The 72,089-nt window shown below is 38.2% G+C and overlaps 2 protein-coding genes across 3 annotated transcripts; both read right to left on the minus strand.

Moving 5' to 3' along the window:
- Nucleotides 1-24,755: 24,755 nt before the first annotated feature.
- Nucleotides 24,756-26,388, minus strand: LOC110619746 (F-box protein At3g07870). 2 transcript variants are annotated; one of them, XM_021763293.2, is made up of 3 exons: nt 26,050-26,217; nt 25,335-25,949; nt 24,756-24,885 (listed from the first exon to the last, which is right to left on the minus strand). In XM_021763293.2, the coding sequence occupies exons 1-3, from the start codon at nt 26,066-26,068 to the stop codon at nt 24,875-24,877; spliced, it is 645 nt and encodes a 214-aa protein (XP_021618985.1). In that variant the 5' UTR covers nt 26,069-26,217; the 3' UTR covers nt 24,756-24,874. The 2 variants fall into 2 exon arrangements, with proteins under 2 accessions (XP_021618985.1, XP_043814596.1); XM_043958661.1 differs by lacking the exon at nt 24,756-24,885 and adding an exon at nt 26,247-26,388 and having other exon boundaries at nt 25,243-25,949; nt 26,050-26,157.
- A 5,029-nt stretch (nt 26,389-31,417) lies between these two features.
- LOC110619800 (F-box/kelch-repeat protein At3g23880-like) lies at nt 31,418-33,000 on the minus strand. The gene is made up of 2 exons (XM_043957984.1): nt 31,911-33,000; nt 31,418-31,486 (listed from the first exon to the last, which is right to left on the minus strand). Exons 1-2 carry the CDS (start codon nt 32,998-33,000, stop codon nt 31,476-31,478), a joined length of 1,101 nt encoding a protein of 366 aa, XP_043813919.1. The 3' UTR covers nt 31,418-31,475.
- Nucleotides 33,001-72,089: the final 39,089 nt, after the last annotated feature.

Below are 72,089 nucleotides of genomic sequence, written 5' to 3' on the forward strand. Positions count from 1 at the left end.
TATGCAACTCTACCCATAACCTCCATAAAACCTCTATAAATCATCAAAAGAAGTTCAAGATCTTCACTTACCTCTTGAAAACAAGAAGATGAACGATCTGAACTTAGAGATATAGAGCTGCTTTCCTTCAAACTCTCCAAACCACAAAACTTATCTTTTTAGCTCAAAACCTACAAAAAAACATTAAAACTCATTAAAACTTTGCAAGATTTGATGAAAACATGAAGAGTATCCATGGAGGACATGGTCTCACCTCTGGTAGTGAAAAGGAAGCCATGCTTATCCATTTCACCGACTGGGGGACGCTTTATAGGTGGCTGACCGACTCTCCTTCGGCTGCCGAACCTGCATGCAAAACCATGCAACATTCAACGGCCGAACTTGGAGTTTCGGAAGCCGAATCTAAAGCACTTTCGGCGGCTGAACATTACCTTCGGCGAACCTGGCCAAAGCCTCCTTGGTCTTTTCTCTTCAAAACTCAATCCTATCCCACTCTAAACCTTTAAAATACTTAAAAACATCTTAGAAAACCTTTCTCTTACCCTTCTAGAAACCTCTAACACCCTCGAATTCCACCGAATGGTAGGAATTTTGATGCCTGATCTAGCCGAGTATTACACCACCCCAATATCCACCCTTTCCACAGGGCCCAGGGTATCCGATGGGGGGTACATCGGATTACTCCAGCTTTAACCCTATCCCTCCTACATGCCTTATCCTCCCTTTTACCCACCATACCCACAGTACCCCATGTATACACCCTCACCCTTCTATCCAAATATAGCAAACCCTAACCCAGGGAATGCTGCACCTCCTCCTCCACCAACAGAACCTGTAGCCCCTGAAATCCAAACACCTAAACCTAGCTCATCTGGGGGGAGCAAAGTGAAGATGACAGATTACCTAAAGCTGGATGCTCCCAAGTTCAAGATAGGTGATGATCCTTGAGTACCTCAAAATGGTGAAGATGATAACAGATGAGCTGGGGGCAAATGATAGTAGAGCCATTCAGATGGCGGGTTTCACATTGAAATGCAAGAAGGCACGAGAGTGGTTTAAGAACTATGTGGACCCAAGGTTGGATAGCCTATCCTGGGAGGAGTTTGCCAAGTTTGCTGGGTGGGCTTTTCTTGACAGTTCCAGAGAGCTGAAGGTGGTGGAGTTTGAACAGCTGAGGCAAACAGAGGATATGAGTGTCGATGAGTACACCGATAAGTTTCTGGAGTTGCTGCAATATGTGGGTTAGGCATGTGACACAGATCAGAAGAAGGCCAAGAGGTATACCATGAGGCTCCACCCTAGGTATTCCTCCCTGATCCTACCAGCAGAGAGGGAGAGCTTCCACTCTATTATGGATGCAGCGAGAAAGATGGAGGCTAGTGCCATCATTCAGGGAATAGTGAAACAGCACGTGGCATAGCCCTCAGGTTCTAAGACCCCAGGTTCAGGGAATATTGACCTCTCCTCTCTGAATGCAGCCGCCCCGAAGGGTAAAAAGTTGGACAGATCCAAGTCCAAGAAGAGCAAGTTCTGGAATCGATTAAAGTCTGGTCTGGAAATGGGAGGTGGCTCAAGCTATGGCTCAGACAGTTCTACTTGTATGAGGTATGGTAAGCCACACAAGGGAGTATGTCGGTTTGGGACGATAGCCTGCTTCAGGTGTGGGCAGGAGGGACACATGGCACGGGAGTGTCCTAGGACAGCTTTTATGGCACAGTCCCACCAGACAGCTTCTAGTAGTGTAGCTCAGCCAGTAGCTCTAGCCATGTCTCAGGGCAGTGGTCGAAGTAGAGGGAGAGGGGCAGCTTCTTCTTCAGCAGGTTCCTGGGGTGAAGGTCCATCAGCTCCAGCACGGATCTTCACCATGACACAGCAGGAGGCTAACACATCAAACACCGTGCTGTCAGGTAATCTCATCATTGGTTGTTCAGATGTGTATGCTTTAATGGACCCTGGTGCTTATCATTCTTTTGTTGCTCCGAGAGCCCTAGAGAGGTTGGGTTCGATAGTCTCTGGGTTAGTGTGTCCCCTTTGGGTTAGTTGACCCAAGTGTGATCCATCAATGGCAGAGTCAGTCTGCCGGTATAGTCCAGTGTTTGTGGAGAGTAGATGCCTTCCAGCTGACCTGGTGGTTCTAGATTTGACGGATTTTGATATCATTCTAGGGATGGATTGGCTATCTACTCATGGTACTACCTTGGACTGCAGAGACAAGGTAGTCAAGTTCAGAGGTCAGGATGGGTCAGAGGCCGTCTTCAGGGGAGATAGGAGGGGTACACCTAGAGGTCTGATATCAGCCCTACAGGCTCGTAGGTTACTCAGGAGGGGTTGTCAGGGGTTTCTAGCTAATGTGAGAGAGCTTGATAGTCAAGTTAGGGAGCCCGCCTCAGTGCCCGTGGTTAGAGAGTTTCCAGATGTCTTCCCAGACGAGCTTCTAGGACTACCACCTGCTAGGGAGATAGAGTTTGAAATAGAATTGATGCCTGGAACCATACCGATCTCTATCCCTCCCTACAAGATGGCACTAGCAAATTTGAAGGAGCTAAAGGAGCAATTGCAAGAGTTGGTAGATAAGGGTTTCATCTGACCGAGTACCTCACCTTGGGGTGCTCCAGTGCTTTTTGTGAAGAAGAAGGATGGATCCCTCAGACTTTGTATCGATTACAGGCAGTTGAACAAAGTCACTACCAAGAACAAGTATCCCTTACCTAGGATTGATGATCTATTCGACTAGCTAGCAGGAGCAGGTTGTTTCTCCAAGATAGATCTGAGATTCGGGTATCACCAGTTGAGAATCCGAGAGGAAGATGTGCCAAAGACGGCGTTCAGGACCACATATGGGTATTATGAGTTCCTAGTGATGCCGTTTGGGCTAACCAATGCCCCTGCAGCATTCATGGTCCTCATGAACAGAGTTTTTAGCCAGTATCTGGATCACTTTGTTATCATTTTCATTGACGATATCTTAGTGTATTCCAGAAATGCAGAGGAGCATGCCCATCATCTGAGGATAGTTTTGCAGACCCTGAGGGAGCACGGCTTGTATGCCAAGTTCTCCAAGTGTGAATTCTGGTGGAGGAGCATCTCATTCTTGAGGCATGTTGTATCAGAAAAAGGAATTGAAGTGGACCCCAAGAAGGTAGAAGCTGTAGCTAACTGGCCCAGACCCACTACAGTAATAGAGATTAAAAGCTTCTTGGGTTTGGCAGTGTACTACAGGAGGTTCGTTCAGGACTTCTCCAAAATTGCCGCTCCTATGATCAGATTGACCAAGAAAAATCAGAGGTTTTTGTGATCTGAACAGTGCGAGGAAAGCTTCGAAGAGCTGAAAAAAAGGTTGACATCAGCACCGGTGTTAGCTCTGCCTACCAGTAATGAAGACTTCACAGTGTTTTGTGATGCGTCCCGTGTGGGACTAGGTTGTGTGTTGATGCAAAATGAGAGGGTAATTGCTTATGCTTCTAGACAGCTGAAGAAGCATAAGTTGAATTATCCTACACATGATCTAGAGATAGCAGCTGTGATCTTTGCACTCAAGATGTGGAGGCATTACCTGTATGGGGTTAAATGTGAGATCTTTACAGATCATAAAAGTCTGCAGTACATCTTGAGTCAGAGAGAATTGAACCTGAGGCAGAGAAGATGGGTAAAACTGCTTAGTGACTATGATTGCAAGATCCAGTACCATTCGGGTAAGGTAAATGTTGTAGCAGATGCCCTAAGCCGGAAATCACTTGGCAGTTTGTCCCATATTACAACAAAGAGGAGATCGGTGGTGAGGGAATTTTACAAGCTCATTGACGAAGGGCTGCAATTGGAGTTGTCTGGTACAGGTGCTTTGATAGCTCAAATGAGAGTGACACCCATGTTTCTGGAGTAGGTGGCTCAGAAACAGAATGAGGACCCTGAGTTGGTGAAGATAGTAAGAGCAGTCCAAGCAGGCAAGAATGATGAGTTCAGATTCGACGATAAGGGGATCCTCCGTTACGGGAACAGTTTATGTGTACCAGATGACATGAGTCTAAAGGGGGACATTATGAGAGAAGCTCATAATGCCAGATACAGCGTTCACCCTAGAGCCACCAAGATGTACCAAGATTTGAAAAGAGTTTATTGGTGGCCAGGTATAAAAAGAGAACTGGCACAGTTCGTGTTCGCCTGTGAGGTATGTCTGAGGGTGAAGCTGGAATATCAGAAGCCGGCTGGAATGCTTAACCCACTGCCGATTCCAGAGTGGAAATGGGAGAATATAGCTATGGATTTCGTAGTGGGGTTACTGGCAACGTCCAATAGATTAGACTCCATATGGGTGATTGTGGACAGACTGACCAAATCTGCTCACTTCATCCCTGTCAGGAATGGCTATTCTGTGGACAAATTGGCGCAGGAGTATGTTGATGAAGTTGTCAGGTTGCATGGGGCTCCCGTTTCAATAGTGTCAAATAGGGGACCCCAGTTCACCTCCAGGTTTTAGCGAAGTCTGCAGAGCGCTATGGGTACAAGGTTGGACTTTAGCACTGCTTTCCATCCACAGACTGACGAACAGTCAGAGAGGACCATCCAGACAATAGAAGATATGCTTAGAATGTGCAAGCTAGATTTTGGCAGTTCTTGGAGGCAGCATCTACCCTTGGTGGAGTTTGCCTACAATAACAGCTATCATGCTAGCATAGGGATGGCTCCTTGCTCCTTATAAAGCTCTTTATGGGAGGAAGTGCAGGTCACCTGTTTGCTGGGAAGAAGTGGGAGAAAGGGTCTTGGCAGGGCTTGAGCTAGTAGAGATTACCAGCAGAGTAGTGCCCATTATCAGAGAAAGAATCAAAACTGCTGTGAGTCGGCAGAAGAGCTATGCAGATGTCTGCAGGAAGCATGTAGAGTTCCAGGAGCGAGATATGGTGTTGCTCAAGGTGTCTCCTATGAAAGGGGTGATTCGTTTTGGGAAGAAAGGTAAGCTAGCTCCACGGTACATCGGACCCTTTGAAATCTTGTAGAATATTGGGAATGTATCGTACAAGTTGGACTTATCTGCTTCAATGGAGAGAATCCATCTGGTTTTCCATGTTTCCATGTTACGAAAGTTCGTGTCAAATCCGGACAAGGTTCTTAGTGAGCCAGATGTGGAGATCCTAGGAGATCTCACCTATGTTGAGCAGCCAGTGCGGATCCTAGACACATAGATCAGAAAGTTAAGGAACAAGGAAATCCCGATGGTGAAAGTCCTTTGGAATCACCACAACATCGAAGAGTGTACCTGGGAGACACGGGAGTCTATGCTCCAGCAATATCCCTATCTCTTTTAAGGTTAGTGTTCTTGTTTTTATGTGCTTCCTTGTTGTTATGTGTGTTATGACATGTTTATGTTTGTTTGTTGAACATTCGGGGATGAATGTTCTTAAGGGGGGAAGAATGTAATACTCGGCTAGACTCCGGCATCGGAATTCCTACCGTCCGGCGAAATCTCGGATGTCGGAACTCTCTAAAAGGGAAAAATATGTTTTTATAAAAGGTTTTTACATGTTTTTAAAGTTTTAAGAAAGAAAGAAAAATCGAGTTTTGAAAGAAATACTAAGGAGGGAAAAACCCAGGTTCGACCGTCGAACCTCAAGTTCGGCCGCCGAACATGGAGAGCTTGCGGAAGCTCTTTTGGCCCCCGAAGGTGGTCTGGCCAGCCACCTATAAAAGGCCCCTTGTCCGAAAATGGGCGAGCTTTCTCTCTCTATTTTCAGGCATAGGTGAGATTTCGCCCTCCTTTGGTTGATTTTATGTTTTCCTACAAATCATTCATGTTTTTGATGAGTTTTTACCCTTATTTTGAAGTTGTTGAGCTAAGATCAAAGTTTTGGAGCTTGGAGACCCCGAAGCTCGATTTCTCCCAATCTCCAAGTTTGGATCACCTCTCCTCTCGATCTTCAAGAGGTAAGTGTAGATCCTCACCTTCTTTTATATTTTAAGTAAGTTTTATGAAGGGTTATGGGGTAAAGATGCATGTTTAGGCTAGTTGTATAATGTTAGGGTTATGTTAGTTAAATGAGAAATGTGATGCTAAATGTGATGTTTGTTGGGGTATAGGCTAGTTTTATGCCCCTATATGCTTGATAATGTGTTTATGCATGCTTTGGTATGTTGAGTTTGAGTTTGGAGGGTTTTGGGAGGCTAGATGTGGGATGACAGAATCGGATTCTGCCACCCAGAAGGATCCAGGTTCGGCCGCCGAATCTGCCTGTGGAGGCAGCTTTAGGCCGCCTAAACTCGCCCCTGAAAGTTGGACTTTCGGCTCTGGAGGGAAGTTTCGGCCGCCGAACCTGCCTCCGAAGGTTAGTGACTTTCGGCTCTGGAAGGACCTTCGGCCGCCGAACCTGCCCCCGAAAGTGCCTGACTTTCGGATCTGTAGGGATCTTCGGCCGCCAAACCTGCAGCCGAAAGTCCCCTGCCAGCCTTCCTTTGCTTGTTTTGCATGCATGTTTTGTAATATTTTAGGGGGTTTTTGGGGAGTTGTATAGAGTCGTTTTAGTGTATGTTTGGTCCCTCATTTGAGTCCACCTGTGTAGGATCGGACCCGAGGAACCGAGAAGGTCAGCAATGAGCTAGCTGCTTCAGAGTCAATCCAGCGTCAGCCAGAGGTGAGTAGAACATAACCTCTTTTATTTTAAAAGCAATTACATTTTCAAGCATGTTCATGCATCACGAATGCCATGTTATGTATTAGGTTGTTTGCATTAGAATTCACGAATATGATGCATTGCATATTATGATGTTGATGTGGATGGATATTGGATGACCCACTAGCCCTCGAGCAGGTTATGATACAATAGGTATGGAAGTCCAGTGAGGCCCTGTAACGACCCGAAAATCGGACCGCTACCGGCGCTAGGATCCGGGTCGACTTAAGGCCGCCGGGACCCGTAGCAAGCCTGTCATATAACCTGTAAACCTGTATAATCCCATACATGATCAACAACATGCATAAAAATTTAAACTTTTCTTTCATTTCTCATACACCAACTCAACCTGAACATACATGTACATAGTCATGATCATAATCATGATCCCTCTGTGGGATCTCATCAATGCCCCAACGGGCGATACCACATAAGATGAGTTGGTTTAAACATAAACATTATAAAACATTTCTATAGATCATGTATCAAGGGATTACAATACTCATAGGGTCAAGCACATCTATAACCTCAATATACCTCATTACATAACATACTGTAATCTCTTACATTACATCATAGTACAATTGTCATGTCCACAATCTAACTATTACATCAGCATACTTCAATAAACTCTGGCTAACCTTCTGATCTACCATGTATCTGCACATCTGGGGTTAGGGGAGAGGGGTGAGCTACAAAGCCCAGTGAGCAGAATAGTATAAAACCATATTTTAAAATTTCATGCTTTCATGGAATGCAACACATCACAACAAATCACATCTCGGATGGTATTGTCACCTATAGTCCTCTACATAGGTCCAACTGTGCCGGGACGTAGAATGGGTCAACCGGTCTTTCCCTTATCATAACATATCATATGGACCAACTGTGCCAGGGACGTAGAATGGGTACAACCTGGACTTTCTCTTACATCGTGCCAGGGACGTAGAATGGGTACAACCTGGACTTCCATACTATAACATGCCATAACATCAATCATATCATATGAGGACTAAAGGATCATCCAATAACCAATCCACATCAACATTAACATCATAAATGCAATGCAACATATTCGTGAATACTAGTGCAAGCAACCTATTATATCTCATGGCATTCATGATGCATGAATCATGCTCAAAATTCATATTTCATTTATTTAAACTTAAGGTTTATTCCACTCACCTCTGGCTAGCTCTGACAAACTCTGTAGCAGCTGGCTCACTGCTGGGGTCCTCGGTTCCTCGGGTCCGAACCTACACAGGTGGACTCCAATGAGGGACCAAACATACATAACATAACTCTAATATATTCCCCAAAAACCCCCTAAAACATCATGAAACAATCACATAACAACATGCAAGAAATGGCTGGACAGGGCACTTTCGGCGGCAGGTTCGGCGGCCGAAAGTCCCTCCAGAGCCGAAAGTCAGGCAGGTTCGGCGGCACCTTCGGCGGCCGAAACTCCCAGACAGAGACGAAACTCATGCATGTTCGGCGGCACCTTCGGCGGCCGAAAGTCCCAGACAGAGACGAAAGTCTCCCTTCGGGGGCAACTTCGGCAGCCGAAAGGCCTGCCTCACCAGCCATGTTCGGCGGCCGAAAGTGCCTTCGGCTGCCGAACCTGGTTTCTGCCGAAGGGCAGAAACTTGGCTCCCAAATGCATTTTCGCCTCCAAACTCACCAATCATGCATATACCTCAGTTAAATCATGCATACAAGTTCCTAGGGGCCTCAAAACATCAAATACCCCAACTACAACACTCTAAACACACAAAAACAACATACATTGTCCAAGACATCAAGATTAACCCATAACTCCACATATAACCTAACATGCATTTCTACTCATCGATCTAGCATAAAACTTATTGAAAACACATAAGGAGCTTAAGATCGGCTCTTACCTCTTGAAGATCGAGAGGGAGACGACCTAAACTTGGAGATCCAAGAAGATGAGCTCCTGAGTTCCCAAAGCTCCAAAACTTGTTTCAAAAGTTCAAAACTTTCAATGCAAGCTTAAAACTCAAGAAAAATGGTGGGGATTTGGAGGAAGAACACTAGGTTTGCAAAGGGAAAGTCGGAAGCTTGCTGTGGCCGAAAATGGGAGAAAGCTCGCCCATTTCGGCTAAGTGCCCCTTATATAGTGGCTGGCCAGGCCACGTTCGGGGGCCGAACGTGCCTCCGCATCCATGCAAATGTTCGGCGGCCGAACCTGAACTTCCCTGACTCATGCTTTCGGGGGCCTAACGTGCCTCCAAAACGCATGCATGTTCGGCGGCCGAACTTGACTTTCGGCGGCCGAACCTGGGTTTTCCTCCAATGCTATTTTTCATGCAAAAACTCATTTTATTTAATGCTTAAAAATCATAAAACACATTAAAACATTTTTATAAAACATGATTCTACCCTCCTAGAGGTCTCCGACATCCGAGATTCCACCGGACGGTAGGAATTCCGATACCGGAGTCTAGCCGGGTATTACATTCTCCCCCCCTTAAGAACATTCGTCCCCGAATGTTCCTCACTAGCACATGCATAGCAAACAACACAACATATATAAGCACATAAACACATAGGGATCTAACCTTAAAAGAGATGAGGGTATTGCTGGAGCATAGACTCCCGTGTCTCCCAAGTGCATTCTTCTAAGTTGTGGTGGTTCCATAGGACTTTCACCATCGGGATTTCCTTGTTTCTTAACTTTCTGATCTGGGTGTCTATGATCCGTACTGGCTGCTCAACATAGGTGAGATCCTCTTGGACCTCCACATCAGGCTCACTAAGAACCTTACTCGGATCTGACACAAACTTCCTCAACATTGAAACATGGAAAACCGGATGGATTCTCTCCATCGAAGCAGGTAAATCCAGCTTGTACGACACATTCCCAATCCTTCGCAAGATTTCAAAGGGTCCGATGTATCGTGGGGCTAGTTTACCTTTCTTCCCGAAGCGAACCACTCCCTTCATTGGAGACACCTTAAGCAATACCAGATCCCCCTCCTGAAACTCTAACTGTCTCCTGCGGACGTCTGCATAGCTCTTCTGTCTGCTTGCAGCAGTCTTGATTCTCTCTCTGATTATGGGTACCACCCTGCTGGTGATCTCTACTAGCTCAGGCCCTGCCAAGGCCTTTTCTCCAACTTCCTCCCAGCAAACAGGTGATCTGCACTTCCTCCCGTATAAAGCTTCATATGGAGCCATCCCGATGCTAGCATGATGGCTGTTGTTGTAGGCAAACTCCACCAAAGGTAGATGCTGCCTCCAAGAACCGCCAAAGTCCAGCACACACATTCTGAGCATATCCTCGATAGTCTGGATGGTCCTTTCTGACTGTCCATCAGTCTGGGGGTGGAAGGCAGTACTGAAATCCAACCTAGTACCCATGGCATTCTGCAGACTCCGCCAAAACCTGGAGGTGAACTGGGGCCCTCTATCTGACACTATCGAAACAGGAACCCCATGCAACCTGACGATCTCATCCACATATACCTGCGCCAACTTGTCCACAGAGTAGCCACTCCTGACAGGGATGAAGTGAGCAGATTTGGTGAGTCTGTCCACAATCACCCATATGGAGTCCAATCTGTTGGACGTCGCCGGTAACCCCACTACGAAGTCCATAGCTATATTCTCCCATTTCCATTCTGGAATAGGTAGCGGGTTAAGCATTCCAGCCGGCTTCTGATGTTCCAGCTTCACCCTCTGACATACTTCGCAGGCGGACACAAACTGTGCCACTTCTTTCTTCATCGCTGGCCACCAATAAACTTTCTTCAAATCTTGATACATTTTGGTGGCTCCGGGGTGAATGCTGTATCTTGCATTATGAGCCTCTCTCATAATGTCTCCTTTTAGCCCAATGTCATCTGGTACACATAGTCTGCTCCCAAAGCGGAGGATCCCCTTACTGTCGAATCTGAACTCACTATCATTGCCTGACTGAACAGTCCTGGCAATCTTCACTAACTCCGGGTCCTCATGCTGTTTCTGAGCCACCTGCTCTAGAAACACGGGTGTTACTCTCATCTGGGCCACCAAAGCACCTGTACCAGATAACTCCATCTGTAGACCTTCCTCAACAAGCTTATAGAACTCCTTCACCACTGGCCTCCTCTCTGCCGATATGTGGGATAAACTACCGAGTGATTTCCGGCTTAAGGCGTCTGCCACAACATTCGCCTTACCCGGATGGTACTGAATCTTGCAATCATAGTCACTCAGCAGCTCTACCCATCTCCTCTGTCTCAAATTCAAATCCCTCTGACTCAAGATGTACTGCAGGCTCTTATGATCTGTAAAGATCTCACATTTCACCCCATAGAGGTAATGCCTCCACATCTTGAGTGCAAAGATTACTGCTGCCATCTCAAGGTCGTGTGTGGGGTAATTCAACTCATGCTTCTTCAGCTGCCTAGAAGCATAAGCAATCACCTTCTCATTCTGCATCAGTACACAACCCAGTCCCACACGGGACGCATCACAAAAGACTGTAAAGTCCTCTCCACTAGATGGCAGAGCTAACACTGGTGCTGAAGTCAACTTCTTTTTAAGCTCTTCGAAACTCTCCTCGCACTGGTCGGTCCACAGAAACTTCTGACTCTTCCTGGTTAGTCTGGTTAGAGGAGCTGCTATCTTTGAGAAGTCCTGAACGAACCTCCTGTAGTAACCTGCCAAACCCAAGAAACTTCTAATCTCTGTCACTGAAGTGGGTCTAGGCCAGTTAGCCACAGTTTCTGTCTTCTTGGGATCTACCTCAATACCATTCTCTGACACTACATGCCCCAAGAACGAAATGCTCCTCAGCCAGAACTCACATTTAGAGAACTTGGCATACAAGCCATGTTCCCTCAAAGTCTGCAAGACCAACCGCAGATGATGGGCATGCTCCTCTGCATTCCTGGAATACACTAAGATATCATCTATGAAGACAATAACAAAGTGATCCAGGTATTGACTGAATACTCTGTTCATGAGATCCATGAATGCTGCAGGGGCGTTGGTTAACCCGAACGGCATTACAAGGAACTCAAAATGCCCATATCTGGTCCTGAAGGCTGTCTTCGGCACATCCTCATCCCTTATCCTTAGCTGATGGTACCCCGATCTTAGATCTATTTTGGAGAAACAACCTGCTCCGGCTAGCTGATCGAATAGATCATCGATCCTTGGCAATGGGTACCTATTCTTGGTAGTGACTTTGTTCAACTGCCTATAGTCGATACAAAGTCTAAGGGATCCATCCTTCTTCCTCACAAACAAGACCGGAGCACCCCAAGGTGAGGTACTCTGTCGGATGAAACCCTTTTCTACCAGCTCCTGCAATTGCTCTTTTAACTCCTTTAACTCTGCTGGGGCCATCCTGTAGGGAGGGATAGAGATCGGTCTAGCTCCAGGTACCAACTCTATCTCGAACTCTATCTCTCTAGCAGGTGGTAAACCTGGAAGTTCATCAGGAAAGACATCCTGAAACTCTCTGACAACTGGCACCGAGGCTGGCTCCCTGACCTGACTGTCTAGCTCTCTCACATGAGCTAAGTACCCCTGACATCCCTTCCTAAGCAACCTACGAGCCTGAAGAGCTGATATCAGACCTCTAGGTGTGCCCCTCTTGTCTCCTCTGAAGGCGACCTCTGACCCGTTCTGATCTCTGAACCTGACTACCTTGTCCCTGCAGTCCAAGGTAGCACCATGGGTAGATAGCCAATCCATCCCTAGAATGACGTCAAAGTCTGTCAAATCTAGAACCACAAGGTCGGCGGAGAGGCATCTTCCCTCAACAAAAACTGGACTGTACTGGCAGACTGACACTGCCACTGACGGGTCACACTTGGGTCCACTGACCCATAGGGGACACTCTAACCCAGAGACTATCAGACCCAACCTCTCAACGGCTCTCGGAGCAATAAATGAATGAGATGCACCCGGGTCCATTAATGCATACACATCAGAACACCCAATGACGAGATTACCTGACACCACGGTGTTGGATGTGTTAGCCTCCTACTGAGTCATGGTGAAGATCCTGGCTGGAGCTAATGGACCTTCACCTCGAGAACCAGAAGAAGAGGCTGCCCCTCTCCCTCTACCTCTGCCACTGCCCTGAGTTGTGGCTGGAACTGCTGGCTGTGCCACACTACCAGAAGCTGTCTGCTGGGGCTGGCCCATAAAAGGTGCTCTAGGACAATCCCGAGCCATGTGTCCCTCCTGTCCACATCTGAAACATGTGTTAGTCCCAGCTCGACACACTCCCCTGTGCGGTCTTCCACATCTCTGACATTCTGTACCATCTGAGCCTGAGCTCGAGCCACCGCCGAATCCCAAACCGGATTTCAACTTGTTCCAAAACTTATTCTTCTTCGACTTCCTGGTGGTGTTATCCCATCTCTTCTTGCCTGAACTCTGAGAAGAGAACCCTGGTCCTCCTCTGCCTGGGGTCTTAACCCCTGAAGACTGGGTCACTGACTGCTTCACTGACCCCTCAACTATAGCACTTGCCTCCATTCTTCGAGCCATATCCACCACAGTGTGGAAACTTTCTCTCTCAGCTGACTGAACCAATGAGGAGTACCTGGAATGCAGCTTCATAACATATTTCTTGGCTTTCTTCGTATCTGAATCTAGAGCTTGCCCTGAAAAAGGCAATAGCTCCAAGAATTTATCCGTGAACTCCTCTACACTCATGTGCTCTGACTGCCTCAGTTGCTCAAACTCAATCATTTTCAGTTCTCTAGAACTGTCTGGAAAAGCCCATCCAGCGAACTCATTCGCAAATTCTTCCCACGTCATACCGTCTAGTCTCGGGTCCACATAACACTTGAACCATTCCCGTGCCTTCTTGCACTTTAAAGTGAACCCTGCCATCTGAATGGCCCTGCTGTCACTTGCCCCTAGCTCATCAGTTATCGTCTTCACCACTCTCAGATACTCAAAGGGGTCATCCCCTGACTTGTATTTGGGAGCATCTAACTTGAGGTAGTCTGTCATCTTTACCTTGCTCCCATCAACTGAGCTAGGTCTAGGAGGTTGAGTAACTGGGGCTGCTGGTTCTGTAGGTGGTGGAGGTGGAGGTGCAGCATTCCCCGAGGTGGGGTTTGCCGGGTTTGGATAGAAGGGTGAGGGTGGATAAGCTGGGTACTGTGTGTAGGGTGGATAGAAAGGTGGATAAGGCATGTAGGTAGGGTAGGGGTGAAAGCTGGAGTAATCTGACGTGCCTCCCATCGGATACCCTGAACCCTGTGGGAAGGGTGGATAATGGGGTGGGAAACCATACCCCGAGGCCTGAACGCCTCCCTGTGACTCCCCTGTCCCTTCTTCCTGCATGCTCACATCCAGGTTCCCATCCCTCCTCTGATCCTCTTCCATAACCTCCCTCACATCTGAAGAACTTCCTCCTCTATCAGTCCCCCTTCTGCTAGCATCAAAAGACCTTCTAGGGTCCCTTGACACTCTTTCTCTGTTGGCTCTACAAGACATTGCCCTAGGCAATGTAGGAGGACGGGCGCTCGTGCCCTCATCCTCAGGTGGCACTCCAGTCAACCGTGCAGATCGACGAGTTCCTCTCATCCTGTTTTCTGAAAATAGTACACAACATACAAACATTAGCATCATATGGTTCATGTGAGCACACATGAACCCTCATCACATACATCACATAGTATATCATATCATTAATGCACATGCATAAAGTCATGGCATTTCACCTCATCATGCAAGACAGGACTCAACATCCTATCCTAGTGGACATGACCTTCCTATTGTGCTTGACCTTCTATAACATCTATGAGCCCGACACTCTAGGTCCGACCATATGAACCTAGGGCTCTGATACCATTCTGTAACGACCCGAAAATCGGACCGCTACCGGCGCTAGGATCCGGGTCGACTTAAGGCCGCCGGGACCCGTAGCAAGCCTGTCATATAACCTGTAAACCTGTATAATCCCATACATGATCAACAACATGCATAAAAATTTAAACTTTTCTTTCATTTCTCATACACCAACTCAACCTGAACATACATGTACATAGTCATGATCATAATCATGATCCCTCTGTGGGATCTCATCAATGCCCCAACGGGCGATACCACATAAGATGAGTTGGTTTAAACATAAACATTATAAAACATTTCTATAGATCATGTATCAAGGGATTACAATACTCATAGGGTCAAGCACATCTATAACCTCAATATACCTCATTACATAACATACTGTAATCTCTTACATTACATCATAGTACAATTGTCATGTCCACAATCTAACTATTACATCAGCATACTTCAATAAACTCTGGCTAACCTTCTGATCTACCATGTATCTGCACATCTGGGGTTAGGGGAGAGGGGTGAGCTACAAAGCCCAGTGAGCAGAATAGTATAAAACCATATTTTAAAATTTCATGCTTTCATGGAATGCAACACATCACAACAAATCACATCTCGGATGGTATTGTCACCTATAGTCCTCTACATAGGTCCAACTGTGCCGGGACGTAGAATGGGTCAACCGGTCTTTCCCTTATCATAACATATCATATGGACCAACTGTGCCAGGGACGTAGAATGGGTACAACCTGGACTTTCTCTTACATCGTGCCAGGGACGTAGAATGGGTACAACCTGGACTTCCATACTATAACATGCCATAACATCAATCATATCATATGAGGACTAAAGGATCATCCAATAACCAATCCACATCAACATTAACATCATAAATGCAATGCAACATATTCGTGAATACTAATGCAAGCAACCTATTATATCTCATGGCATTCATGATGCATGAATCATGCTCAAAATTCATATTTCATTTATTTAAACTTAAGGTTTATTCCACTCACCTCTGGCTAGCTCTGACAAACTCTGTAGCAGCTGGCTCACTGCTGGGGTCCTCGGTTCCTCGGGTCCGAACCTACACAGGTGGACTCCAATGAGGGACCAAACATACATAACATAGCTCTAATATATTCCCCAAAAACCCCCTAAAACATCATGAAACAATCACATAACAACATGCAAGAAATGGCTGGACAGGGCACTTTCGGCGGCAGGTTCGGCGGCCGAAAGTCCCTCCAGAGCCGAAAGTCAGGCAGGTTCGGCGGCACCTTCGGCGGCCGAAACTCCCAGACAGAGACGAAACTCATGCATGTTCGGCGGCACCTTCGGCGGCCGAAAGTCCCAGACAGAGACGAAAGTCTCCCTTCGGGGGCAACTTCGGCAGCCGAAAGGCCTGCCTCACCAGCCATGTTCGGCGGCCGAAAGTGCCTTCGGCTGCCGAACCTGGTTTCTGCCGAAGGGCAGAAACTTGGCTCCCAAATGTATTTTCGCCTCCAAACTCACCAATCATGCATATACCTCAGTTAAATCATGCATACAAGTTCCTAGGGGCCTCAAAACATCAAATACCCCAACTACAACACTCTAAACACACAAAAACAACATACATTGTCCAAGACATCAAGATTAACCCATAACTCCACATATAACCTAACATGCATTTCTACTCATCGATCTAGCATAAAACTTATTGAAAACACATAAGGAGCTTAAGATCGGCTCTTACCTCTTGAAGATCGAGAGGGAGACGACCTAAACTTGGAGATCCAAGAAGATGAGCTCCTGAGTTCCCAAAGCTCCAAAACTTGTTTCAAAAGTTCAAAACTTTCAATGCAAGCTTAAAACTCAAGAAAAATGGTGGGGATTTGGAGGAAGAACACTAGGTTTGCAAAGGGAAAGTCGGAAGCTTGCTGTGGCCGAAAATGGGAGAAAGCTCGCCCATTTCGGCTAAGTGCCCCTTATATAGTGGCTGGCCAGGCCACGTTCGGGGGCCGAACGTGCCTCCGCATCCATGCAAATGTTCGGCGGCCGAACTTGACTTTCGGCGGCCGAACCTGAACTTCCCTGACTCATGCTTTCGGGGGCCTAACGTGCCTCCAAAACGCATGCATGTTCGGCGGCCGAACTTGACTTTCGGCGGCCGAACCTGGGTTTTCCTCCAATGCTATTTTTCATGCAAAAACTCATTTTATTTAATGCTTAAAAATCATAAAACACATTAAAACATTTTTATAAAACATGATTCTACCCTCCTAGAGGTCTCCGACATCCGAGATTCCACCGGACGGTAGGAATTCCGATACCGGAGTCTAGCCGGGTATTACAGGCCCATTCTACGCCCCTGGCACATTGGATATGTTACGTTATGTTATGTTAAGAGAAAGACTAGTGAGGCCCATTCTACGCCCTTGGCACAGTTGGATATGTAGAGGGTTATTGGTGACAAGTCCATCCGAGATGTGAATTGTTTGTGATGTGATGCATTTCATGAAAGCATGTGTTTTAATATATTGTTGTACTGTTCTGTTCACTGGGCTTTAGTAGCTCACCCCTTTCCCCTAACCCCCAGGCTTGCAGGTTCAGGATAGATCGGGGAGTCATCAAGGTTGAAGGTTGTGTTAAGTGTAATAGATTAGTAGTGGACATGTAATGTAAGATAATGTAATGTAGAGTAATGTTATATGGTTTAGTATTGTGCTTAACCCTAATAAAAGTGTTAATCCCTTTTTGTACATGATTTTTAATAAATGTTTTAATGATGAGATGTGTTGAACCAAACTTAATGTATGATATGTTGACCCACTAGAGCATTTGATAAGGGCTCTAGTATGGGGTTTTATGTTTATAGTTATGATGCATGCACAAATCAAGCTTGGTATACGGAAAGTTTTAATTTTTATGAAAATGTATGATCATATATGGGATTTTATCAGGTATGCAGGATGTATGTTAGGCTTGCTACGGGTCCCGGCGCTCTTAAATCGATCTGGATCCTAGCGCCGGTAGCGGTCCGATTTTCGGGTCGTTACACTATGAGTTTTGGAAAGGTTATACACCTAACTTAGAATATTTAAAAGTGTGAGGGTGTCTTGTTAAAGTAATTATTCATGACCCTAAGAAACAAAAAATAGGTAAACTTTTGATTGCATGTTTATAGGTTATGCTGAATATAGTGCTGCATATAGATTTCTTGTTTTGAAAAGTGATGTGCTTGATTGTAAATTGAGACAAAAAAAAAAAATACTAAGTTTTTTTAGCATATTTTTCTTTTAAAAGTTGAGAAAATTTCTCATGCACCTAATGAAGATATTTATGAAAATGACTTTGGAAATAATAGTGAAGATTTATGAAGAAGTAAAAGACAAAGAAAAGAGACTTTTTTTGGAAATGACTCTTACACTTATCTTGTTGAAAATCAACCTGTATGTTTTTTTGATGCTATTAGATCTTCTGAAACTCTTTTCTGGAAAGAAGAAATTAAATATGAAATTAATTCTATTACTCAACATGGTAATTAGACTTTAATAGACTTGCCTCCAGAAACTAAACCTATTAGCTGTAAATTGATTTTCAAAAGGAAATATAATCCGAATGGTTCAATTGAAAAGTATAAAGCAAGATTATGGCAAAAGTTTTTCTCAAAAACAAGATATAGATTATTTTGACACCATTGCCCCTATAGATAAAATTTCTTCTATTAGAGTATTAATTGCTTTAGTTTCTATACATAAAGTCGGTATTCATTAAATGGATGTTAAAACAGCTTTTTTAAATGGAGACTTGGAAGAAGAAATTGATATGATACAACCTTATGGTTTTATTGTTTTTGGTCAAGAAAATAAAATTTGCAAACTTCTCAAATCCTTATATGGTTTAAAATAAGCACCCAAACAGTGGCATGAAAAATTTGACTAAGTTTTGTTGAATGATGGTTTTTCCTCTGTTGAAGTTGATAATTATGTATATACAAAACGTATAAATGGTGAATCTATTATTATTTCTTTATATGTGGATTATATGTTTATTTTCTATACGAGTTATAATATAGTTTGTAAAACAAAAACTTCCTTGCCTCTAACTAAATCTTTAGGGAGAAAACTAATAGATGAAACATCAAGAGGAATGAGACTTGAGCCAATTTAAAATTAACAGTGATAAAAACCAAACTTTGTGATTGGAGATCCCATGAAAATGTTTCATATAGGTAATAAAAAATCATTTGTTAGTTCTGCTAGCACTATTTGTCGTTGTCCCTTCCTATGGTGTGAAAAGTGCTAGACTGCATTAATGAGAGGATGAGACGAAAGCTCTTAATGATATTCATATTCCTTATGAGTGGCGTATAAATTGCATTATACACTTGATGGTATCACCTATATAAGTATAGAGTGGGACCACTCCTGTGAGATTGTAGCATAATCGCTAAAGCACTTATGAACTACCAGGCGCGCGCACGGCTTATTTACCGCAAAACAGCGTTAACAACAATAATTGTGGAGTGTAATGTGATTGATGAGATTTTAGCTTACAAAAAGAGTACTTGATTCATAGAAGTAAGAACTTCACCAATTACTCTATATGTTATATCTTATTAGTCTAAGGCTGGTTCATAGTCTAGAAGACACCAGATTCGGAGCATTTTCACTCAAAACTTAAACCCAACACAGAAAAATGTTTTGAAATATATGGGGAATTGTTGTAAAATTCTATATTTCAAAAACTTTTGTCCCACATAGAAAAGACAAACTTTTCCTTTGGTTTATAAATGGTTTTTTGTTATTGGGCTTGTAAAGGGCAAGTAAGAGGAGTAAGGCTCGTGCACACGGACTTGGACCGAAAAATCAATTTCAGTTCAAATCCATCGATTTGCTCCCCTGTGTGTGCGAATAAATAGAGTTGTAAATTTTTTATTTTTTGTTTATTTAATTTTTTGAACTTTATCTGCAAATAGCTACTTTTACTAAGTCAAAACCATTTACGGCTGTTGTGAGATTTTTATTTAAACATCTTTGCTGATTTTTCTAAATAGCTTTCATGTCTCTACTAATTTTTCTAAATATATTTCACGTCTCTGCTAATTTTTCTAAACAGCTCTAACATCTCTGCTGATTTTTCTAAATTCCTTTTTTCAGCTCTCTGCTCCTATTTTACCTTTCTATTTTCTGCTGAGTTGCATTAAAAAATTTATTGTTCTAATCCTGAATTTCTTCAGAAAAGTCTATTTAATCTTGGGGGTTACCAAATAATTTTTAAGGATACTGCAACGCACAACTCAGACTACGTTTTTCTACTTCCATTTCTAATATATACCACATATATTTTAGATAAAAAAAAAAATCTTTAATATCTGAATGTCAATTTGTTAATCTGCAAGCAAAACTAGCCTCCAACTCAGACTAAGTAAAGCTTATATTTTAAATATTTAATCAATTATATTATATTATCTATTTAACTATTAATATACTATATTACTTACTATGTAATACAATATAATTATACAAAAAAATGTACTTTCTAAATTTTTACAATTATATTATGTACTTTGAAAATTTTAATTTGTACTTTAAACAATTAATTAATTCGATCTATTTAAAAAAAAAGTGTTATGTCATTAATAGAAATTTATGCCATATGAGTTTCAATGGACTGCTAAATTTATTTGCACTTAATTTATAATATATTTAGTATAATTATATAATATTTTAATTAATATAAATTAATACAAAAAATAAAATAAAATAAATATATATTTATTTAATTTATTAAGTTATTATACAATATTATATAAATTTAGTATATAAATATATTATATTTATTAATTTGTTATATAAATTTAGTGTATAAATATATTTATATAATTTATTAAATATAAAATATTAGTAAAATAATGGTTAAGTAGGTATACACATAATTCCAATGACGATCATTGGGCTGCATTAGTTAGACTAATGAAATATTTGAGAGGTACCATGAACTAGTATCCTATATAGTGGATTTTCTGCTGTATTAGAAGGATATAATAATGCTAATTAGATTTCAGATTTAGATGAGATAAAATCCACTCACTTTAAGAGGTAGTACAATTATATGGAAATTAACCAAACACACTATCATTGCTAAATCCACTATCGAATCAGAATTTATTGCTCTAGAATTAGTTAGAATTGAAACTGAGTGCCTAAGAAACTTCTTAGGAAATATTCTGTTAGGAATAAAACCAATACCAACGGTATCAATGCATTGTAATTGTCAAGCGGCAATAGCCATGGCAAAGAATAAAATTTTCAATGGTAAGAATAGACAGATTCGTCTAAGACATAATGTTATTAAGCATTTGCTGAAAGTTGGAACTATTTCCATTAATTATATGAAGTCAGAAGCGAATTTGCCCAATCCTCTAACTAAATCTTTAGGGAGAAAACTAATAGATGAAACATCAAGGGGACTGAGACTTGAGCCAATTTAAAATTAACAGTGATAAAAACCAAACTTTGTGATTGGAGATCCCATGAAAATGTTTCATATAGGTAATAACAAATCATTTGTTAGTTCTGCTAGCACTATTTGTCGTTGTTCCTTCCTATGGTGTGAAAAGTGCTAGACTGCATTAATGAGAGAATGAGACGAAAGCTCTTAATGATATTCATATTCCTTATGAGTGGCGTATAAATTGCATTATACACTTGATGGTATCACCTATATAAGTATGGAGTGGGGCTGTTCCTACGAGATTGTAGCATAATCGCTAAAGCACTTATGAACTACCAGGCGCGCGCACGGTTTATTTACCGCAAAACAGCGTTAATAACAATAATTGTGGAGTGTAATGTGATTGATGAGATTTTAGCTTACAAAAAGAGTACTTGATTCATAGAAGTAAGAACTTCACCAATTACTCTATATGTTATATCTTATCAGTCTAAGACTGGTTCATAGTCTAGAAGACACCAGATTCGAACCATTTTCACTCAAAACTTAAACCCAACAAATAAAAATCTTTTGAAATATGTGGGAAATTATTGTAAAATTCTATATTTCAAAAACTTTTATCTCACATAGAAAAGACAAACTTTTCCTTTGGTTTATAAATAGCTTTTTGTTATTGGGCTTGTAAAGGGCAAGTAAGAGGAGCAAGGCTCGTGCACACGGACTTGGATTGAAAAATCAATTTCAGTTCAAATCCATCGATTTGCTCCCTTGTGTGTACGAATAAATAGAGTTGTAAATTTTTTATTTTTCGTTTATTTAATTTTTTGAACTTTATATGCAAACAACTACTTTTACTAAGTCAAAAGAGACTGCTCTCATGTTCTACCTTTCTATTTTCTACTGGGTTGCATTAAAAAACTTATTGTTCTAATCCTGAATTTCTTCAGAAAAGTCTATTTAATCTTGGGGGTTACCAAATAATTTTTAAAAATAGTGCAACGCACAATTCGGACTATGTTTTCCTACTTCCATTTCTAATAAATACAACATATCGTTTAGATAAAAAAATATTTAATATCTGAATGTCAATTTGTTAATCTGCAAGCAAAACGAGCCTCCAACTCAGACCAAGTAAAGTTTATATTTTAAATATTTAATCAATTATATTATATTATCTATTTAACTATTAATATACTATATTACTTACCACGTAATACAATATAATTATAAAAAAAAATTGTACTTTTTAAATTTTTACAATTATATTATGTACTTTGAAAATTTTAATTTTGTACTTTAAACAATTAATTAATTCTATCTATTTGAAAAAAATTGTTATGTCATTAATAGAAATTTATGCCATATGAGTTTCAATGGACTGCTAAATTTATTTGCACTTAATTTATAATATATTTAGTATAATTATATAATATTTTAATTAATATAAATTAATATAAAAATAAAATAAAAATAAAAAATATATAATAAATTATATTGTATTTATTTAATTTATTAAATTATTATATAATATTATATAAATTTAGTATATAAATATATTATATTTATTAATTTGTTATATAAATTTAGCGTATAAATATATTTATATAATTTATTAAATATAAAATATCAGTAAAATAATGGTTAAAATTGATAAAAATTAAAAAAGTTAATACAATTTTATAATATAAATTAAATGAAAAAAAATGAAAGTACATAACTTTTTACCCAATATATCATATTATCTCAATCCAACAATACACCTTTCAAGGAAAAAAAAATAAATAAAGGTTTATAATTTTATATGATTTTTAATTTTTTTTAGATAAAAATGAATTTTTTCATTAAAAAAATGAATTGTATTGAAAAATTCTTTGACATATTCTTCATTCATTTCATTGAGGATGATAAAGATGCAACATGGCAAACAGCAATCATATATAAAATTTGCTTCCCTTACTTCTTAGTGGACTTGCTTTTTTCTCTAGTGATCTATTACTATTTCTAGCAATTTACTTAAGAAATCAAAATGAATATAAGTCAAATTAAGTTTTCATATTTTATTAAGAGTAAATAAGTTTAATTTAATTTTTTTAATTAAATAAATCTATAAATTCTACCTTTAAAATTAAATAAATTTTAATCTAATATTTTTTTAATTTTAAAAATTATTTACTATTTCCATATTTTTCTAATTTTTAAGTTAATTAACATACTAAATTTTTTATATTTAAATTATAAAAATAATATTTTATTATTGAAACATAATATTATATTAAGTTAAAACTTATTTAACATTAAAAGTAAAATTTAAACATTTATTTAGAAAAAAATTATTTTCATCAACAAATATCCCAACGATACAACAAAACTCTAACTAAAGCCTCCTATAATCCCTGTACACCTCTGAGACATATTAAAAAAAATAAATAATTAAATAATAAAATTAATATAGTTTTTTAATAAATATTAATAATTATAATAATAATGATTATATTTTTTATTAATAATAATTATTTTTAAACAATTAAATATTTTATTTTTTATAAATATTTTTAAACTCTAACTTAACAATCGTATTTTTTTCATTAATAATTATTAACTGTAATAATAAATAGTTGTTAGTAAGGATCGATAATATAATATTATCATTTAAAATTTTAAAAAGGAAAAATTTAATAAGTTTAATGACAAATAATTATAGTTGTTAATAATAATTAACGATCAATTTTTAACTTATAACAAGAAATTATTCTCACGTTAAGAAGGATTTTTTTTTTCTTGTAGTGAAGGTAGAAAATGGTTAAAAATAGTTATTAACTCTTTGTAGAATCTAATTTCTAGAATTATGTAAGGCCTAAAACTTTCTAAATTTATAAAGAATACGTATTTCATATCAATAAAGAGTATAAATTTTTCGCTCATTTTTTTTTTTTTGAATTCAACTAAAAAAGTATGTCCTTTGGATGCCTCAAATTTAGGATATAAGATTTAAAAATAATTTTGATTTATTTATTTTGATTTAAAAACCTAGTAAATTAATTTATAAGATTTAAAAATAATTTTATTTATTTATTTAAAATATTTTTAAAACTTATAAGACAAATATAAAAACTTTAAAAAAAAATTGAAAAACTAATTTGTCATTTAGATTATGAGGTAGTTTGACCATATATAGTTTATTATGGGTATCTGTCCATGAATTATCTTCTACAGAAATATTGTAGAAATAATAAAAATAATAAATTATACAAAAATTTAATAATAAATTATACAGAAATAATAAAAATAATAAATTATACAGAAATTTAATAATAAATTATACAGAAATTTACTAACAGGAGAAATACCTACAAAATATAACTCCCATATTAGTTAATGAGCCATAGGGAAGAATGTATATTATCATTTTTTAATCTTTTATAATAATATTATTTGGAATCTTATATGATTAACAAACTTTTAACTTGATAAACAAGGAAATAGTATAAGAAAATCTTTGCTTTTTTATACTAGGAGATATTTTATACGAACAAAACTAATATATACTGACAGTAAAACTTTTTTAATTGTGATGTTAAATAATTTGGGTTGAATCGAATTATTATAATTGATAGTAAAATTATAAATTAAAAAAATTATGCAGAAAATTGTATGCAATTAGTGGTTCTATAAAAAAAGCTACAATAACATGAGGAGTCGTCCAAGACACTAGCCAAGCACAATACTAGATGGTCATCATAAGCATTAAAAATAATAACGTAATCGAATAATAGCATTATAAGAATAAAATATGTTTTAAAATATAGTATTTATTGAATACCCGTAAAATAAGGAAAAATAAAGTAAAAGCAAAAAAAAAAATAATATTTGAGCCATGTGTAGAGGGCAACAGGATGCCAAGTCTTGTGCTGAAATATTCCAAAATCTCCTAGAGCATAACCTTAATTCATCTCTGTAACACAGCAATATACAGAAATGTCAAACTCTAAAATTGGCTATGTTAGCATGATTATAGTAATTCAATCTTTGTATAATTATAGGAGATTTATTTAATATAATTATAGTGTTATTATGATTATAGAAAATTAATCTTTATATGATTATAGGAAATTTGTTTAGTATAATTATATTGATTATTATGCTAAACAAATATCCTATAATCATGCAAAAGATTATTATGCTAAACAAATCTCTTTTAATTATACAAAGATTGATTTCCTATAATTATGTTAAAACATGCTGCCAGACGTGAACATGAAATACCTACCGGCAAATCTCTCGGAAATTGTAAGTTGGCAGTGTTTAAGAATTGCAAAACAGACAGCGCAGCAAAAGGTTAAGAAAAAAGAATATTACACGCATGCATGGCTAAATGCTTATAGAAAAGTATCGAGAGTTCACCATTGAAATCGGTCGGGGAAATTAGATTTTCCGCATAAACAACAGCTCTGTACATGAAAGCTTCGCAAAGTTCTTCACAGATATTGAAGGTATCAACTAGCTTCCCGTCTTGGATGTTCCACCTCTTCAATTTCATCCCATCCTGCAATCCTACGACTTCTCTGCTTCTGCACAAGTAGAGTGGCCAAAAATCGTAAATACTGCCATATTCAGTTTCAAAGACATTAAGCAGTTTACTCCATGATGCCTTGACGCCATATTCTTTCATCGCCCATATCTCTACTTTATCCATAGATGGAGAAAACAATAAACTAAGGCATCCCCCGAGCTCTCCTAGTACAAGACGGTGATTTGGAATACTCTGAGGCATTGGCAGCTTCTGGAATTTTTCCTTTGCTAAATCCAAAGCAATGAATTCACTGGAAATCTCATAAGGACGCAAGAAAGTTGATGGAAGTTGGGGTTTTGAGTAAGAAAGCCAATGGAGGGCTCCATTCAAAAGAGGGGCAGGTGAATCACCTATATAATTAACCAAAATATATGTGCTTCCATAAGGGCAGCACAAGCTTCTCCACGAGCTTGATTTTGATGAGAAAATTTGAAATATTGTTCTCTCTTCAAGGGAGACCAAAACAATCTTAAAACATTCAGAGGATGGATCATAGCCAAAGCCATAGGAATAATAAGTGAATGAATCACTAGGATAAGGTATTACCAGATGGGTACCAGTGCATGGGTTCCAGATTACGAGCTTATGATCGAAGTTACTGCCTATACAAACCAGTCCACTGCATGAGCCAATCACGTCGACCCCTAACTCAACCTGTTTTAGTACTTTCCTTGGAATGTTAAGATTAACGAATGCACAAGTATTGCCGAATGGTGTTTCATAGTCTAAGGATTGACACGTACCAGAGACTGAAAATAAAAGGATTTTCGGGTTGTTGGAGGCTCGTTTTGCTTGCAGATTAACAAAACGACTTTCGGAGATTAAAGAATACAATGTTTTGGAAGCACTTTTGAATCGCACAAGAGATTTAACAGGCAGTCGTAGAAGGATATCTTCAATGATCTCTGGAAAAAGAGACATATTTATTATGGATGCTTCTGATGATGCTGATGCTGATGCTGCTGATGATGCTCTCTCCCTCCTCTTTTTATACTCTTAATTTGCGGTGGCCTTGAGGGTTTCGGAGAACGGGAGAATTCCATTTTTGTGCTCTTAATTTTCGGTCGCCGTAAGGGTCTGGCGGCTATTCTCAGCTAGGTATGCGACTTCTGTGTTTTTATTTCTACGTTTGCATTTAATATAGACCTTATTTTATTATTAAAATAAAATTTATAAAAATAAATATTAATTATTCTAAACTATATTTTCAAAAAAATTATTATTTAATTCTTATTTCATTGAAAATTTTATTAGTTGATGATCTGATTTTAAAAAATTTACATTAAACGTACTCAAAACTTTAAAAAAATTTATTAATTAATATGTTTTATTATTTAATTTTTATAATATAAAAAAAATTATTAATTAATATTTTAATTTTATAAAAATATATATTTTACCGTATATAATTTATGTTCATTTTATTTTTTCATAAAACTTAAAAAAATAATTTTTTAATTAATTTTTATATTATATCCATTTTAAGAATATTAAATTTGTTAAATATTAAATCGTATTTTAAGTGATTTTTTAAAAATTAAATAAAATTATAATATTCAACTTATATATTATTATAATATGTAAAAAAATAGATAATAATTTTGAGATAACCATTAAAAAAATATGAATAAAAATTATAGTACAGAGAAAATATTAATCAGTCTATTTATATTATATTAAAGATATTTTAAATTTTTATATAATATTTAACCACTAAATTTAATAAAAATAAATTAATTAGTAAACTATTTAAAATATTAAAAATATTATATTTTTTAAAATCGATTAATTAATTAATTAATTTTTTATATTATATTGATTAAATAATACATATTTTTTAAAATTATATATGTAGTGGTGGATCCATTAAGAATAAAGTAATTTATTACTTAAGATTATTGGATTTTTTTTAGTTAATTCACAATTTTAAAGAAATATTTAAATCTTCAGAATCATAACAACTTGGATTTTATAATCCAAACTAGATTAATTTCCCTCATTAGCTAAAATTTATTAATTAATAATAATGGTTCAAAATCCTTGTCCATCAAGTGGATTGCAGCTCACACCATGCGAGAAGATTCTAACTAAATAGGAGAAGTAAAATAGCTAGGATTCCTATTATACTATTTATGAAAATTTATAATATTATAAAACTAAAATTAAAAAACTAAAATTAAATTTTTGGTGTTAAACCTGCATATTAAAATGTATTTTTTTTATGAAATAAAGAGACAAAAAAATTGGAGAGCTTGTAGAAAAGAAAAAGAAATGTTTATTTATTTATTTATTTATTTATTTTGATTAACATGAAAACTGTAATAAGATAATAAAAGGGAGTTTGATGATAATAAAATAAATTAGAATTGAGAAATTATAATTAAAATTTATCTCGTATTAAGAGAATGTTTGTCTTAACTTATAACTCAGACAAACAAGATTATAAATTCTAAAATTAAGTTTGATCTATTTTTTAAAAATTTACAATTTAATCTTTTTTTTTTAAGTAAAACAATTTAGTTTTTAAAGTTTTATTCTAAATAAAAAATAATATTTTTGTTAAAATTTGTGGTTAATATATAATAATTTATTCATTCTAATTTTCACTTATTATAACAACTTAGTCCTTATAGTTTTAGCATTTGTAACAGTATATTCTTTTTTAATTTGGATTGGCTTTTCTAGTTTATATTTGACTAACAGTGAATTTAAATTAAATATGGATTTAAAAATTTAGTTTTTTAGGTTTTGGGCATAAAATAAAAATTTAAAGGATTGAATTACTAAAATGATTTTTTTTTTAAAAAATAAAGGTTCAATGTCTCACGGACGTGGCTGTGTTTCCTCCTCATTTCAAAGAAAAAAAACAAGAAAAGAGAAAGGGGAGAGTTAATTACAAGGGAAGTTCCATAAATGAAGAGGAGGAATAAGAGAAAGAAAAAGGGAGGAAAAGAATGAAGAATAAAGAATAAAGAAATATATATATATATTTCATCACTAAAAATCTACTTATCTATACTTTCATATTTTCGATGAGGGTCTAAAATTCTTTTGTTGCAAATAAGGACATTAACTTTTATTTTTAAAGCATCGTTAGAATAAATAGCTATCAGTGTTAAGTTTCATTAATATGGCATGATGATATTATCTCCATATTTGATAATGGAGTACTAATGTGACATGATGACATCATATTTTATAATGTCATATCATCTTTGTGGATGATATATCACCACATCACATGCCACATCATCTTAGATGATGATCTAAAGAGGCAAGAACCCAGAGGACTTTAAGAGGATTGCTTGTGACCTTTCCCATAATCTTTAGAGGCAAGAAGCAGATAGCTTCACTCCTTATTCATCACAGGTATATTCCCCTTAATCCCAATATTAATTTTTAATTTGTTATGTTCTATTGTGCCCGATGAGGTTCGTGCAATCTTTTTTTATATGAAAATCTAAAAAGTGCCTACTCCTAATGGGTACCAGGTAGGTTTCTTTTAATGTTACTAGAATTTAATTGGTGCTTCTATTAGTTTGGAGGTAAGGAAAATTGTAATTGGGAAATTCATTGAAGCCTGCTAGAATAAGACTTTTATTACTATTGTACCTAAGAAGCCTAATCCTTCAGCCTATTTATTTGTTCTTTATTTTTTATAAGATTGTTACTGAAGTCCTATCTAATAAACTCAGACCTTTTCTCCCTCATATTATAGAGTCTAATTAGATCAGTTTTGTTCCTAATCATAGAATTATTATAATATTATTTTTGTACAAAAAGTCATGTAATCATATTGAAAAAGGCAAGAAAGGTTTTTTTGGCTTTTAAAGTGGATCTAGAGAAAGGTTATGATCATATCTACTAGGACTTTGCGCAAGATAATTTTTTGGATGTTGGTTTACCCATTAGTTTTATTAATACTATGACAAATTGTATTTCTAGTTCTCTAGCAGGGTAACAAAGTCTTTTTGCTCTAATAGAGGATTAAGATAAAAGGACCCTATATCCTTGTACGTATTCATTCTCTGCATGGAAAAGTTAGCTCATGTCATTACTAAGGCCGTTTCTGAAGGTAAGTGGGTACCGATACAACTTAATAAAGGTAGGCCTAAACTAACTCATTTGTTTTTTACAATGATCTTGTTATTTTTGCTGAAGCCTTTGCAAGGCAAGCAACTATCATTAATGATGTTTTGAAATGTTTCTATGAGAGCTCCAGTAAGAAGGCCAATAAAGCCAAATCTCGTGTTTTCGTCTCCAGCAATGTTGACAATATGGCAAGAAAGAGTATTAGTAGCAATTTAGGTGTGCAAGTTACCGATAACCTAAGAAAGTACTTAGGAGTGTCACTCATTCATAGTAGGATGAACAAGCAGAACTTTCAGTTTTGATAAAATTAGTAATAAGCTTTCCAATATGGAAAAATAGTATGCTAGCTCTAGCAAGTCACATCACTTTAGCCCAATCCGTATTAGCATCTATCCCAATATATGCGATGCAATCTACTTTAATAAGTTTAACGATAAACAATTATAATTGTTAATGATAATTAACGATTAATTTTTAACTTATAACAAGAAATTATTCTTTCATTAAAAAGCATTTTTCTTATAATGAAGGTAAAAGATGATCAAGAATAGTTATTAGTTCTTTGTACGATTTAATTTTTAAAATCATATAAGGTTTAAAACTTTCTAGATCTATAAAGATACAATTTCTATATATAAATATATATTTTATATCAATAAAGAACATAAATTTTTCGCCCTTTTTTTTTTGAATTCAACTAAAAAAGCATGTTCTTTGGATGCCTCAAATTTAAGATATAGAATATTAAAATTAATTTCATTTTATTATAAATCTTTTTGGTTTATTTAAAATGTCAAAAATAAAAATTTAATTTTTTTGAATGAGTTGATAGTAAGGAATTAAAATGGATGAAGGAGTTAATTCATAAAATAATCAAAGAGATAAAAATACTTAAAAATTAAAAAAATAGAGTTGAGGAAGATGTAATAAAGGCTTTTACTTTTCTGGATGAAGTAAATTCAGTGAACTAGAAACTGAATAAATTGAAGAAAGTGAAAGAAATTATTGTCAAATCATTGGAACTTCTATGATTTATGGATTTGTATGCATAAATAATTTAGATGAAAGTTTATATTTTAGGAATTTTAACTACTACAAAGTTAATGTATACAAACTTGGCACCGTTTATATAAAATGGATATTTATATTTTGATTTAAAAACCTAGTAAATTAATTTATAAGATTTAAAAGTAATTTTATTTATTTGTTTAAAATATTTTTAAAACTTATAAGACAAATATAAAAACTTAAAAAAAAAATTGAAAAACTAATTTGTCATTTAGCTTATAAGATAGTTTGACAATATATGGTTTATTATAACTCCCATATTAGTTAATGAGTCATAGGGAAGAATGTATATTATCATGTTTTAATCTTTTATAATAATGTTATTTGGAATCTTATATAAAATTAATTTATACTGACCGTAAAATTTTTGTTTTTTTTTATACTAGGAGATGTTTTATATGAATACAATTAATTTATACTGATCGTAAAAATTTTTTAATTGCGATATTAAATAATTTGGGTTGAATCGAATTATTATAATTGATAGTAAAGTCATAAATTAAAAAAATTATGCAGAAAATTGTATATAATTAGTGGTCCTATAAAAAAAAAATTGCTATAATGATATGAGGAGTCGCCCAAGACACTAGCCAACCACAGTACTCGATGGTCCATCGTAAGCATTAAAAACAATAACATAATAGCGTTAAAGAATAAAATATGTTTCAAAATATACCATCATTTATCGAATACCTGTCAAATAAGGAAAAATAAAGTAAAAGCAAAAAGATATAATATTTGAGCCATGTGTAGAGGGCAACAGGATGCCAAGTCTTGTGCTGAAATATTCCAAAATCTCCTAGAGCATAACCTTAATTCATCTCTGTAACACAGCAATATACAGAAATGTCAAACTCTAAAATTGGCTATGTTAGCATGATTATAGTAATTCAATCTTTGCATAATTCTAGGAGATTTATTTAATATAAATATAGTGTTATCATGATTATAGGAAATTAATCTTAGTATAATGATAATGATTATTATACTAAATAAATCTCTTATAATCATGCAAAAGATTATTATGCTAAATAAATCTCTTATAATCATACAAAGATTGATTTCCTATAATTATGTTAAAACATGATACCAGACATGCCTACCGGCAAATCTCTCAGAAATAACACACATTGTAAGTTGGCAGTGTTTAAGAATTGCAAAACAGAACAGCGCAGCAAAAGGTTAAGAAAAAAGAATATTACACGCATGCATGGCTAAATGCTTATAGAGAAGTATCGAGAGTTCACCATTGAAATCGGTCGGGGAAATTAGATTTTCCGCATAAACAACAGCTCTGTAAATGAAAGCTTCGCAAAATTCTTCACAGATATTGAAGGTATCAACTAGCTTCCCGTCTTGGATGTTCCACTTCTTCAATTTCATCCCATCCTGCAATCCTACGACTTCTCTGCTTCTGCACAAGTAGAGTGGCCAAAAATCGTAAATACTGCCATATTCAGTTTCAAAGACATTAAGCAGTTTACTCCATGATGCCTTGACGCCATATTCTTTCATCACCCATATCTCTACTTTATCCTTAGATGGAGAAAAAAGTAAACTAAGGCATCCCCCGAGCTCTCCTAGTACAAGACGGTGATTTGGAATACTCTGAGGCATTGGCAGCTTCTGGAATTTTTCCTTTGCTAAATCCAAAGCAATGAATTCACTGGAAATCTCATAAGGACGCATGAAAGTTGATGGAAGTTGGGGTTTTGAGTAAGAAAGCCAATGGAGGGCTCCATTCAAAAGAGGGGCAGATGAATCACCTATATAATTAACCAAAATATATGTGCTTCCATAAGGGCAGCACAAGCTTCTCCACGAGCTTGATTTTGATGAGAAAATTTGAAATATTGTTCTCTCTTCAAGGGAGACCAAAACAATCTTAAAACATTCAGAGGATGGATCATAGCCAAAGCCATAGGAATAATAAGTGAATGAATCACTAGGATAAGGTATTACCAGATGGGTACCAGTGCATGGGTTCCAGATTACGAGCTTACGATCGAAGCTACTGCCTATACAAACCAGTCCACTGCATGAGCCAATCACCTTGACCCCTAACTCAACCTGTTTTAGTACTATCCTTGGAATGTTAAGATTAACGAATGCACAAGTATTGCCGAACGGTGTTTCATAGTCAAAGGATTGACACGTACCAGAGACTGAAAATAAAAGGATTTTCGGGTTGTTGGAGGCTCGTTTTGCTTGCAGATTAACAAAACGACTTTCGGAGATTAAAGAATACAATGTTTTGGAAGCACTTTTGAATCGCACAAGAGATTTAACAGGCAGTCGTAGAAGGATATCTTCAATGATCTCTGGAAAAAGAGACATATTTATTATGGGTGCTGCTGATGCTGCTGATGATGCTCTCTCCTTCCTCTTTTTATACTCTTAATTTGCGGTGGCCTTGAGGGTTTCGGAGAACGGGAGAAGTCCAATTTTGTGCTCTTAATTTTCGGTGGCCGTAAGGGTCTGGCGGCTATTCTCAGCTAGGTATGCGACTTCTGTGTTTCTATTTCTACGTTTGCATTTAATATAGACCCTATTTTATTATTAAAATAAATATTAATTATTCTAAAACTATATTTTCAAAAAAATTATTATTTAATTCTTATTTCATTGAAAATTTTATTAGTTGATGATCTGATTTTAAAAAATTTACATTAAACGTACTCAAAACTTTAAAAAATTTTATTAATTAATATGTTTTATTATTTAATTTTTATAATATAAAAAATTATTAATTAATAGTTAAATTTTATAAAAATATATATTTTTACCGTACATAATTCCTGTTCGTTTTATTTTTTTCATAAATATTAAAAAAATAATTTTTTTAATTAATTTTTATATTATATACATTTTAAAAATATTAAATTTATTAAATATTAAATCATATTTTAAGTGATTTTTTTAAAAATTAAATAAAATTATAATATTCAATTTATATATTATTATAATATAAAAAAATAAATAATAATTTTGAGATTACCATAAAAAAATATGAATAAAAATTATAGTACAGAGAAAATATTAATCAGTCTATTTATATTATATTAAAGATATTTTAAATTTTTATATAATATTTAACCATTAAATTTAATAAAAATAAATTAATTAATAAATTTTTTAAAATATTAAAAATATTTTATTTTTTAAAATCGATTAATTAATTAATTAATTTTTTATATTATATTGATTAAATAATATATATTTTTTAAAATTATATATGTAGTGGTGGATCCATTAAGAATAAAGTAATTTATTACTTAAGATTATTGGATTTTTTTTAGTTCATTCACAATTTTAAAGAAATATTTAAATCTTCAGAATCATAACAACTTGGATTTTATAATCCAAACTAGATTAATTTCCCTCATTAGTTAAAATTTATTAATTAATAATAATGGTTCAAAATCCTTGTCCATCAATGACAGAGCTGGAACCAAAAATTAAAGTGACAAATTAAATACGTATTAATAAACTGTAATAAGATATAAAAGGGAGTTTGATGACGATGATGAGTAGATAAATAATACATATTAAAAAGTATTTTTTTATGAAATAAAGAGAGAAAAAAATTGGAGAGCTTGTAGAAAAAAAAAAAGAAATGTTTATTTATTTATTTATTTTGATTAACATGAAAACTGTAATAAGATATAAAAGGGAGTTTGATGATAATAAAATAAAAGTTCAAATAGTTTTAAGAAAAAAATTGAAGTTGGGTGATCAAATTGAAAATCAATTAGAATTGAGGGATTATAATTAAAAATTACCTCGTATTAAGAGAATATTTGTCTTAATTTATAACTCAGACAAACAAGGTTATAAGTTCTAAAATTAAGTTTGATCTATTTTTTTAAAATTTACAATTTAATTTTTTTTATGCAAAACAATTTAGTTTCTAGAGATCATTCAATCTGATTTTCTCTTTGTAACAGTATTAGAAAAAATTAAGTTATTTACTAGTAAAAAATTAGCATTTGTAACAGTATATTCTAATTTTCTCTTTATCCAGAGGTCATTCATTCTGAATTTTAAATTTGTAAATGAGAATTTCAAAAATAATCATATATCTACATGCCAATATCCAGTCAGTACATTGGATAACCACCGAGAAAAATAAAGTCAGATAACCAAATTTTAAATCTAGACTTTTTAGTTGAAAGGCTCTTATATTATATTAAAAACTGACCCAGCCTAAAAATTTAAGTTTATAGATAACTTATACTCAATAATTGTCTTATATTTCTAGACTTTGAAACTCCTCTATAGCTAGAACTTAATAAAAGAAGTTTTGCCGATGGAATATAAATTAAATATGGATTTAAAAATTTAGTTTTTTAGGTTTTGGGCATAAAATAAAAATTTAAAGGATTGAATTACTAAAATAAATTTTTTCTTTAAAAAAATAAAGGATCAATGTCTCACGGTCCACGTGGCTGTGTTTCCTCCACATTTCAAAGGAAAAAAAAAAAAAAAAGAAAAGAGAAAGGGGAGAGTTAATTACAAGGGAAGTTTCAGAAATGAAGAGGAGGAATAAGAGAAAGAAAAAAGGAGGAGGAGGAGAATGAAAAATAAAGAATAAAGTAATATATATATATATTTCATCACTAAAAATCTACTTATCTATACTTTCATATTTTTATATATATATTTCATTACTAAAAATCTACTTATCTATACTTTCATATTTTAGCGATGAGGGTCTAAACTTCTTTTGTTGCAAATAAAGACATGAACTTTTATTTTTAAAGTACTGTTGTACATGAACTTTTATTTTTAAAGTACCGTTAAAATAAATAGCTAATAGTGTTAAGTTTCATTGATATGGCATGATGATATTATCACCATTTGATAATGGAGCACTAATGTGATATGATGACATCATATTTTATGATGACATGGAACGCCATATCATCTTTGTGGATGATATAGCACCACATCACATGTCACATCATCTTAGATGATGATGTAGCATTCCACATAAACTCCACATCATTTATTTTGATATTAATTGTATTGTGGTTCTTAAGTGCAAAAATTTAAAAATATATGTATCGAATTGCAAAAAAAGTAAAGTTCAAACCCTGAATGTTAAAAATATTAAAATTTTAAAATATATAGAAAAATTTTAAAAAAAGGATAAATAAGGAAGAGGAAGAGACATAATGAAGAGGAAGAGAAATAATGAAGGATATATAAAGCTAGAGAGAAAGAGATATCTCTGATCTCACAGTGCTAAACTCAAGATCTGAAATGAAGACATCTTTGGAAATTTGTTCAAGGAGAAAAGGAAGATCCTTGGCTGCATAGAAGGTATGCAATGTAAATTGAAGCAAAGATTTTCTAGGTCCTAATCTAAGCTGGAGTACAAACTAAGGATACAACTTGACAATATTGTTTATAGAGAAGAGTTGATATGGTTCCAAAAGGCGAGGACTAATCGATTCAGTGTGGAGATAGGAATATTGCCTTGTTCCATGCTAAAACCTTAGCTAGAAGAAAGCGTAATAGAATTGAGATCTTAAAGAATGAGCAAGGGCATTGGGTCAAAAACCCAGAGGACCTTAAGAGGATTACTTGGGACCTTTTCCAGAATCTTTAGAGGCAAGAAGCATATAGCTTCACTCCTTATCCATCATAGGTATATTCCCCTTAATCCCAATATTACTTTTTAATTTATTATGTTCTATTGTGTCTAATTAGGTTCGTGCAACCTTTTTTGATATGAAAACCTAGAAAGTGCCTAGTCCTAATAGGTACCAGGTAGGTTTCTTTTAATCTTATTAGAATTTAATTGGTGCTTCTATTAGTTTGGAGGTAAGGAAAATTTTAACTAAGAAATCCATTGAAGCCTGCTAGAATAAGACTCTTATTACTATTGTACCTAAGAAGCCTAACCCTTAAGCCTATTTATTTGTTCTCTGTTTTTTATAGGATTATTACTAAAGTTCTATCTAACAAACTCGGACCTTTTCTCCCTCATATTATAGAGTCTAATTATATCAGTTTTGTTCCTAATCGTAGAATTATTATTATTGTTGCACAAAAAGTCATGTTCTTGATCATATTGAAAAAGGCAAGAAAGGTTTTTTTGACTCTTAAAGTGGAGCTAGAGAAAGGTTATGATCATATTCACTAGGACTTTGCGCAAGATACTTTGTTGAATGTTGGTTTACCCATTAGTTTTATTAATACTAAGACAAATTGTATTTCTAGTTCTCTAGCAGGTTAACTAAGTCTTTAACCAAATCTTTCTGCTCTACTAGAGGATTAAGATAAAAGGACCCTATATCCGTGTACTTGTTCATTCTCTGCATGGAAAAGTTAGCTCATGGCATTACTAAGGCCATTTCTGAAGATAAGTGGGTACCGATACAGCTTAATAAAGGTAGGCCTAAACTAACTCACTTGTTTTTTTACAATGATCTTGTTATTTTTGCTGAAGCCTTTGCAAGGCAAGCAACTATCATTAATGATGTTTTGAAGTGTTTCTACGAGAGCTCTAGTAAGAAGGCCAATAAAGCCAAAACTCTTGTTTTCTTCTCCAGCAATGTTGACAATGTGGCAAGAAAGAGTATTAGTAGCAATTTAGGTGTGCAAGTCACCGATAACTTAGAAAAGTACTTAGGAGTGTTGCTCATTCATAGTAGGATGAATAAGCAGAGCTTTCAGTATTGATAAAATTAGTAATAAGCTTTCCAGCATGGGAAAATAGTAAGCTAGCTCTAGTAGGTCACATCACTTTAGCACAATCTGTATTAGTATCTATCCAAATATATGCGATGCAATCTACTTATCTCCCTAACTCAGTCTATGATGGGATAGATAAATTGTGTAGAAACTTTCATTTGGAGTAGCATGAACTCCTCCAAAAAGGCAACTCTTATTCCTTGGGACCAAATCATTGAACCCAAAGGCTCAATGGTCTTGGTTTTCAAGACTCCAAATATATGAAAAGAGCTTTCATGGATAAGATTGCTTGGGGTCTTATACATAACAATCATGATTTAAGGGCCCAAGGGGTAAGGTCAAACTATAAAATCTATGGGTTCCCCTTACCTGACATTATTTTGAATAAGAACTACTCTAACATGTGGCATGGTGTGAATAATATGTGGAGCAATCTTAGAGATGACCTTTTCTAATCACTGGAGAATGGAAAATTAGTGAACATTTTGAAGGATCCCTAGATAAGAGGTTGTAACGATCCGAAAATCAGACCGCTACCGACGCTAGGATCCAGATCGGCTTAAGGCCGCCGGGACCCGTAGCAAGCCAAACATACATCCTATAAACCTGTTTAATCCCATACATGATCAGCACATACATAAAAATTTTAAACTTTTCTCATTCAAATACCAAACTCAACCTGTGCATGCACAACTCATAAACATAAACATTAACCCCACACTGGAGTCCTCAACAATGCTCCAACGGAGTAACATACATACATTAAGTTTGGTTTACATAAAACATCCATAAGAGATCATGTATTCAAAAAGGGATTACAACATACTAGGGTCAAGCACAACTCTATCCTCAAAATCATCATTACATTACATAACAGATTAATACTATTCATTACATTACTGTACTCAGCATTACATTTCAACATTTATCATGTCCACCACTAGCTATTACATGACCATAACTTTACTCTAGCTGACCTCCTAGTCTATCCTGTACTTACAAACCTGGGGATTTAGGGAGTGGGGTGAGCTACTAGAGCCCAGTGAGCAGAATAATAAAACATTATATTTAAAACATATGATATCATGGAACGCATCACATCACAGCTAATCACATCAAGGATGGTCTTGTCACCAATAGTCCTCAACATATCCAATAGTGCCAGGGGCGTAGAATGGGCCTCAACCTGGTCTTCCTCTTATCATAACATACATAACATAACATTCCTATAATGCCAGGGGCGTAGAATGGGTTTCGACTTTGTCTTTCTCTTAACATAGTGCCAGAGGCGTAGAATGAGCCTCGACCTGGACTTCCATACCATACTATATCACATCATACCATATTATACGAGGACTAAAGTATCATCCAATACCCATCCACATCATCATCATATTATGCAATGCAACATATTCGTGAAATTCTAATGCAACAACCTAATGTATCTCATGGCATTCGTGATGCATGAACATGCTTAAAAACTTATTTATTTACTTTAAAACATGTAGAGTTATTCTACTCACCTCTGGCTAGCTCTGACAAGACTCGGAAGCAGCTATCTCACTGCTGGAGTCCTCGGTTCCTCGGGTCCGAACCTACACAGGTGGACTCAAATGAGGGACCAAACATACATGAACATGACTCTAAAATACTCCCCAAAAACCCCCCCTAAAACACCTTGAAACAATCATAGAAACCATGCAAAGGAGGGCTGAACAGGGCACTTTCGACGGCAAGTTCGGCGGCCGAAAGTCCCTCTAGAGATGAAAGTCATGCACCTTCGGCGGCACTTTCGGCGGCCGAAGGTTCCCTCCAGAGACGAAACTCATGCATGATCGACGGCACCTTCGGCGGCCGAAACTCCCTTCTAGAGCCGAAAGTCCACTTTCGGGGGCAGGGTTCGGTAGCCGAAAGCTGGCCTTCACAGGCAGGTTCGGCGGCCGAAAGAGCCTTCGGCTGCCGAACCTGAGTTCTTCCCAAAGGGCAGAAACTCAGCCTCTACATGCATAAACGCCTCCCAACTCATTCAATCATGCATTTTCCTATTCTACAACATGCATACTCAAGCATATAAGCCCCTAGGGGCTTCAAACTATCCTAAACCCCAACTACAACACATCAAACATCCACAAACATCATACATTGCTCATAAACACACATTTAACCAAAAACTCAACTATAACCTAACATGCATTTCTACCCCATAAATCTTCATGAGACTTACTTAAAACATGAAAGGAACTATGGATCTACTCTTACCTCTTGAAGAACGAGAGGAGAGGCGATCCAACTAGGAGATGGGGAGAAATCCGCTCTTTGGTCTCCAAGTTTTCAAAACTTCCTCTTTTTGTTCAAAAATCTTCAAATCAACATAAAACTTGTTAAAACATGAAAGAACGGAGGAAAATCATCAAAAACGAACCATGGGAGAGCAGGAACTCACCGTGGCCGAAAATGGGGAGAAAACTCGCTCGATTCGGCCATGGAGCCCTTATATAGGGGCTGCCAGACCACATTTCGGCAGCCTAAAGTGCCTCCAAATCTCATGCAAGTTCGGCGGCCGAATATGAGGTTCGGCGGCCGAACCTTTGAAACTTTCGGAAGCCTAACATGCCTCCCTAAACCATCCAATGTTCGGCGGCCGAACCTGGAAATGCCTCCTTGGTCTTTTTCATTTAAAACTCAATTTTCTTTTTACTTAAAATCATAAAATACTTTAAAACATTTCATAAAAACATGATTTTACCCTTCTAAAGGTTTCCGACATTCGAGATTCCACCGGACGGTAGGAATTCCGATACCGAAGTCTAGCCGGGTATTACATTCTCTCCCCCTTAAGAACATTCATCCCCGAATGTTTACCAAACACACATGCATAGCGTAAACATGAACATACACACAAAGCACATAAAACTCACCTTAGAAGAGATGAGGATATTGCTGGAGCATGGACTCTCGTGTCTCCCAGGTACACTCTTCAATGTTGTGGTGATTCCAAAGGACTTTCACCATCGGGATTTCCTTGTTCCTTAGCTTTCTGATCTGGGTGTCTATGATCCGCACTGGCTGCTCAACATAAGTGAGATCCTCTTGGATCTCCACATCAGGCTCACTAAGAACCTTGCCCGGATCTGACACGAACTTCCTTAACATAGAAATATGGAAAACAGGATGGATTCTCTCTATTGAAGCAGGTAAATCCAGCTTATACGATACATTCCCGATCCTTTGCAAGATCTCAAAGGGTCCGATGTACCGTGGAGCCAGCTTACCTTTCTTCCCGAACCGAATCACCCCTTTCATTGGAGACACCTTGAGCAATACCAAATCCCCCTCCTGAAACTCCACTTGCCTTCTGCGGACATCTGCATAACTCTTTTGCCTGCTTGCAGCAGTCTTGATCCTTTCTCTGATTATGGGTACCACTCTGCTGGTGATCTCTACGAGCTCAGGCCCTGCCAAGGCCTTTTCTCCAACTTCTTCCCAGCAAACAGGTGATCTGCACTTCCTTCCATACAAGGCTTCATATGGAGCCATCCCTATGCTAGCATGATAGCTGTTATTGTAGGCAAACTCCACCAAATATAGATGTTGCCTCCAAGAACTGCCAAAATCTAGCACACACATTCTGAGCATATCCTCTATTGTCTAGATGGTCCTCTCTGATTGTCCGTCCGTCTGTGGATGGAAAGCAGTGCTAAAATCCAACCTGGTACCCATAGCATTCTGCAGACTCCGCCAAAACCTAGAGGTGAACTTGGGCCCTCTATCAGACACTATTGAAACAGGAACCCCATGCAGCCTGACAACCTCATCAACATACACCTGCGCCAACTTGTCCACAGAATAGCCACTCCTGACAGGGATGAAGTGAGCAGATTTGGTAAGTCTGTCCATAATCACCCATATGGAGTCCAATCTGTTGGACATTGCCGGTAACCCTACCACGAAGTCCATAGCTATATTCTCCCATTTCCACTCTGGAATAGGTAGTGGGTTAAGCATTCCAGCCGGCTTCTGATGTTCCAGCTTCACCCTCTGACACACTTCGCAGGCTAACACGAACTGTGCCACTTCTCTCTTCATAGCTAGCCACCAATAAACTCTCTTCAGATCTTGATACATCTTGGTGGCTTCAGGGTGAACACTGTATATGGCATTATGAGCCTCTCTCATAATGTCTCCCTTTAGTCCTATGTCATCTGGTACACATAGTCTGCTCCCATAGCGGAGGATCGTCTTGCTGTCGAACCTGAACTCTTCATTCTTGCCTGACTGAACAGTCCTGGCAATCTTCACTAACTCTGGGTCCTCATGCTGTTTCTGAGCTACCTGCTCCAGAAACACGGGTGCCACTCTCATCTGGGCTATCAAAGCACCTGTACCAGACAACTCCAACTGTAGACCTTCATTCATGAGCTCGAAGAACTGCCTCACCACTGGCCTCCTCTCTGCTGAAATATGGGACAAACTGCCAAGTGATTTTCGGCTTAAGGCGTCTGCCACAACATTCGCCTTACCCGGATGATACTGAATCTTGCAATCATAGTCACTAAGCAGTTCTACCCATCTTCTCTGCCTCAGATTCAGCTCTCTCTGACTCAGGATGTACTGCAGGCTCTTATGATCTGTGAAGATCTCACATTTTACCCCATAAAGGTAGTGCCTCCACATCTTGAGTGCAAAGATCACTGCTGCCATTTCCAGGTCATGTGTAGGGTAATTCAACTCGTGCTTCTTCAGCTGCCTAGAAGCATAAGCAATCACCCTTTCATTCTGCATTAGCACACAACCCAGTCCAACACGGGACGCATCACAGAAGACTGTGAAGTCTTCATTACTAGTTGGCAGAGCTAACACTGGTGCCGACGTCAACCTCTTCTTTAGCTCCTCAAAACTCTCTTCACATTGGTCGGTCCACACGAACCTCTGGTTCTTCTTAGTTAATCTGGTCATGGGAGCTGCTATCTTAGAGAAGTCCTGAACGAACCTCCTGTAGTAACCTGCCAAACCCAAAAAGCTCCTGATCTCTGTCACTGTGGTGGGTTTAGGCCAGTTAGCTACAACTTCCACTTTCTTGGGGTCCACCTCTATTCCATTTTCTGACACTACATGCCCCAAGAATGCAATGCTCCTCAGCCAGAACTCACACTTGGAGAACTTGGCATACAAGCCATGTTCCCTCAAGGTCTGCAGAACTAACCTCAGATGATGGGCATGCTCCTCTGCATTCCTGGAATACACTAAGATATCATCTATGAAGACAATAACAAAGTGATCCAAGTATTGGCTAAATACTCTGTTCATGAGATCTATGAATGCTGCAGGGGCATTGGTTAACCCGAACGGCATCACAAGGAACTCATAATGCCCATATCTGGTCCTGAATGCTGTCTTTGGCACATCCTCTTCTCTTATCCTCAGCTGATGGTACCCAGATCTCATATCTATTTTGGAGAAACAACCTGCTCCTGCCAGCTGGTCGAATAGATCGTCGATCCTTGGCAATGGGTACTTATTCTTGGTAGTGACCTTGTTCAACTGCCTGTAGTCGATACAAAGTCTGAGGGATCCATCCTTCTTTCTCACGAACAGTACTGGAGCACCCCAAGGTGAGGTACTCGGTTGGATGAAGCCCTTATCTACCAGCTCTTGCAACTGCTCCTTAAGCTCCTTCAATTCTGCTGGTGCCATCCTGTAGGGAGGGATAGAGATCGGTCTCGTTCCAGGCATCAATTCAATTTCAAACTCTATCTCCCTAGCAGGTGGTAACCCTGGCAGTTCGTCTGGGAACACATCTAAAAACTCTCTGACCACGGGCACTGAGGCGGGCTCTCTGACATGACTATCCAACTCTCTCACATGAGCTAGAAAACCCTGACAACCCCTCCTGAGCAGCCTACGAGCCTGTAGGGCTGATATCCAACCTCTAGGCGTACCCCTCCTGTCTCCTCTGAAGACAACCTCTGACCCGTCCTGACCTCTGAACCTGACTACCTTGTCTCTGCAATCCAAGTAGCACCGTGGGTAGATAACCAATCCATCCCTAGAATGCCGTCAAAATCTGTCAAATCTAGAACCACAAGGTCGGTGGAAAGGCATCTTCCCTTCACAAAAACTGGACTACACTGGCAGACTGACTCTGTCACTGACGGGTCACATTTGGGTCCACTAACCCATAGGGGACACTCTAACCCAGAGACCATCAATCCCAACCTCTCGATGGCCCTCGGAGCAATGAAAGAATGAGATGCACCAGGGTCCATTAAGGCATAAACATCTGAACAGCCAATGATGAGATTACCTGACACCACGGTGTTTGATGTATTTGCCTCCTGCTGTGTCATGGTGAAGATCCGTGCTGGAGCTGATGGACCTTCACCCCTGAAACCCGCTGAAGAAGAGGCCGCCCCTCTCCCTCTGCCTCTGCCACTAGCCTGAGTCGCGGCTGGAGCTACTGGCTGAGCCACACTACCAGAAGCTGTCTGCTGAGACAATGCCACAAAAGCTGCTCTAGGACACTCCCGTGCCATGTGTCCCTCCTGCCCACATCTGAAGCAGGCTGACATCCCTACCAGACATACTTCTTTGTGCGGCTTCTCACACTTCTTGCATACTGCATTATCTGCACCTGAGCTCGAGCTACTACCTAATCCCAGACCTGACTTGATCTTGTTCCAGAACTTGTTCTTCTTAGTCTTGGCCTTACCCCACTTTTTACTGCCTGAAGCTGCTGCACTCAGAGAAGAGGGATCTAACCTTCCCCCACCTGGGGTCTTGGAACCAGAAGGCTGTGCTACTGACTGCTTAACTTTCCCCTCGATGATTGCACTAGCCTCCATCCTCCGAGCCATATCCACAATGGCATGGAAACTCTCCCTCTCTGCTGACTGAATCAAGGAGGAATACCTGGAATGGAGCTTCATGATATACCTCCTTGACTTTTTCTGATCTGTGTCCAGATTCTGCCCAGCAAACGGCAACAGCTCCAAAAACCTGTCTGTATACTCATCCACACTCATCTTATTCGTCTGCCTCAACTGCTCGAACTCAATCATCTTCAGCTCCCTTGAACTGTCAGGGAAAGCCCATCCTGCAAACTCATTAGCAAATTCCTCCCAGGATAGACTATGCAGCCTCGGGTTCACATAGCTCTTAAACCACTCTCGGGCCTTCTTGCATTTCAGTGTGAACCCAACCATCTGAATGGCTCTACTATCATCAGCTCCTATCTCATCTGTATTCATTCTGACCCTCTCAAGGTACACAAACGGGTCATCACCGGTTTCATACTGGGGAGCACCCAGCTTCATGTAGTCGGTCATCTTGACCTTGCTCCTCCAGATGAGCTAGGTTTAGGATCTTGGGTTTCTGGGACAGTAGGTGTTGCTGATGGTGGAGGAGGTACAGCATCCCCTGGGGTAGGGTTTGCTGGTCCTGGGTAGAAAGATGGGGGTGGGTACATAGGGTATTGTGGGTATTGTGGGTAAAAAGGTGGGTATGGCAAGTAAGAGTGATAAGGGTTAAAACTTGGGTAATCCGATGTACCTCCCATCGAATACCCGGCATTTTGTGAAAAGGGTGGGTACTGGGGTGGCTGCACAAATCCCGAGGCCTGAGTGCCTCCTTGGGACTCTCCCATGCCCTCTTCTGACATACTCACTCCAAGGCTACCATCCCTCCTCTGGTCCACATCCATATCATCCCCCACATCCTCTGATATTCCTCCTTGCACTGTCTCCCTTCAGCTCACATCAAAAGACCTTCTAGGGTCCCTTGATGCTCTTTCCCTGCTTGACCTGCAGGACATTGCCCTAGGCAATGCTGGAGGACGGGCATCCGTGCCCTCGTCCTGGGGTGGTACTCCAGTCAATCGTACAGATCGACGAGTTCCTCTCATCTTGCTTACTGAAAAACAGCACACATCACATAAACATTAGCATCAAATGGTTCATGTGCAAACACATGAACCCGCATCACATACATCACATAGCATATCATTAATGCACATGCATATAATCATGGCATTTCATATCACCATTCACGACAGGACTCTACATCCTATCCTAGTGGACATGATTTTCCTATTGTGCTTGACCTTCTAGAACATCTATGAGCCCGTCACTCTAGGTCCGACCATATGAACCTAGGGCTCTATTACCAATCTGTAACGACCCGAAAATCGGACCGCTACCGGCGCTAGGATCCAGATCGGCTTAAGGCCGCCGGGACCCATAGCAAGCCAAATATACATCCTGTAAACCTGTTTAATCCCATACATGATCAGCACATACATAAAAATTTTAAACTTTTCTCATTCAAATACCAAACTCAACCTGTGCATGCACAACTCATAAACATAAACATCAACCCCACACTGGAGTCCTCAACAATGCTCCAACGGGGTAACATACATACATTAAGTTTGGTTTACATAAAACATCCATAAGAGATCATGTATTCAAAAAGGGATTACAACATACTAGGGTCAAGCACAACTCTATCCTCAAAATCATCATTACATTACATAACTGATTAATACTATTCATTACATTACTGTACTCAACATTACATTTCAACATTTATCATGTCCACCACTAGCTATTACATGACCATAACTTTACTCTAGCTGACCTCCTGGTCTATCCTGTACCTGCAAACCTGGGGATTTAGGGAGTGGGGTGAGCTACTAGAGCCCAGTGAGCAGAATAATAAAATATTATATTTAAAACATATGATATCATGGAATGCATCACATCACAGCTAATCATATCAAGGATGGTCTTGTCACCAATAGTCCTCAACATATCCAATAGTGCCAGGGGCGTAGAATGGGCCTCGACCTGGTCTTTCTCTTAATATAGTACCAGGGGCGTAGAATGGGCCTCGACCTGGACTTCCATACCATACTATATCACATCATACCATATCATACGAGGACTAAAGGATCATCCAATACCCATCCACATCATCATCACATTATGCAATGCAACATATTTGTGAAATTCTAATGCAACAACCTGATGTATCTCATGGCATTTTTGATGCATGAACATGCTTAAAATCTAATTTATTTACTTTAAAACATATAGAGTTATTCCACTCACCTTTGGCTAGCTCTGACAAGACTCGGAAGCAGCTATCTCACTGCTGGGGTCCTAGGTTTCTCGGGTCCGAACCTAGACAGGTGGACTCAAATGAGGAACCAAACATACATGAACATGACTCTAAAATACTCCCCAAAAACCCCCTAAAACACCTTGAAACAATCATAGAAACCATGCAAAGGAGGGCTGAACAGGGCACTTTCGGCTGCAGGTTCGGCGGCCGAAAGTCCCTCGAGAGACGAAAGTCATGCACCTTCGGCGGCACTTTCGGCGGCCGAAACTCCCTTCCAGAGTCGAAAGTCCACTTTCGGGGGCAGGGTTCGGCAGCCGAAAGCTGGCCTTCACAGGCAGGTTCGGCGGCCGAAAGAGCCTTCGGCTGCCGAACCTGAGTTCTTCCCAAAGGGCAGAAACTCAGCCTCTACATGCATAAACGCCTCCCAACTCATTCAATCATGCATTTTCCTATTCTACAACATGCATACTCAAGCATATAAGCTCCTAGGGGCTTCAAACTATCCTAAACCCCAACTACAACACATCAAACATCCACAAACATCATACATTGCTCATAAACACACATTTAACCAAAAACTCAACTATAACCTAACATGCATTTCTACCCCATAAATCTTCATGAGACTTACTTAAAACATGAAAGGAACTATGGATCTACTCTTACCTCTTGAAGAACGAGAGGAGAGGCGATCCAACTCGGAGATGGGGAGAAATCCGCTCTTTGGTCTCCAAATTTCCAAAACTTGCTCTTTTTGTTCAAAAATCTTCAAATCAACATAAATCTTGTTAAAACATGAAAGATCAGAGGAAAATCATCAAAAACGAACCATGGGAGAGTAGGAACTCACCGTGGCCAAAAATGGGGAGAAAACTAGCCCGTTTCGGCCATGGAGCCCTTATATAGGGGCTGCCAGACCACCTTTCGGCAGCCTAAAGTGCCTCCAAATCTCATGCAAGTTCGGCGGCCGAACATGAGGTTCGACGGCCGAACCTTTGAAACTTTCGGAAGCCTAACATGACCCCCTAAACCATCCAATGTTCGGCGGCCGAACTTAAGGTTCGGCGGCCGAACCTGAAAAAGCCTCCTTGGTCTTTTTCATTTAAAACTCAATTTTCTTTTTACTTAAAATCATAAAATACTTTAAAACATTTCATAAAAAACATGATTTTACCCTTCTAGAGGTTTTCGACATCCGAGATTCCACCGGACGGTAGGAATTCCGATACCGGAGTCTAGCCGGGTATTACATTCTCCCCCCTTAATAACATTCGTCCCCGAATGTTCACCAAACACACATGCATAGCGTAAACATGAACATACACACAAAGCACATAAAACTCACCTTAGAAGAGATGAGGATATTGCTGGAGCATGGACTCTCGTGTCTCCCAGGTACACTCTTCAATGTTGTGGTGATTCTAAAGGACTTTCACCATCGGGATTTGCTTGTTCCTTAGCTTTTTGATCTGGGTGTCTATGATCCGCACTGGCTGCTCAACATAAGTGAGATCCTCTTGGATCTCCACATCAGGCTCACTAAGAACCTTGCCCGGATCTGACACAACCTTCCTTAACATAGAAACATGGAAAACCGGATGGATTCTCTCCATTGAAGCAGGTAAATCTAGCTTATACAATACATTCCCAATCCTTTGCAAGATCTCAAAGGGTCCGATGTACGGTGGAGCCAGCTTACCTTTCTTCCCGAACCGAATCACCCCTTTCATTGGAGACACCTTGAGCAATACCAAATCCCCCTCTTGAAACTCCACTTGCCTTCTGCGGACATCTGCATAACTCTTTTGCCTACTTGCAGCAGTCTTGATCCTTTCTCTGATTATGGGCACCACTCTGCTGGTGATCTCTACGAGCTCAGGCCCTGCCAAGGCCTTTTCTCCAACTTCTTCCCAGCAAACAGGTGATCTGCACTTCCTTCCAAGCAAGGCTTCATATAGAGCCATCCCTATGTTAGCATGATAGCTGTTATTGTAGGCAAACTCCACCAAAGGTAGATGTTGCCTCCAAGAACTGCCAAAATCTAGCACACACATTCTGAGCATATCCTCTATTGTCTGCATGGTCCTCTCTGATTGTCCGACTGTCTGTGGATGGAAAGCAATGCTAAAATCAGACCTAGTACCCATAGCATTCTGCAGACTCTGCCAAAACCTGGAGGTGAACTGGGGCCCTCTATCAGATACTATTGAAACAGGAACCCCATGCAGCCTGACAACCTCATCAACATACACCTGCGCCAACTTGTCCACAGAATAGCCACTCCTGACAGGGATGAAGTGAGCAGATTTCGTAAGTCTGTCCACAATCACCCATATGGAGTCCAATCTGATGGACGTTGCCGGTAACCCCACCACGAAGTCCATAGCTATATTCTCCCATTTTCACTCTGGAATAGGTAGTGGGTTAAGCATTCCAGCCGGCTTCTGATGTTCCAGCTTCACCCTCTGACACACTTCACAGGCTGACACGAACTGTGCCACTTCTCTCTTCATAGCTAGCCACCAATAAACTCTCTTCAGATCTTGATACATCTTGGTGGCTTCAGGGTGAACACTGTATCTGGCATTATGAGTCTCTCTTATAATGTCTCCCTTTAGTCCTATGTCATCTGGTACACATTGTCTGCTCCCATAGCGGAGGATCCCCTTGCTGTCGAACCTGAACTCTTCATTCTTGCCTGACTGAACAGTCCTGGCAATCTTCACTAACTCTGGGTCCTCATGCTGTTTCTGAGCCACCTGCTCCAGAAACACGGGTGCCACTCTCATCTGGGCTATCAAAGCACCTGTACCAGACAACTCCAACTGTAGACCTTCATTCATGAGCTCGAAGAACTGCCTCACCACTGGCCTCCTCTCTGCTGAAATATGGGACAAACTGTCAAGTGATTTCCGGCTTAAGGCGTCTGCTACAACATTCGCCTTACCCGGATGATACTGAATCTTGCAATCATAGTCACTAAGCAGTTCTACACATCTTCTCTGCCTCAGATTCAACTCTCTCTGACTTAGGATGTACTGCAGGCTCTTATGATCTGTGAAGATCTCACATTTTACCCCATAAAGGTAGTGCCTCCACATCTTGAGTGCAAAGATCACTGCTGCCATTTCCAGGTCATGTGTAGGGTAATTCAACTCGTGCTTCTTCAGCTGCCTAGAAGCATAAGCAATCACCCTTTCATTCTGCATTAGCACACAACCCAGTCCCACACGGGACGCATCACAGAAGACTGTGAAGTCTTCATTACTAGTTGGCAGAGCTAACACTGGTGCCGACGTCAACCTCTTCTTTAGCTCCTCAAAACTCTCTTCACATTGGTCGGTCCACACGAACCTCTGGTTCTTCTTAGTTAATCTGGTCATGGGAGCTGCTATCTTAGAGAAGTCCTGAACGAACCTCCTGTAGTAACCTGCTAAACCCAAAAAGCTCCTGATCTTTGTCACTATGGTGGGTCTAGGCCAGTTAGCTACAGCTTCCACTTTCTTGGGGTCCACCTCTATTCCATTTTCTGACACTACATGCCCCAAGAATGCAATGCTCCTCAGCCAGAACTCACACTTGGAGAACTTGGCATACAAGCCATGTTCCCTCAAGGTCTGCAGAACTAACCTCAGATGATGGGCATGCTCCTTTGCATTCCTGGAATACACTAAGATATCATCTATGAAGACAATAACAAAGTGATCCAGGTATTGGCTAAATACTCTGTTCATGAGATCCATGAATGCTGCAGGGGCATTGGTTAACCCGAACGGCATCACAAGGAACTCATAATGCCCATATCTGGTCCTGAATGCTGTCTTTGGCACATCCTCTTCTCTTATCCTCAGCTGATGGTACCCGGATCTCAGATCTATTTTGGAGAAACAACCTGCTCCTGCCAGCTGGTCGAATAGATCATCGATCCTTGGCAATGGGTACTTATTCTTGGTAGTGACCTTGTTCAACTGCCTGTAGTCGATACAAAGTCTGAGGGATCCATCATTCTTTCTCACGAACAGTACTGGAGCACCCCAAGGTGAGGTACTCGGTCGGATGAAGCCCTTATCTACCAGCTCTTGCAACTGCTCCTTAAGCTCCTTCAATTCTGCTGGTACCATCCTGTAGGGAGGGATAGAGATCGGTCTCGTTCCAAGGATCAATTCAATTTCAAACTCTATCTCCCTAGCAAGTGGTAAACCTGGCAGCTCGTCTGGGAACACATCTAAAAACTCTCTGACCACTGGCACCGAGGCGGGCTCTCTAACATGACTATCCAGCTCTCTCACATGAGCTAGAAAACCCTGACAACCCCTCCTGAGCAGCCTACGACCCTGTAGGGCTGATATCCAACCTCTAGGCGTACCCCTCCTGTCTCCTCCGAAGACAACCTCTGACCCGTCCTGACCTCTGAACCTGACTACCTTGTCTCTGCAATCCAAGGTAGCACCGTGGGTAGATAACCAATCCATCCCTAGAATGACGTCAAAATCTATCAAATCTAGAACCACAAGGTCAGCGGAAAGGCATCTTCCCTCCACAAAAACTAGACTACACTGGCAGACTGACTCTGCCACTGACGGGTCACATTTGGGTCCACTAACCCATAGGGGACACTCTAACCTAGAGACCATCAATCCCAACCTCTCGACGGCCTTCGGAGCAATGAAAGAATGAGATGCACCAGGGTCCATTAAGGCATAAACATCTGAACAGCCAATGATGAGATTACCTGACACCACGGTGTTTGATGTATTTGCCTCCTGCTGTGTCATGGTGAAGATCCGTGCTGGAGCTGATGGACCTTCACCCCTGAAACCCGCTGAAGAAGAGGCCGCCCCTCTCCCTCTGCCTCTGCCACTAGCCTGAGTCGCGGCTGGAGCTACTGGCTGAGCCACACTACCAGAAACTGTCTGCTGAGACTGTGCTACAAAAGCTGCTCTAGGACACTCCCGTGCCATGTGTCCCTCCTGCCCACATTTGAAGCAGGCTGACGTCCCTACCAGACATACTCCTTTGTGCGGCTTCCCACACTTCTTGCATACTGCATTATCTGCACCTGAGCTCGAGCCACTACCTAATCCCAGACCTGACTTGATCTTGTTCTAGAACTTATTCTTCTTAGTCTTGGCCTTACCCCACTTTTTACTGCCTGAAGCTGTTGCACTCAGAGAAGAGGGATCTAATCTTCCCCCACCTGGGGTCTTGGAACTAGAAGGCTATGCTACTGACTGCTTAACTTCCCCTCGATGATTGCACTAGCCTCCATCCTCCGAGCCATATCCACAATGGCATGGAAACTCTCCCTCTCTGCTGACTGAATCAAGGAGGAATACCTGGAATGAAGCTTCATGATATACCTCCTTGACTTTTTCTGATCTGTGTCCAGATTCTGCCCAGCAAACGGCAACAGCTCCAAAAACCTGTCTGTATACTCATCCACACTCATCTCATCCGTCTACCTCAACTGCTCGAACTCAATCATCTTCAGCTCCCTTGAACTGTCAGGGAAAGCCCATCCTGCAAACTCATTAGCAAATTCCTCCCAGGATAGACTATCCAGCCTCGGGTTCACATAGTTCTTAAACCACTCTCGGGCCTTCTTGCATTTCAGTGTGAACCCAGCCATCTGAATGGCTCTACTGTCATCAGCTCCTATCTCATCTGTAATCATTCTGACCCTCTCAAGGTACACAAACGGGTCATCACCGGTTTCATACTGGGGAGCACCCAGCTTCATGTAGTCGGTCATCTTGACCTTGCTCCCTCCAGATGAGCTAGGTTTAGGGTCTTGGGTTTCTGGGACAGTAGGTGCTGCTGATGGTGGAGGAGGTACAGCATCCCCTGGGGTAGGGTTTGCTGGTCCTGGGTAGAAAGATGGGGGTGGGTACATAGGTTATTGTGGGTATTGTGGATAAAAAGGTGGGTATGGCATGTGAGAGTGATAAGGGTTAAAACTGGGGTAATCCGATGTACCTCCCATCGAATACCCGGCATTTTGTGAAAAGGGTGGGTACTGGGGTGGCTGCACAAATCCCGAGGCCTGAGTGCCTCCTTGGGACTCTCCCATGCCCTCTTCTGACATACTCACTCCAAGGCTACCATCCCTCCTCTGGTCCACATCCATATCATCCCCCACATCCTCTGATATTCCTCCTTGCACTGTCCCCCTTCTGCTCACATCAAAAGACCTTCTAGGGTCCCTTGATGCTCTTTCCCTGCTTGACCTGCAGGACATTGCCCTAGGCAATGCTGGAGGACGGGCATCCGTGCCCTCGTCCTGGGGTGGTACTCCAGTCAATCGTGCAGATCGACGAGTTCCTCTCATCTTGCTTACTGAAAAACAGCACACATCACATAAACATTAGCATCAAATGGTTCATGTGCAAACACATGAACCCGCATCACATACATCACATAGCATATCATTAATGCACATGCATAAAATCATGGCACAGGACTCTACATCCTATCCTAGTGGACATGATTTTCCTATTGTGCTTGACCTTCTAGAACATCTATGAGCCCGACACTCTAGGTCCGACCATATGAACCTAGGGCTCTGATACCAATCTGTAACGACTCGAAAATCAGACCGCTACCGGCGCTAGGATCCAGATCGACTTAAGGCCGCCGGGACCCGTAGCAAGCCAAACATACATCTTGTAAACCTGTTTAATCCCATACATGATCAGCACAAACATAAAAATTTTAAACTTTTCTCATTCAAATACCAAACTCAACCTGTGTATGCACAACTCATAAACATAAACATCAACCCCACACTGGAGTCCTCAACAATGCTCCAACGGGGTAACATACATACATTAAGTTTGGTTTACATAAAACATCCATAAGAGATCATATATTCAAAAAGGGATTACAACATACTAGGGTCAAGCTCAACTCTATCCTCAAAATCATCATTACATTACATAACTGATTAATACTATTCATTATATTACTGTACTCAACATTACATTTCAACATTTATCATGTCCACCACTAGCTATTACATGACCATAAATTTACTCTAGCTGACCTCCTGGTCTATCCTGTACCTGCAAACGTGGGGATTTAGGGAGTGGGGTGAGCTACTAGAGCCCAGTGAGCAGAATAATAAAACATTATATTTAAAACATATGATATCATGGAATGCATCACATCACAGCTAATCACATCAAGGATGGTCTTGTCACCAATAGTCCTCAACATATCCAATAGTGCCAGGGGCGTAGAATGGGCCTCGACCTGGTCTTTCTCTTATCATAACATACATAACATAACATTCCTATAATGCCAGGAGCGTAGAATAGGCCTCGACCTGGTCATTCTCTTAACATAGTGCTAGGGGCGTAGAATGGACCTCGACCTGGACTTCCATACCATACTATATCACATCATACCATATCATACGAAGACTAAAGGATCATCCAATACCCATCCACATCATCATCACATTATGCAATGCAACATATTCGTGAAATTCTAATGCAACAACCTAATGTATCTCATGGCATTCGTGATGCATGAACATGCTTAAAAACTGATTTATTTACTTTAAAACATATAGAGTTATTCCACTCACCTTTGGCTAGCTCTGACAAGACTCGGAAGCAGCTATCTCACTGCTGGGGTCCTCGGTTCCTCGGGTCCGAACCTACACAGGTGGACTCAAATGAGGGACCAAACATACATGAACATGACTCTAAAATACTCCCCCAAAAACCCCCTAAAACACCTTGAAACAATCATAGAAACCATGCAAAGGAGGGCTGAACAGGGCACTTTCGGCGGCAGGTTCGGCGGCCGAAAGTCCTTCCAGAGACGAAAGTCATGCACCTTCGGCGGCACTTTCGGCGGCCGAAGGTTCCCTCTAGAGACGGAACTCATGCATGTTCGGCAGTACCTTTGGCGGCCGAAACTCCCTTCCAGAGCCGAAAGTCCACTTTCGGGGGCAGGGTTCGGCAGCCGAAAGCTGGCCTTCACAGGCAGGTTCGGCGGCCGAAAGAGCCTTCGGCTGCCGAACCTGAGTTCTTTCCAAAGGGCAGAAACTCAGCCTCTACATGCATAAACGCCTCCCAACTCATTCAATCATGCATTTTCCTATTCTACAACATGCATACTCAAGCATATAAGCTCCTAGGGGCTTCAAACTATCCTAAACCCCAACTACAACACATCAAACATCCACAAACATCATACATTGCTCATAAACACACATTTAACCAAAAACTCAACTATAACCTAACATGCATTTCTACCCCATAAATCTTCATGAGACTTACTTAAAACATGAAAGGAACTATGGATCTACTCTTACCTCTTGAAGAACGAGAGGAGAGGCGAACTCGAAGATGGGGAGAAATCCGCTCTTTGGTCTCCAAGTTTCCAAAACTTGCTCTTTTTGTTCAAAAATCTTCAAATCAACATAAAACTTGTTAAAACATGAAAGATCGGAGGAAAATCATCAAAAACGAACCATGGGAGAGCAGGAACTCACCGTGGCTGAAAATGGGGAGAAAACTCGCCCGTTTCGGCCATGGAGCCCTTATATAGGGGCTGCCAGACCACCTTTCGGCAGCCTAAAGTGCCTCCAAATCTCATGCAATTTCGGCAGCCGTACATGAGGTTCGGCGGCCGAACCTTTGAAACTTTCGGAAGCCTAACATGCCCCCCTAAACCATCCAATGTTCGGCGGCCGAACCTGGAAATGCCTCCTTGGTCTTTTTCATTTAAAACTCAATTTTCTTTTTACTTAAAATCATAAAATACTTTAAAACATTTCATAAAAACATGATTTTACCCTTCTGGAGGTTTTCGACATCCGAGATTCTACCGGACGGTAGGAATTCCGATACTGGAGTCTAGCCGGGTATTACAGAGGTGCAATTAAGTTGATCGACATAGCCACTTTGCCTATCCAGTCATCCATGACTTTGAATACTATATGCTCTTATGCTGATCTTAGCTCGGGTTGCCTCTAGAATTGATTTGAGCAATTCATACTACCTTCAATATTTGTACACTTATGCAGTATATCAACGCCTCTTCCTCATATGGACAATGATAGCATTCTCCAGAAAGGTTCAGCCTCTGGCAGTTTTACCATTAAATTTGCCTATAAATTTCTTGCAGGAAATGAGGAGTTTCACACCGACTCATGAAAGCATATATCTGGAGATGGCAAGGACCAAAGAGGATTCAAACTTTCATTTGGTCAGCTGTCCATGATAGACTCTTAACTAATCAAGAACATTATAGGAGAGTTCTTAGCTCCAGTAAATGTTATAGCTCCTGTGATAGGGAAGTTGAAACTCATTTATACTGCCTGCATGATTTCCTTTTTCCTAAAAGCTTTTGCCACAACATTATCTTCTGATGCAAGTACCTATTTCTTCTCCACTAATGTAACGACCTGTAAACCGGACCGCTACCGGCGCTAGGATCCAGATCGACTTAAGGTCGCCGGGACCCGTAGCAAACCTACTATACATCCTGTACATCTGATAAAATCCCATACATGATCATACATTTTCATAAAAACTTTAAACTTTTCATACACCAAGCTTGACCTGTGCATGCACCATAACTGTAAACATAAAACCCCATACTAGAGCCCTCATCAAATGCTCTAGTTGGGTTCACATTTCATACATCAAGCTTGATTCAACATATAACATCATTAAAACATTCCATAAAAATCATGTATCAAAAGGGATTAACCATACATTAGGGCCAAGCACAATACTAATCCTCATTACATTACTATACAATACCTTACATTACATTACATGTCATTTCATGTCCACTACTAATCTATTACATATACAAGCTTTTACCCTTGACGACTTTTCAATCTATCCTGGACCTGCAAACCTTGGGGTTAAGGGAAAAAGGTAAGCTACTAAAGCCCAGTGAGTAGAACAATAAAAACCATTTAATAATCACATGCTTTCATGAAATGCATCACAACACAAACAATTCACATCACGGATGGACTCATCACTAGTAACCCTCTACATAATCCAATTGTGCCAGGGGCGTAGTGCAGGCCACACCTGGTCTTTCTCTTACATATAACATATCATAACATATCCAATCATGCCGGGGGCGTAGTGCAGGCCACACCTGGACTTCCACATCATAACATAGCATATCATATCGAGGGCTAGTGGGTCATCCGATATCCATCCACAACAACAGCAAATTATGCAATGCATCATATTTGTGAATTCTAATACAACAACTTATAAACATGGCAATCGTGATGCATGAACATGCTTAAAAGTTTAGTTACTTTTAAAAATAAAAAGTAGTTATGTTCTACTCACCTCTTGGCTGACTCTGAAACCGCTAACACTGCTGGCCTCGTCGGTTCCTCGGGTCCGATCCTACACAGGTGGACTCAAATGAGGGACCAAACAAACTCTAACATAACTCTAAACATCTCCCCAAAACCCCCCCAAAAACATCATAAACATGCATGAAAAAACAGGCAAAGGAAGGCTAGGCAGGGGACATTCGGCGGCAGGTTCGGCGGCCGATGGTCCCTCCAGAGCCGAAAGTCAGGCACTTTCGGGGGCAGGGTTCGGCGGCCGAAAGTCCTTCCAGAGCCGAAAGTCACAACCTTCGGGGGTAGGTTCGGCGGCCGAAACTCCCCTCCAGAGCCGAAAGTCCAACTTTCGGGGGTGAGTTTAGGCGGCCTAAAGCTGCCTCCACAAGCAGGTTCGGCGGCCGAAACTGGCTTCGGCGGCCGAAACTGGGCTCTCCCTAAGGGCAGAACCCGATTCTACCTTCCATTTCCAGCCATCCACAACACCCCAACATGCATCCAACTATACTAAAACATGCATATACACATATTCAAGCATATAGGGGCATAAAACTAGCCTATACCCCAACAAACATCACATTTAGCATACATTTATCATTTAACTAACATAAACCCTAACATTTTACATCTACTCTAAACATGCATTAAACACCCTCAAAACCCCTCAAAACCCCTCAAAACTTACTTAAAACATAAAAGAAGGCGAGGATCTACGCTTACCTCTTAAAGATCGAGAGGAGAGGTGATCCAAATTCGGAGATTGGGAGAAATCAAGCTCCGGGGGTCTCCAAGCTTCAAAAACTTGATCTTAGCTTAAAAATCTTCAAAACAAAGTAAAAATCCATCAAAAACTTGAAGGGATTGAAGGAAAACAACAAATCGACCATGGAAGGGCGAAATCTCACCTATGCCCGAAAATAGAGAGAGACAACTCGTCCATTTTCGAACAAGGGGCCTTTTATAGGTGGCTGGCCAGACCACCTTCGGGGGCCAAAGGTGCCTCTGCAAGAGGCTAATGTTCGGCGGTCGAACCTGACTTTTTCCTTCCTTGGTCTTTTCTTTCAAAAACTCAAGTTCTTTCTTTATTAAACCATAAAACATATAAAAACATTTTAGAAAACCTTTATTTTACCCTTCTAGAAGGCTCCGACATCCGAGAAATTTCGGGTTCCAACGTAGGTAGGAATTTCGGTGCCGGAGTCTAGCCGGGTATTACAACTAACCTTAGTACAAGTGATTGGATTTGCAAAAACATACCACTGAGTAAAAATGGTATCAGTTGGCCCCTATTATTTTGCTTCGCATGTTAAAAGACCTAGAATAGGAGGAATGTGTTGATTCCCAATGGAAGGTCATAGAGTTTAAATACTCTCTTCTTTCAGGTTAAGAGAAGCGCAAAAGAGAGTTCAAGATAGCCCCAAAAATATTCGCTAAGACATGCTCTTTTAGCAAAGTGACGATTGTCGAGGAGCTATAGAGTAACTCCAAAGGATAACACTCCCAAGCTGAATATGGATGGCTCATGCACAGGACTTGACAAGCTCACCAAAGGAGGTGGAGTTCTTAGATCACTCCTATAATATATAGTGATGAATATGTAGAAGTCTAACAAAGTTTGACCTAAAAAAATTTAACTAAGCAAAAGAAGTTTGTTAAATATATATATGTATATGAACATATTATGTATAGAAGATAGTTTATGATAATCAATCATATTACAAAGCTATTCACACATTATACTCTTCATGAGAATTAAAAAATTAAACTTACAATCCTAAGATCCAACAATCCTATTTATATATGTAACATAGAATTGCAAGAAATTAATTATCGTAGCATAACACTAAGTCTACAATAATTATTGAAAATAAATAGCAATACTTATTCAATAAGGTGATGTCATATTATAAATCCATATAATTACCATAAAATAAAAGTATAAAAAAATTAAGTTTTTCATTCTGCACCACATACCTCCAATAGAGGATCAAGTCCCCATAACTCTCAAAAATATTAATATACATAAATCTAGTGTTGAAAAAGAAAACAACAACAATAATAATAAAGATATTCATCATAATTAAAATTTCAAAAGTGAATAAATAAACAACATCATTTTGTCCCATGAGTACACAAGACAATAATATAAATAAATTATTGATATAATTATGGTGTCAAAAAGACTAATAAATAAATAAAGAGATCCCAATTAATTTTCAGCAAATAACTTATCAATTATTAAGAGTTATCCCACAAAATTTTCTAACTTAAAGATAGAAGAGAACTTTTCTTTAAACTAGTCACACAGACTATTTTGAATTCTAAATATGAACCCATAATAAATATTGAAACCTAACACATAGAAAACCTTGATATCTAGTTGCAGCTCGCATGTAAAATGGCAGAGAATCTTATATCAGTTAGTACACACCATGTACATTTCTAGCTCCACAATTATGGAATTTTACATGATTATTAATGTGAGATCACCAAACTAATCACATATATTAAATATTCTTCAAAAACAACTCTATTCACTAATTTTAATTAAACAAGAAATAAACGGTCTCCGGATATAAATTGAAAATTATATGTCAATTTATATAAAAATGAAAGTTTATATTGGAAGCTTAATTATAATCAAAATAGCCAGAGATACGATATTTAAACGGTTAAAAAAGTTCTTATTTTAGTAGAGAGATAGATAAGAGATGCTTCCTTTTTTAGTTTTTCTTGGGAGCAATATTTTACCAAAAAGGCATAATTAGAACAACCCATTGTGACAAGACAATTAAAGGGGAACCCAAAAGAAGAATATGGTTGAGCCATCACTACATATTAATATGCAAAGGAGCATGGCAATAAAAAAAAAAAATAGGAAGCTTGCGGCCCTATGCCAACTTTAATTATAACCAACTTTTAGAACATCTATAGATACTCCTATTAAAAGTAAAATTATCATAATTATAGACGCAGACAATTTGGTCTTTTCCATACACTCAGCAGACTGAACAGAAATTTATGAACAAAAGGAGTATTTCATTAATGGAACCAAACTCTAAGGATCGCCTCATTTCATTTTCAAAAAGGATGTTAAACTAGTGATAATATTGAATAATAGAGGAATCTTAGTAATTTAACCTTCTATTTTGAATTGAAAATTTCAAAAATAACTATAAATGGGGAAAATTGCAACAACAACAAAGTGAACAAGCTAATGCATAGTTCAAGGGTTCTGAAATGAGATGTAAATCCATCTAACCAACTCAATTACAAGAAGGATAAAATTTAGGAATTATTGAGTATTTTCATCTTGACATAATCTACTATCATTAGATATTTTATTGCTTACACTAATTTTAAAAATAAAAACACTTGAGAAATATATGATTTCAATGTAAAATTAGCTTCAACGAGATACTGATGGCCAATAAGTCATCAAATATTGTCATTTTGATGGATTTCAAATTCTTTTTTTTTTTTTATCGAAAGTCACACCTTATCTGTATTTTCAACTCTTATTTTTTCTTTAACTTTCTTTCTCTACAAAGCCTCTTAATAATAATTTTCTGAAATTTCTTTTTTTTTCTCCCCTTTCTCTTTTTCTTTATACATATAATTCCTAATAATAATTATAAATATTATTTCTCCGAAACTAGGGTGTTGTAAGACTCCTATGGAAGTTGGCCGAAAGGTTTTACTCTACTTTTGGCTATTCGACATCTTAGAGAGCAGATATAAGAATCATCTTTTATGAAATTAGGTTTGTGAAAAAGCATATCTAAAGAGAGTAGTATCATAAAATTCGATTGCTTAGAAGCTGTAGAGATCATAAAGGCAAAGCTAGACTATCCAAGGATTTGGAAACTGTTACCCAAGCAATTCAAGGGAATTGTACACCAACCAAAATATCTATGTTAGACAAGTGTTTAGAGATAGGAACTAAGATGCTAACATAGTTGCAAAAATGGCTCATCACACTTGTATGGATACACCTCTTCCGAGTTGCAGCTTATTCTAACTCAAGATTCATCTTCTCACCCTTATCTTACATTAAAAAAACCTATAATCTTAACTAAAATTTACAAATTTCATAAAAAAAAAATTCAAGAAATTGTAGAAAACTTGATGATTTAATGTAATTTATCAGTTTCTACGATAAAAATTTGTAAATGTCTAGTATTTGTTGTGAAGTATCAAATTAAAAAAAATTACAAACTTAACGGAAAAGTAATATTTATTTACATAAATAAATGAATACAAAATTTTATCATAAATACTATAAAAAATATTAAATTAGAAAAATATAAAATAAAATAAAATATTTTCATTTTGTATTTATATTCTATAATTTTAATTTAAACTAATAAATTTTATTAATTGATTATTTAATGTAATTTATCATTAATTTTTACAATTATTTAATGTAATTTATCATTAATTTTTACAATTATATTTTGTAAAATTTATTATTTTTTTAACATAATAAATAGAAAAACAACTTATAAACTTATTAGATAAATAATATGTTATTGCGTAAATAAAAAATATATAAATTTATTAAAGTTACTAAGAAAAAAAATATTAAATTAGCTAAATGCATATTCTCTAATTTTAACTCAAATTTCAAAATTTATAGAAATTTTTAAAGAGTCGTGAAAAATGTTATTATCTAATGTAATTTATTAACTAATTTATCAATTCAGATATAAGTTTAATTAAATTTTTATATTTTTATTTAAGAAGTAAATAAATTTAATTTAATTTTTTAGTCAATTATGTATACTAGAATCAAATAAATCCTAATATAATATAATATAATATCATATAATTTTTAATAATAAAATATTATTTTTGAATAATAAAAATAATTGTTAATATAATAAAATTTATTTTTTACATTTTTAAAAATTATTCACTAATTTTATGTATTTTTAATTTTATATTAATTAAAATTCTAAATTTTTAATATTTCAAACTATAAAAATAATATTTTATTATTAAAAAAATAATGTTATGTTATTTTAAGACTTATTTAGCCCTTATTAAAAATTTAGTATTTTAATTAATAAAAAAAAATTAAACTTATTTACTCATTTAGCAAAAGGACACAAACTTAATTAGATTTATTTCCTTATCAATTCATACAATTATATTTTGTAAAAATCTATTATTTTCTGTGAAATAAAAAATAACAATAAAAACTTATAAAATTAATGAAAAGAATATCTATTTGGGTTAACAAATATACATAATTTTGTTACAATTTAAGAAAAAATATAAATTATATTAATTGTAGCATTACATATTTTTTTGAAAGCAAAAAATCCAATAATTTTAATTAAAATTTTACATATTTATAGAAAGTTTTAAGAGATTTAAAAAAAAATACTTATTTAACGTAATTCATCAACTTATAATAATGGGATTTTATAAAAATCTATAATTATTTAAATTAATTATTTAATATAAAATTTTTAAAAATATAAATTATGTAAATTAAATTTTGTAAAAACAAATATAATATTGTATGATTGGAAATTTTCAATTTTTTAATCATCATGTCATTATTGACATATCTCTCGATCACTATAAAACTTTTTAATTAGGTTTTGTGAAAATTTTAAATTATTTTAGTGATTTTATGAAATAATAAATATTTATTATTCTATTATTTATTGCTAATCTTACCTTAATGTATGAATATATTCATGACTGAAATTTCATAAATAAAGTTCTAAGTTACTACAAAATTTTAATAGAGCTATTCTATATTCTAATTTCAACATAAATATAATTTGAATTTTTGAAAAACTTAAAATTTAATGATTAAAAATTTAATGACTAAATCTGCATAAAATTATAGTGATGTTGGAATTTCTATTTTGACTTAAAAATTTCCTAATAAAATTGAAATTACATGTATTCTATTTTGATAATTATGCTTTATTATACTTATTAAGAGTAAAAATATATTATTAATTATATTATTTTTTAAAACTTCTATTAATATAATAATATATAATATATATAATATTACATATAAAAAACTAAATAATAAATGTTAATGGAAAACTTAGTTATAATAAAATTTAAATATTAAGAAAATTTTTTAATCGATTTAAATTTAAATAAAATATAAATATAATTAAATAATTAAATTAAAAAATTTTAAATAACAGAAAAATTATATTAAGCAGCACAATTTAAAAATTATTTTTGGAAATCTAAATACTCTCCATCTTTCTATTTTTATATACACTAGTGTTATCCAATGTGCACGGCATATTTTTAAATTTATTATAATATTCATAAATTTTATTTATTTATATATATTATAAATTTAAATTATAATAAAAAGCTAACTATAATAATTTAAGTATAATAAGAATTTTAAAATTTTAATTTATTATTTGATGTCTTAATATTATCCTAATAATATAATATTTAATATATCTTTATAAATTAAATAATTTTATTATTTATATTATTTAATATTTTATTATTATCTTTTAATAAATCGATTGATACTCTTAATTATCTTTAATAAATATTATATTTTTTATTTTTTTAATATTATAACTTATATTTTAAAATTAATATAGTGAATTTTTATAGAAGAGGTTGAAATTGAAGAGGAACTTATAATGCACTGCTAAAAATTCCATCAATGAGCTTATAGAAGAGGTTGTGAATGATGGTGGATATTGTAATATCCGGCTAGACTCCGGTATCGGAATTCCTACTTTCCGGTGAAATTTCGGATGTCGGAACCCTCTAGAAGGATAAAATCATATTTTTCTAAAATGTTTTCATGTGTTTTAAGGTTTTAAATAAAAAAGAAATTGAGTTTTTGAAAGAAAAGCACCAAGGAAGGAAAGTCAGATTCGGCCGCCGAACCTCATGTTCGGCTGCCGAACATGGTGAAGTTTAGGGAGCACCTTTGGCCCCCGAAGGTGGTCTGGCCAGCCACTTATAAAAGGCCCCATGTCCGAAAATGGGCGAGTTTTCTTCTCCATTTTCGGGCAAAGGTGAGTCCATACCCTTCCATGATTAGTTTTGATGTTTTCCTCCAAATCTTTCAAGCTTTTAACAAGCTTTCATTTTGTTTTGAAGTTTTAAGCTCAAAATCGAAGTTGTGAAGTTTGGAGACATCCGGAACTCGTTTTCCCCAAATCTCCAAGTTGAGTCACGCCTTCTCTCAATCTTCAAGAGGTAAGCATCGATCCTCACCATCTTTGATGTTTTAAACAAGTGTTATGAAGGGTTATGGGGTAAAAATGCATGATTGGGCTAGTTGTAGAATGTTAGGGTTCATGTGAGTTAAATGATGAAATGCATGCTTATTGTATATTATATGTGTTGTTGTTGGGGTATAAGTTAGTTCTAAGCCCCTAAATGCTTGAGGATGTGTGTATGCATGATTTTGAGTGAGTTGGTTTGAGTTGAGAGGTTTGGTTGGCTGAATGTGTGTGAGAGGCTTGAGTTCTGCCATTCTGGAAGAACTCAGGTTCGGCTGCCGAAGTCATGTTCGGCCGTCGAACCTGCCTATGAAGGTGGTTTGGCCACCTAAACTCGCCCCCGAAAGTTTGGACTTTCGGCTCTGGAGTGGAGTTTCGGCCGCTGAACCTGCCGCCGAAGGTTGGTGACTTTCAGCTCTGGACAGACTTTCGGCCGCTGAACCTTATCCCCGAAAGTGCATGACTTTCGGCTCTAGAGGGACTTTCGGCCGCCGAACCTGCCGCCGAAAGTGCCCTGTCCAACCTTCCTTTGCATGTTTCCTATGAATGTTTTCTGATGTTTTAGGGGGGTTTTTGGGGAGATGTTTAGAGTTATGTTAGTGTATGTTTGGTCCCTCATTTGAGTCCACCTGTGTAGGTTCGAACCCGAGGAATCGAGGACCCCAGCAGTGAGATAGCTGCTTTAGAGTCTTTTCAGAGTCAGCCTGAGGTGAGTAGAATGGATATTTATGTTTCAAAGCAAATAAATTTTGAGCATGTTCATGCATCACGAATGCCATGATATATACTAGGTTGTTTGCATTAGAATTCACGAATATGTTGCATTGCATACTATGATGTTGATGTGGATGGATGTTGGATGACCCATTAGCCCTTGATATGATATGATGACGAGGATACGGTATGGAAGTCCAGTGAGACCCATTCTATGTCCCTGGCACAGAGTAAGAGAAAGACCAGTGAGGCCCATTCTACGCCACTGGCACATTGGAATGTTATGTAGAGGGCTATTGGTGACAAGTCCATCCTTGATGTGATTTGTTTGTGATGTGATGCATTTCATGAAAGCATAGATTTCAATATATTGTTTTACTATTCTGCTCACTGGGCTCTAGTAGCTCACCCCTTTCCCTTAACCCCCAGGTTTGCAGGTTCGGGATAGATCAGGAAGTCAGCAAGAGTAAAAGTTTATGTATGTAATAGTTAGTTGTGGACATGAGAAATAATGTAACGTAATGTAAGATATTGTACAGTAATGTATTGAGGATTAGTATTGTGCTTGTCCCTAACGTATGAGAATCCCTTTTTGTACATGATCTTATGTTAATGCTTTAATGATGAGTTATGTTGAACCAGGCTTGACACATGATATGTTGCCCCACTAGAGCATTTGATGAGAGCTCCAGTGTGGGGTTTTATATTTACAGTATGATTTATGCAGGTCAAACTTGGTATATGCAAAGTTTAAAGTTTTTACGAAAATGTATGATCATGTATGGGATTTATCAAGTATGGCAGGTTGTATGTTAGGCTTGTTACGGGTCCCGACGACCTTAAGACGATCTAGATCCTAGCGCCGGTAGCGGTCCGATTTCGGGTCGTTACAGATATGGAGAGCACGTAATTGATGAGGTGGAGGAGGCAAATGAGGTTGTTTTGGAAGTTGTAAAAGTTATATAGGAAAATGGGTCACATCCACAAGATCTTTTTATGACTAATATTTTTATATCTAGTTCATTTATTCTTGATATGCAGGTTGTTGATAAAAACATCTATGATGAAATTTTTATACTATTTCCACCTATTCAAGAGGAGGTCTTTGAAGATGCATTGATTCTTAAAGATTCCTTTCCTGACATAAACAGCAACAAGATTCGAGGATGAATCTTTTCTAAAGAAGGTGGGAATGATACGGATCCAATAGGGTAAATTTCTAACAGTAGTGTGGAACAAACTTATATCATTCAAATGGATCTAAAAGGAGTTTAAAATCATATTCATATGATCGATATACATTTGGGACGTGCTTCAACTCATATGGGACAGATTTAGTACAACACTTGCAACCATAAGCTTAGAGAGCCTAATCAAACCTATGGATCAAAACTACACAAAGGGAAGCCTAGAGTGAAGATCAAGAAAGACTTTTGTGAAGATTCAGTTTTGTCATGATGGGCTTGTTATGTTTATTATTTAAACACTTGCTTTATTTTAGATTTGTATGGGCTTGTATTCTGGTCATATTTTATTTTTTAAGTTTTAGAGTGTTGGGTCATGTTTTGGACTTATGTTTTAATACTTATGAGTTTAATGTGTTTGATCAAGCATAAATTAGCCACATTTTTATTATCTTTATCATTGCTTATTTACACATTTTTCAGCTTAATTTATGCTTTTTATCTTGTTTTTGCAGAAAAGGAAAAAATTGGAAAATTGGAGAAAAAGTGCAGAAAAGGCTGGAAAAGTGATCGGGTCAGAGTGATTAGGCCAAATCACTCGCAGAGACTGGCCAAATCACTTGCAGAAGCAGAAACCTGGAACTATCTCACAGGAAAGTGATTGGGTCAGAGCAATTTGGCCAAATCAGACAAAGAAAGTAGAGAAATCGAGCTGAGGCAGAAAAACCCGGAAGTGAATTTTCAGAAGTGATTGGGGCAAGCGATCTGCCCAAATCACCCGCCCAAACAGCCCTAATCACAATGACAGCAGAAATTAACAGCAAAGCGGAAAAAAGGGAAAAATCAAATTTAAAAAGAATAAAAGCTCAAATTCACTTCAAACACTGCCAGCTCATATCCAAAAGCCACAAGGATGTCCTTCTACCAAGAGAATTCCATCTACAACAAAATACAAAACCCAAAGAGGAATCAAAGACTACAAAGAAGACCAAATCAAATTGAGATTTCAAAACCCTAATCAAATTGGAATTGGGATTCTCCAGCTATAAAAGGGCAGCATCCAAACCAGCCAGGGGGCATCTCTCAGCTTCAGAAATTCTCCAGAATCACAGCAGCCTTTCTTTTCTTCTTTCTTTTGTATTTTTGTCCACTATGAGTAGCTAAATTCATTCCTTTCTAGTTGAAGTTGGAAAATTCAAATTTGTGATGAATTGAGAGATTTAAATCTCCATTGTTAAACTTCTATTTATTTTCAATATTTATGCAATTTGATCTTTCTATAATTGTTGCTTTGCTTTTAGAATCAATTTAGGCCTATTGCTTTTAATTGCTTGAGTAACAATTGTTTGAATAATTTAGCTCCGTAATTGCTTAGATTATTTAAACACATATTTAATCAAGTTGCATAATCTAAATTTGACCACGCGGTTGGCAAGGTTAGAATTAGGTTTCTCTAAGTCTTAATGCAGTTAACAGTTGTTTGATGCTAAAAGCCCCAAAGACGTTCCTTGGCAACTTGTTAACTAGTGTTTGATTAGCGAACGTTTCCTAATCAAACTAGAACTAAGGAGGAATTTGGATTGTAAGAAGCGTCTTCCACATCCTTAACTAATTTATTGAAATAAATATGAGTGTTAAAGAATCAATTATCAATTCTAAACAATCTGAAATAGATCCATACTTCAACTAGAAGCTTTTCTCTTATTGATTTACTCATCTTTAAATTATTTGCTTTCTATTGTTAATTAGCTTTAGTACATCTTCAAAACAAAACCCCCTTTTTATTTTTGCTATTTACTTGCCTTAGTCATTATTAGGAAGATATTTGGTGTCAAATCCCTGTGGTTCGACCCTATTGCCACTATCTGCAAATTTATTTGTTGATTGATAATAGGTTTATTTTTGACGGCTTCGACAACCGCTATCAGTGTTATTTTAGTGTGTGATTGGCCTTGGGCCTTATGTATGATTCGGCTAGGCCTAAAAAGAGTATCTTAGGGTTTTATTTATTTTCTATATAAGGATAAGAAACACTTGTAAGAGGCAGTTTTGAATCTAAATTTTCAGAATTCTTTTCATGACTTTGGCATGTATTGCTTTGAGTGAGAGTGAGGATTTGCTTTCATTAATTGCACCAAGAATCTTGGCTAACTTATCAACTATTCATTGTGGCATTTGTCGGATTCTCATCTAAATCCTTCAATCATTGGTGTTTCAACTTCTCTAAGTGTGAGGTGCCATAGGAGGTGGGTTTATCAAATCTTTGGATTCCATATCTACTTGTGCATGTGGGTTTGAGGCTTGTGCCATAGGGTTTCATGCGTTTAGCGTGTATTGCTTTGAGTGAGAGTGAGGATTTGCTTTCATCAATTGCACCAAGAATCTTGGCTAACTTATCAACTATTCATTACGGCATTTGTCGGATTCTCATCTAAATCCTTCGATCATTGGTGTTTCAGCTTCTCTAAGTGTGAGGTGCCATAGGACATGGGTTTATTAAATCTTTGGATTCCATATCTACTTGTGCTTGTGGGTTTGAGACTTGTGCCATAAGGTTCCACGTCAATTAGAGTCTACTAACGTATCGATGGATGGGAATGGATAGTGATATTTTTAGACACACCTTATTTAGATCAGTGAAGTCCACGCACATCCTCCACTTTCTGTTTGCCTTTATAACTAGTATTACATTAGCAAGCCATGTAAGATACTGGACCTCTTTTATTAGTCCTGTAACGACCCGAAAATCGGACCGCTACTGGCGCTAGGATCCAGATCGGCTTAAGGCTGCCGGGACCCGTAGCAAGCCAAGCATTCATCATGAGAACCTGTTTAATCCCATACATGATCAACAACATACATAAAAATTTTAAACTCTTCTTTTCATTCATTCACCAAACTCAACCTGTGCATGCACTATACATAATCATAATCATCAACCCACGCTGGAGTCCTCAACAATGCTCCAATGGGGTAACATACATACATTAAGTTTGGTTTTCAATAGTCATCATTAAACATTTGAGATCATGTACTAAAAAGGGATTAACAACATACTATGGTCAAGCACAGCTCTAAACTTCCATAAACATTATTACATTACATTCAATACTATACTTTTACATTACATTGTATCCATGTCCACATCTAGCTATTACATGACACATGACTCTACTCCTGCTGACCTCCTGGTCTACCCTGTACTTGCAAACCTGGGGGTTAAGGGAGAGAGGTGAGCTATAAAGCTCAGTGAGCAGAATAATTAAACATTCCATTTAAATTTCATGCTTTCATGAAATGCAACATATCACAAACAATTCACATCAAGGATGAACTTATCACCAATAGCCCACTACTCATTCCAATAGTGCCAGGGGCGTAGACTGGGCCTCACTGGTCTTTCTCTTACATTTTATTCATAACATAACATTCTAATATGCCAGGGGCGTAGAATGGACCTCACTGGTCTTTCTCTTACATAGTGCCAGGGGCATAGAATGGGCCTCACTGGTCTTCCATACCGTATCACATCATATCATAATGTAGTGCGGCTAAAGGATCATCCAACATTCATCCACATCAACAACATATTATGCAATGCAACATATTCGTGAATTCTTATGCAAGCACCCTAGTACATCTCATGGCATTCATGATGCGTGTATCATGCTCAGAATTTATTTATTTACTTTGAAACAAAATAAGGTATTCCACTCACCTCTGGCTGAAGCTCTAACAGACACAGAAGCAGCTGAACTCACTGCTGGGGTCCTCGATTCCTCGGGTCCGAACCTACACAGGTGGACTCAAATGAGGGACCTGACATACATAAACATAACTCTAAAATACTCCCCAAAAACCCCCTAAAACACCTTGAAATAATCACATAAATCATGCAAACGAGGGCTGAACAGGGCACTTTCGGCGGCAGGTTCGGAGGCCGAAAGGCCCTCCAGAGCCGAAAGTCATGCACCTTCGGTGGCACTTTCGGCGGCCAAAGGTTCCCTCCAGAGACAAAACTCATGCATGTTCGGCGGCACCTTCGGCGGCCGAAACTCCCTTCCAGAGCCGAAAGTTCACTTTCGAGGGTAGGGTTCGGCAGCCGATACATGCTACCAAAGGCAGGTTCGGCGGCCGAAAGAGCCTTCGGCTGCCGAACCTGAGTTCTTCCCAAAGGGCAGAAACTCAGCTCAACATGCATAAACGCCTCCCAACTCATTCAATCATGCATTTTCCTATTCTACAACATGCATACTCAAACATACAAGCTCCTAGGGGCTTCAAACTATCCTAAACCCCATCTACAACACATCAAACATGCATAACCAACATACATTGTTCATAAACGCACAGTAAACCCATAAAGCTACACATGCATTTCTACTCCAAGAAACTTCATAAAACTTACTTAAAACATTAAAGGAACTATGGATCTACTCTTACCTCTTGAAGAACGAGAGGAGAGACGATCCAACTTGGAGATGGGAGAGATCTCAACTCTTTGGTCTCCAAGCTTCCAAAACTTGCTCTTTTGTTCAAATATCTTCAAATAAACATAAAGCTTGTTAAAACATGAAAGATCAGAAGGAAAAACATTGAAAACAACCATAGGAGAGCATGAACTCACCGTGGCCGAAAATGGGGAGAAAACTCGCCCGTTTCGGCCATGGAGCTCTTATATAGGGGTTGGCAGACCACCTTTCGGCAGCCTAAAGTGCCTCCAAAACTCATGCAAGTTCGGCGGCCGAACATGAGGTTCGGTGGCCGAACCTTTGAAACTTTCGGAAGCCTAACTTGCCACTTCTTTTTTCATAGCTAGCCACCAATAAACCTTCTTCAGATCTTGATACATCTTGGTGGCTCCAGGGTGAACACTGTATCTGGCATTATGAGCCTCTCTCATAATGTCTCCCTTCAGCCCTACGTCATCTGGTACACACAATCTGTTTCCATAGCGGAGGATCCCCTTGCTGTCGAATCTGAACTCACTATCTTTGCCTGACTGAACAGTCCTGGCAATCTTCACTAACTCTGGGTCCTCATGTTGTTTCTGAGCCACCTGCTCCAGAAACATGGGTGCCACTCTCATCTGGGCAATCAAGGCACCTGTACCAGACAACTCCAACTGTAGACCTTCATTCATGAGCTCGAAGAACTGCCTCACCACTGGCCTCCTCTCTGCTGAAATATGGGACAAACTGCCAAGTGATTTCCGGCTTAAGGCGTCCGCCACAACATTCGCCTTACCCGGATGGTACTGAATCTTGCAATCATAGTCACTAAGCAGTTCTACCCATCTTCTCTGCCTCATATTCAATTCTCTATGACTCAAGATGTACTACAGGCTCTTATGATCTGTGAAGATCTCACATTTTACCCCATAAAGGTAGTGCCTCCACATCTATAGTGCAAAGATTACTGCCGCCATTTCTAGGTCATGTGTAGGGTAATTCAACTCGTGCTTCTTTAGCTATCTAGAAGCATAAGCAATCACCCTTTCATTCTGCATTAGCACACAACCCAGTCCCACACGGGACGCATCGCAAAAGACTGTGAAGTCCTCATTACTAGTCGACAGAGCTAACACCGGTGCTGAAGTCAACCTCTTCTTTAGCTCCTCAAAGCTCTCTTCACACTGGTCGGTCCACACGAATCTCTGGTTCTTCTTAGTCAATCTGGTCATGGGAGCTGCAATCTTAGAGAAGTCCTGAACGAACCTCCTGTAGTAACCTGCCAAACCCAAGAAACTCTTGATCTCTGTCACCGTAGTAGGTCTAGGCCAGTTAGCTACAGCTTCCACTTTCTTGGAGTCTACCTCGATTCCATTTTCTGACACCACATGCCCCAAGAAGGAGATGCTCCTCAGCTAGAACTCACACTTGGAGAACTTGGCATACAAGCCATGTTCCCTCAAGGTTTGCAGAACTAACCTCAGATGATGGGCATGCTCCTCTGCATTCCTGGAATACACTAAGATATCATCTATGAAGACAATAACAAAGTGATCCAGGTACTGGCTAAACACTCTGTTCATGAGATCCATGAATGCTGCAGGGGCATTGGTTAACCCGAACGGCATCACAAGGAACTCATAGTGCCCATATCTGGTCCTAAATGCTGTCTTCGGTA

This window comes from Manihot esculenta, chromosome 7 (assembly GCF_001659605.2).
Source record: "Manihot esculenta cultivar AM560-2 chromosome 7, M.esculenta_v8, whole genome shotgun sequence".
In the NCBI taxonomy this organism is placed as follows: Eukaryota; Viridiplantae; Streptophyta; class Magnoliopsida; order Malpighiales; family Euphorbiaceae; genus Manihot; species Manihot esculenta.

Bases quoted from the DNA above. Each gene is read 5' to 3' on its own strand.
- LOC110619800 (XM_043957984.1), bottom strand. From the start codon at position 33,000: ATGTCTCTTTTTCCAGAGATCATTGAAGATATCCTTCTACGACTGCCT.